Genomic DNA, 72,089 nt, shown 5'->3' on the forward strand with positions numbered 1-72,089 from the left:
TGGATCATCTGATGAATAGACTTGAAAACCATTGGTCCGAAAAGACTTTTCCCTTTTTGAAATTATGTCAGATGATTTCTGAGTGGATTTAGAAACTATGACATCCTTTCCTTTTGCTTTCTTTGAAACGGTTGATTTGAAATGATAATTCGAGAAAAAAAAATTTCGGACTTTTGGACTTGGGAATTTTAATAGAGTTCTTTTGTTTTGAAAAAGTTTCCCGTTGCTTGCCGCGGGAACGAAGTTCCTCTTTGAAAACTCGTTTTGCTTCGGTTTTAGGAGAACCGCAGTCAGTGATATTTAATTCCGGTTTCCTCAAATCTTTTGAAGATTTAGAAAAACGGGGACTTGATTCATCAGAACTAGAAAAGTCAATTTTTTGAGAACATTGACCTACTTCAAAATTTTCAATTGGTAATTCATGATTTATTGATTCAAGACTCACTAAACTTTTGACTGTGGTTTGCGGTGTATTGCTTTGAACAACCGCTGAGTAAGTCTTAGTGAGAACTTTATTGGGACATTTGACACTAGATAGAGGGACTGATTGCGGATCATGACTACAGTCAGAGACACTGCGGTTAGACTGCAGGGATGGGAATAAGTCTTCAGGATTTTCAACAACAATTTCCTCATCAACCGCGGATGATGTCTGAGAATCAAGGTAAATTGTATCATCGACAGAGTTCGAAAATTCAGGGAGAATTTCCTCGATAACACAGTTATTACTCAGATCATGGAGATTACCAAAATGAGTTTGAATATCCTCAGGAAATGTTTTGTCATTGATTGGAAACAGAAAATTGCGGTCAGGTGGGACATAGGGACGTTCAGGGGTGAACCGAGGTGAGGAATTCGTTGCGGTTGGATATCCATTTGACCAACCCCAATTGAAAGTATTATCAACATTTCCATTATTAACTAGATTCTCAATGGCTTCACTTTCATTAAAAAGTTTTTCAATTAAAAGATTTAAGCGTACAATTTCACTCTGTGCAAAATCTCTCCGATTCAAAGCTATCACTAGTTGTGTTTCACTTAACATTCTAGCATCCTTCTCTAACATCAAGTCCTTTTCTAACATAGCCATTTTGAGTCTCTTGTTTTCCAAACGTCCTCTAACATGAAACATCTCTTGTGATGCAATGCTCTTCTCATCTAAGGCTTTATTGTAGTCTGAAAGGACGACAACACATGTGTCATTGAGTGTGTCTATGTAAGGTTGACAATCATGCATGCTATAATTTAAAGACTGAATCATAATTTTTACCTGTTCCACAATGTTGAGGGTTCCATCTTTTTCCATATAATAATGGTTTTTCTTCAGTTGAGTTGATCTGTCTTCATCAGCAGTTGCTACCATACATATCTTGCCTTTCCCATTGTTGTGGTTGTCTTCTTCTTCATCTCTGGATGACCACACTTGATGATTTCTTTTCACTTAAGCAACATAAGCTTTTCCTTTTTCTTTTTCTTCCAATTCTTAAGCCATTCGAAGATAGAAGGCTCGATCTTTCACAACATTTTCCATATAGTCTTTGGCAAAATGGTTCTCTTTGTTGCACTTGTGACATATTATCACATCACTCTTGTCTTCAGAAAGTGTACCGGAGTCAGTAGAGTGAGATTGTGGTGGTGCATCTTTGGGTTGATTTAACTGAGACTGCGGTGGAGGATGAGGATTCTTGGTGAAACGAGAGTTATTATTTTGGAAGTTGCGGTTGAAAGGTGGTCGGGTATATTGTTGGTTTTTACGAAATGAAGGTGGTAATCTATTGAATTTTTGACTGACAAGCACTATGGCATTCTGAAATTCTTCTTCATCATCATACTCTGAGTCTGCTTCATATGACTGTGGTAGAGAGTCATACGAGGTGGGATGTGTTTGAGATGATTGTGCTAAAAGAGTAAGTGGACCCCCGAAGTTTGAATAGTCCTTGAGTATGGTGGACTCTTGAGCATGTAATTCTCCATAGAGCATATAGAGGGACAATGAGTGAATCTTCCTATCTCCTTGAACAATCATTTTGGCCGTTGTCCAATGTCTTCCCAAACCATTCAAGAATTGAAGGTTTGTTTCATGATTGCTTCTTACAGTACCCGCATTAGATAATTTAGTCACTATCAGGTTGAACCTTTTGAAAGAGTCTTCTAAGCATTCACCCACATGAGCTTTAAAGTTGTTGAACTCATTGAGTGCAGTAGTAAACTTTTTGTCTTGAGCTTGTTCGGTTCCCTCGTACAGATTCTTGAGTACATCCCAGATTTCTTTTGCGGATTTGCAATTTATGATGATATCGAAGTTGTCAGGGGCAACTCCACACGATATCTCATAAAATGCTATTGCATCGTTTTCCATTTTGTCAAGATCATCCTTGGTGGGACGGTTCATGACTGGTTGACCTCCTCTTAGTCTGACAGTGGCGCCGTCGGTTTAAGCAGGTGTAAGAACCGGAACATGCGGTCCTTCTTCAACAGATCGCCATACGTCTCTTCCAAATCTTCTTAAGTACCTTTGCATTCTTTGTGACCAGTGATGATATTCATTTGCAACAAGTATTGGGGCTCGATTTGAACCACCAACACTGTTGGAAACATTCAACGAAAAAGATTGTGCCGTTTTTAAGTAGAGATTCAGTGGTATAGAAGACCTTTTTGAAGAATTAGAGTTCCGACATTCAAAAAGCAACCACTATGGCTCTGATACCAATTGTTGAGAGAAAAACTTTGAGACACACTTGAACAAAAGTTAGAAGAAGTATTTAGCAGAATAGTTAATCTCAGCGGATCTATAAGCTCAACAATAATATTATGTTAGATTGTTAGAAGGTTAGATAATTAGATGCGGAAAGTAAAGAAAAGTAAATGACAACAATTTGTTATATCAAGTATACACATAAGTTGATACATAACATGGAATGCATTCAAACCAATGTTAGTGAGTGAGATCAAACTTAGTGATTAAGTCACAAAGACTTGCTCCGAAGAGTGATTGTAATCTGCTATGCAATCCATAAGTAATATGGTTGAGTAAGAAAGAGATAGAAAGGATAAATTCAAAGAAAGTATATTAGAGAGTAAAGATGCGTATTTGATACAATGAGCATGGTCTCTATTTATAGAGACGTAAAAGTTACAAAAAAAGTTCTCTATGAGTAGCCATGCAAGGGCTACTGGACAATAGAGATAAAAGTGATAAGACAATAAAGACTAAGTACAAAAATCAAGTCTGCGGTTCCTTAGACTTCGGTTGCGGATGGCTAAAGTAGAGAATCTGGGCTGCGGCTGCGGTGCTGACTGCGGTAGGGAGAAGTTCAAGAGGGTCACTTTAAATGATTCAACACTTATTTTAGACTTCGTCCTCGAATTCTATCGCTCGATCCGGAAAAAGCTCTGGGTTATTCTCCCTCATCTCGTCCACCAGCTCCCAGGTCTATTCCGAGCCCTTTCGATGCTACCACTAAACCTTTACCAGATCCACCCTCTTGTTTCGCATATCCTTTGACTTCCTATCAACAATCGCCACTGGTTTCTCGATGTAGTTCAGGCTATCGTCAACCTGAATATCCTCCAAGGGTACCACCTCTGATTCATCCACCAAACATTTTCATAACTAGGAGACGTCAAAAGTGCTATGAATCTGACTGAGTTCGGCTGGCAGATCTAGCCTATACGAAAACTTGCCCACCCGGGCTATAACCCTGAAAGGTCCGATATACCTGGAGCCTAGCTTGCCCCGCTTCCTGAATCGGATGACACCCTTCCAAGGTGACACCTTTAGGAGAACCATATCCCCGACTTGGAATTCCAAGTCTGATCGGTGCTTGTCGGCATAACTTTTCTGCCGACTCCGAGCAGTCTGAAGCCTGCTCCGGACCTGATGGATCCTCTCCGTAGTCTTGAGTACCACTTCGGTACTCCCCATAACCCTCTGACCAACCTCACCCCAACATATCGGGGTCCTGCACTTCCTCCCGTACAACATCTTGAAGGGAGGACCGTCAATACTCGTGTGATAGCTGTTGTTGTACGAGAACTCATCCGAAGGAAGGTAAGTATCCCAACTACTTCCGAAGTCTAATACACACACCCGTAACATATCCTCCAAGGTCCGGATGATCCGCTCACGCTGTCCATCTGTTTGCGGGTGAATAGCGGTGCTAAAATGCAGACGAGTTCCTAGCTCATCATGGAACTTCTTCCAGAACCTGGAAGTAAACCGAACGTCTTTGTATGAAATCACCGATACTGGCAACCCGTGCCGCGCTACCACCTCCGTGATATAAATGTCGGCCAACTTTTCGGCCGAAATACTCTCCTGAATCGAGATAAAATGGGTGCTCTTGGTCAATCGATCGACGATGACCCAGATCGAATCGGCTCCCCGCGTGGTCTTGGGAAGCTTTGTGATAAAATCCATTGTGATGTCTTCCCATTTCCACAGCGGAATATCCAACGGCTGCATCTTGTCGTGAGGTCTCTGATGATCGGCCTTGACTTTCCTGCAGGTGAAGCACCGCTCTACGTACCATGCCACATCCCGGTTCATGCAGGGCCACCAATAGTCCAGACGAAGATCCCTATACATCTTCATCATCCTAGGGTGAATGGAGAATCGAGATTTGTGCACCTCCTCCATCAATACCTGGCGCACACCCCCATGATACGGGACCCACACCCTACGGTGCAGAGTCAACAACCCCTGGCTGTTATAGTCAAAGGAGGAAACCTGACCCACAACCCGCTCGCTCTTCCGATGTTCCTCCTTCATGGCCTCCTGTTGGGCCTCCCGAATCTGCTCCAAGAGCGGAGTCACCGCTGTCATCCTCAGGCAGATATCCCTGATCGGTGCTGCCTTGCGGCTGAGCGCTTCGGCCACCACATTGGCCTTACCCGGGTGATAAAGGATCTCGAAATCGTAGTCATTTACCATGTCCATCCACCGACGCTGCCTCATGTTCAGATTCGGTTGATCCATAAGGTACCTCAAACTCTTGTGGTCCGTGTAGATAGTACAGCGAACCCCATAGAGGTAATGACGCCAAATATTGAGGGCGAACACAACAGCCCCCAGCTCCAAATCATGCGTCGAGTAATTTGTCCGGTGAGGCTTCAGCTGCCTCGACGCGTAGGCGATGACATGCCTTCTCTGCATCAGAACTGTGCCCAAATCTGAGATGCACGCATCGCAATATACAACAAAATCCTCCATGCCCTCTGGCCGGGCTAAGATTGGCGCCTCGCACAATCTCTGTCTTAGATTCTCTAATGCGGCCTGCTGCTCAGGACCCCAACGAAAGACTATGACTTTCCTTGTTAGCCTGGTCAGGGGTACGGCTATCTTGGAGAAATCCTAGATGAATCTCCGGTAGTAGCCGGCTAATCCTAGGAAACTCCGAATCTCAGATGGAGACTTCGGAACTTCCCATCTCATCACGGCCTCCACTTTTGTCGGGTCCACTGAAATCCTGTTGTTGGGCTGAAAAGAGTTTTGATGTTGCGTCGTTTGGGCTCGTTGATTAGCCTTGTATTCTCCGGTTTGGGCCTGTCCAACCGAGAGCCTTTTATGTATTGTATATAAGTTAAATGCTTGCATGCATATTAGAAAAAGATTCTAGAGATTATCGAAACAGCGATTGTTCAAGAGCACTAATATTTTTCTGTAATCGTTCTTGTAATCTTCTAATCCTTTACAGTTGATGTTCTTAATCGAGCTCTTCTAAGGATTTTATTTAATCATTCGACACGTTTGATTCAAGCTGTTTGTTCTTATTATTGCGTTTTTACTATTTTAAATTCATATACTTGTTCAAGATCTAATCAATCTTCTTAGATTAAAAGTTGTTTTAATCCCATCAATTGGTATAAGAGCAGGAGGCTGTGTAATCGATACACATCTTTTCTGTGAAAAAAAATTTCCATTAGGGTTTTTCCGCAATCATTGATATTTATTGAGCCGTCATCTTAATTGACGTATCTTAGTATTTATTGTTTTGCCCTAATCTGCTTTATTACAAGTCTGATCTTTGAACAGGTTTTTACGATCATTATGGACGCAACGCAATCAAACCCTATTAATATTTCCAACAGCATCGGTTCGACGACAAAGATTCCAATCTTGTACACCCATGACTATGAAGTATGGGCGCATCATTTCGAAGATTATGTGATTGGATCGGAGGACAATGGTTATCTCATATGGGAAGCCATCATCAGTGGACCGTTTTCTCATTCTACGACGTCCAGAATCATTAAGACGCAAAAAGAGTACAATGATCTGCTCAAGGACGTGACGAATATCGCGCAAGATGAAAAAGACAAACTCCAGTGCAATATTAAGGCGCTTAGGTTGATCAAATTCGCCCTTCAGTCCGACACATTCAGGCTGGTCAGCTCATGCACTACGGCGAAGGAAGTGTGGGATAGACTTCGCGAACTGTATTCCACAGACGAAGATCTTGAACATTCCATCCAAACCTTGCTTCTATCTGAATTTGGTGAATTCAGGCAAGGGGCCAAAGAAACTGTGACCCAGACGTTTGATCGCTTCAATCATCTTCTCAGCAAGATGATCAAACACGACATTGAAAGGAAGCTCATCGAACAAAAGGTTACTTTCTTGAACGGACTGCGATCTGAATGGAGAGCAGTTGTTTCCACAGTCAAAGCCCATGAACAGTTTAAATCATATTCTTTGGCGAAACTGGTGGGTATTCTAAAGTCCCAAGAGAAGACTGTGGTTCAAGAGAAGAATGTTGTCTCCAGTCTTGGTTCGTTGGCCCTCCTATCTAAAAGTAAAGCTGTGGTGGAGGATGAAGAGCTCAACTTGGAAGAATATGACCTCTCAACTGAGGATTATGCCATGATGGTATCCAATCCTAAGAGGTTCATAAAGAAGAGATTCCCCAGCAACAAAAACCGAAACTGGCAGGGGAGTTACAGCTCGGAAAAAGTGAACAATGAACCGAAAGCTGAGGAGCCCAAAAAGGAACCGAAAGCAGATGGCGATTCCGGAGTAAGCTGTTTCTATTGTGGTGGCAAGAACCACTACGCTAAGGACTGTGTTCTTAAGAAGATGGCTGAAAAGGACAATGGAAATGATGAGGAAGATGTGCTGCAGAAGAGATTGGATGAGTTGAGAAAGAAGAAGTCTACCGCTAACCCTTCTATTAATGCTCTTATTGTGCAGGGTTCGGTCAATGACGATGAGTTCGGTAGCACTGAAGTTTGGTCTACTGACTCAGAAGACGAAGAAGTGAGGAAGCCTACTCATGGAAAGGGATATGTGGCTAAGGAGGAAAGCAGTGGTGGAAAATGCTTCATGGTGACTGAAGTGTCTCAAATGAGGGGATACAACACCGATGGAGGAAGCAATGGACCGAAGGTGCAGGAGGATATGTGCTTTACGGCCAAACCACTCAGCCAGCAGTTCAATGAACTCGATGAACTGATAAAGAAGGTACAATCTGCTTTTATTTCATCTAAAGTACCACCATCCTCTTACGAGAAAGAACTAAAAAATATTAATACAAGAATTTCTCATTTAGATAGTAGCCTAACTCAAACTCGAGTCACCAATTCTAACCTGACTGATCAATTAAGCAGGGCGGCGTCGAAGAGTGAGGAGCGGCGAATGTGGATTGAGTTAAAAGAGTCGGAATTAATTAAAGTTAAAGACGAAAACATTTATTTGCAGAGAGACAATTTGAAATTGTTAAAACAACGAAATGTTTTTTGTTTAATTGCTAAACGTTTATATTCCAATATTACTCAACTTCACTTGGATTGTGAGATAGGCCAAAAGATCCATCGCATGATTTTGCCCTTTCTAGAATTTAAGGAGGATGAAATCGATGCCGAAGCCTACAATTGTGAGAGTGTGATATCGTCTGATGATGTCAATCCGACCTATATGTATGGACTGGACAAAATTGAGTCCTTCATTAAGTCCAAAGACCACAAGGACATGCTCAAAAACCTTTTGGACGAAAATGACCGACTTAAACTGAGAACCGAAACCATGCAAAAATTTGACTCTCTAAACGCCAACGTAAGCTCAGAAAACAAAATCGATGTTGAAAATGCATCTGAGCTTAACGAGGACGAAAACATGAGTGAAATTTCTGTGGAGGATACGGTTGACTGCTCAGAATTTGTTAAAAGCGAAACTGAAAACCACAAAAATCTTATTTCTGAAAACTCTGTGGAATTCGCTAGATTGTCCCAACAAAAGTCCCCGAAATTAGTAGAAAAGGCTGTTGTGTATCAAAAGGTCAGGACCACTCCAAATCAAGTATACAAGGTGACTGGAGTAACCGAACATCAAACAGCTGAACTCACAGCTATTGTTAACGAAGACAATGCTGATGGCTGTGATGAGTATTTCTGGGAAGCTCCTATTGATAATGGAAACGAAACCGTCGGCCTATCTGAAAGAACCTCTTGGATGAGAAAAGGGAGATATATACCTGAACCCTTGAACAAGCCCGATAATTTCAGTGAACCAAGCACCGGTGATACGAAAGAAATTCCTCAAGAGGATGATCGTTTAGCAAAAGAAGACATTCCTTCAACACCTACAGCTCGAAGCGAAACTTCATCAGATACTCCTTCCACTTCCTCAGGGCAAACTGAATCTTCTTCAGATATTCCATCTGTTCCCTCTGCTCAAAGAAAAACTCCTGAAGTTCAAAAGGAACCAGTCAAAGTGACAGCAAAAACAAGAGCGAACGTTCATCATCAACCTAAGCAGATGAGGGATAAGAAGATAGAGAGGAACCAAAGATACAGGAAAAATCTTTCTGAAAGGAAACAATTCTGGCACTCCCAGAACGCATACTATACACACAAGGACAAGAATCTGAAGTATGAAAACAATCATGTACGAAAGCCTGAAAGTTCCTCCAACCGAAAGCCAAGGTTCGGTTCGCAAGAAAATACCAACCGAAAGCCAAGGTTCGGTTCACAAGAAAACACCAACCGAAAGCCAAGGTTCGGTTCTGAAAAGGACTTCGACCGAAACCAAAGGTTCGGCTCCGAAATCAAAAAAGAACAAGACTCGAAGGTTAACCCCACCAACGATCAAAAGCAAAAGGGTCACCTAGAGTCATCAGCAAGGAAGACATCTCCATCCAAATCCAAATCCTCTCTTCCTAATTCTTCTCGTTCTTCTACTTCCAACCATTCATCTCCATCTTGCTCTAACGCTAATTCTGTTGGTTCTCAAAAACCTCATCCATCTGCTGAACAGAAGGGAAAGCAGAAGGTTGATGAATCCAAACCTGAGTCCAAAACGAACACACCTAATGTCAATAAAATAAAAGTCTTTACCATTAAAAAGAAAGATGAAACAACTCTAATAAAACGAACATATCTAGTTGACATCTCTCTTACTATTCCTGTTCCCATGAAAAGCTCACATGGACCCAAGAAACTTTGGGTTCCTAAATCTGCTTAACTTTTGCAGGTTATGAGTGACGAGCAGTTCGACGAAGAATGGTACATCGACAGTGGCTGCTCGCGTCACATGACAGGGAGGAAAGAGGAGCTCAGGGAATACAGATCTCTTGCTAATGGTGGCAACGTTAAGTTTGGAAATAACTCCTTCGGCACCATAAAGGGATACGGGATGATAACGAATGGTGACTTTACAATAAGGAAAGTGGCGTATGTGGAAGGACTTCAACACAACCTCATCAGTGTATCTCAGCTTGTTGGAGGTACAGGTCTCAAAGTTTCATTCGATGATGAAGGTTCTGAAATCATAGAGAAAAAGACAAAGAAAGTCATTCTGAAGTCAGAGCGAAAGGGTGAAATGTTTCCTCTGAACATGAAACCCATCAAAGGAAACCCAGCCATATGTCTGCTATCAAAAGCTCAATCCGACGAAAGCTGGTTGTGGCACCGAAGACTCTCTCATCTCAATTTCAAAGACATCAACCGACTTGTCACTAGAGGTCATGTTAGGGGCCTTCCATTGCTCAAGTTTGACAGAGAGCATCTATGTGCTGCATGCGAAATGGGAAAGCAGAGTCGTCAAAGTCACCCATCCGTAATTAACACAAAAGTTGTTGAACCACTCGAATTACTTCATATCGATTTGTGTGGTCCTTCATCTATCGAAAGCATCGGTGGTAGCAAGTATATTCTTGTCATCGTTGATGATTTCTCTCGATTTACATGGGTGTTCTTTCTTAAACTCAAATCTGAAGCGACTCAAAAGCTGAAAATGTTTATCAAGCAGATTGAAGTCCAGCTCAAGAAAGTCGTTCGAAACATCAGGAGCGACAATGGTCTCGAATTCAAGAACAAGGAGTTTGAAGAGTATCTTGCAGAAAAGGGAATTAGTCATAATTTCTCAGCTCCTTACACACCACAACAGAACGGAATAGTCGAAAGACGAAACCGATCCTTGTGTGAAGCTGCCCGAACTATGTTAAGTTTCGCTTCATTACCTCTTTATTTTTGGGCTGATGCTATTTCTGCTGCTTGTTATACACAGAACAGGTCCTATCTCAACAAACGATTCAAGCTCACACCATATGAGATAATAAATACCAGAAAACCCAACGTGAAATTTTTCCATGTGTTTGGCTCAAGGTGTTTCATCTTTAACTCTAAAGAACACCGCAACAAGTTTGATGTCAAAGCTGACGAGGGAATCTTTTTGGGTTACTCACTCACATCCAAGGCGTACAGGGTCCTAAACAAACGATCAAGAAGGATTGAAGAGACATACTATGTGACCTTCGACGATAACTACGTCAAGAAGCTACAGGCCATAGATGACACTGCCGGGGAAATATTTCCTCAAACTGGCCAAGTCATAGTCTCAATCGCCAATTTGTACGAGAAATTTCTGGAACTCTTTGATGAACCGGAAAAAGCTTCTCTCTCAGAAGCAGGTGCAGCTGACAACAAAATTGATCATATGAAACAAATTGTCGAAGATGCTGCGAAAAGAATGCATGAAGGAGAATCGCTCACTGATGAATCTCCAACCAACACTGCTTCTGTCGAGGGGGAGCCAAGTTCTCATGTCGAGGGGGAGCCAAGCTCACAAGTCCAAGGGGAGCCAAGCTCTACTACTTCAACCGAAGGTCCTTCACCAACCGAAGGTGCCTCTCCAACCGAAGATGCCCCTCCATACGAAGGTGCTTCAACGTCTGAAAATCTAGCACCACAACAAAATCCTGAGCCTCATGTTTCTCAAGACTCATTATTTGAGGGGGAGCATGATGATATGACGCTTGATGACGATAGCCAATCTGAGCCCGAAGAGATGATCAATGCTGAACTAGATCCAACCTTCGACCCGAATTACCCTCCTCTTACCAAATGGACCAGAGATCATCCTATCTCTCAAGTAGTTGGTGATGTATCTGATAAGGTCTTGACCCGATCTCAACTGAAGGCAAAACAGACATCTTTATTCTCAAAGGTAGAGTTTTGTATGTTTAACTCATTCGTATCAAAAGTTGAACCGAAGACAGTGAACACTTCCCTTGATCACTCTGATTGGGTTCAAGCAATGCAAGACGAACTGAACGAGTTTGAAAGGAACAAAGTCTGGCGCCTCATTCCAACTCCTCCAGATGCTTCGGTTGTTGGTCTTAAATGGGTTTTTAGAAACAAAATGGACAAGGAAGGTAATGTCATTAGGAACAAGGCTCGTCTGGTAGTCAAGGGATACTGTCAGGAGGAAGGAATAGATTACGAAGAAACGTTCGCTCCAGTAGCTAGACTAGAATCTGTTAGAATATTTCTGGCCTATGTTGCTCACAAAAACTTTGAGGTTTTCCAAATGGACGTCAAGTGTGCATTTCTCAATGGAGAACTCGAAGAAACTGTGTATGTGGAGCAACCTCCTGGGTTCGTGAACGAAAAGCATCCAAATCATTGCTATATTCTGGATAAAGCTGTGTACGGTCTCAAACAAGCTCCGAGAGCCTGGTATGAAACGCTTTCTAAATTCTTAAAGATGTCCAAATTTAAACAAGGTTCGGTTGACCCGACCTTCTTTCGCAAAAAGGAAGGTAACCACCTTATGATAGTTCAAATTTACGTTGATGACATCATCTTTGGCTCCACGAATCCCAGCTTAACGGCTGAATTCAGAAAGTTGATGGAAACTAAGTTTGAAATGAGCTCAATGGGTCCTATTAACTTTTTTCTTGGTTTAAACATAAGACAGGGACCCGAAGGCATATTTATTAATCAGGAAGCTTACACAAAGACTCTCCTAGCGAAGTTTGGCATGATGGGAGACTCAAAAGTCAAAGTCCCAATGGCATTCGGCACCAAGCTTACCCCTTCTCTAGACAAACCGACTGTCGACATCACGCTCTATCGTCAAATGATAGGCTCACTGATGTATCTAACTGCTAGCAGGCCTGATATCATGTTTTCTGTATGTTATTGTGCCCGATTTCAGGCTAACCCACGTGAACCTCACATGCTGGCAGTAAAGAACATCCTACGCTATCTCAAGCGAACCACCTCCTTAGGTCTGTGGTATCCATCCAACTCAGGCTTCTTCGTTCAAGCCTATTCTGATGCTGACCTTGGAGGATGTGGACTCGACCGTAAAAGCACAACCGGTGGCTGTCAATTTCTTGATGGGAAATTGGTCAGCTGGCAATCCAAGAAACAAACATGTGTGTCGCTGTCTACTGCCGAAGCGGAATACATTGTCGCAACATCCTGCACATCACAAGTGATTTGGATCCAGAGTCAACTCCGAGACTATGGACTCAATATGAAGAAGATCCCACTATATTGTGACTCTGAAAGTGCAATTAGGATCTGTCATAACCCAGTGCAACACTCTAAAACCAAACACATAGCACTGAGGTATCACTTCATCAAAGATCATGTGGAAGATGGAAATGTCGAAGTTCACTTCGTAAGAACCACTGATCAACTGGCTGATGTCTTTACCAAAGCTCTTCCTGAAGCATCATTCAATAAAATATTGTAAGGGCTAGGTATGATGGAATCAGAGTCAGTACCTCACACTACCTCTCAACCTTAAACGTAAGAAGCGGATCCAACCGAACGTTCGGATTCTCGCTCGTTTGATCAAAGGTTGTTTTTCTAAGTTGTCTATTTTTTTGTAAAATTTTTTTTTCCTTATGTTAAAAGAATTTATATCTTGTATATCTAAAATCCTTGTGTCTCAAAATTTTCCAAAACCGAAACCAACCGAAACCAACCGAAGATTCGGGTTCGGTTTTTTCGGTTTTACAAAATTTTGTGGAACCGAAACCAACCGAAGGTTCGGGTTCGGTTTTTCAAAATTTTGTGGAACCGAAACCAACCGAATGTTCGGGTTCGGTTTTTCAAAATTTTGTGCAACCGAAACCAACCGAACGTTCGGGTTCGGTTTTCCAAAATTTTCTAGAACCAACTCCAACCGAACGTTCGGGTTCGGTTATTCATTTTTACCAAAGTTTTTTTTTATCGTATTTTTTTTCTTTTCACTCTTTTATTTTTATTATATATCACAAATCCAAAAATATTTTTTTTCTTCTTTCGTGTGCTTATTCGCTTATGGGAATATATTTGATCTCTTACTTAAGTGTCCCTAGAAGCATGCTGTTGTATGTGTCCCAAGCCTCAAAAGATTTTGAATAATAGCCTTCATGCCCTGGTATACACAAACCTTGTCTTCCCAATAAGGCTAACATATTTATTCTAATCGTGAGCTACCTCACTCTTTTCTCACATGAGTTAAGAGTCTCCTGCTTGGCCCTTATTTTCGCAGCAGAGGTACTATGTTTCCTTACACCATCCCTATAACACTTCTCCATTACATTCGTTTCCTCACTGTAACCCTTGAGACTCTCAGAAACTACCACTGAGGTTTATGGTTACACAACATCTGCGTTTATGATCTTAGTTTCGTGCCACTACGAGCTAAGTGAAACCCAAAATTCAACACCAAAGAATTGACGGTGACAAATTAATTTGATCAAGTTTTCACCAATGAATTGACGAATGTACCTTCATGGAGTCTCAATTTTTTTCTTTGCATGATTCCAATGAAATTGTTACACACCACAGTTCTTCCCAAGGGATCTAGTTTTAAATTTTTTTATCTGAGATTTCATATTAATCCAAGCCACTTCAAAATCAACTCCAACCTACTTGTTCAACAGACTACACCGGTCTCACAAGTACTTTGTTCACATTCGTTCTTATATCAAGAATTGCATTGTTGAATCAAATCGAACCCACCATTAATTAGCCTAATTAAAAGAAGCCTTTCAACATTTCTTAATAAATGTTTGATCGTAATTCAACGGGATTCCACATTAACACTTTGAGGTTCTTCTTAACCTTGAAGGAAGAGATTCGTGCCTGGGATCATCAGTTTCGTGTCCTTATGGACATCACAGATTATCCTAAAAAGAGTTGCTTTATTTCTTTTTCTTTTACACTCTTTGCACGAAAATCCTAGATTTTCAAAAATTCCGTTACTAATTACTTTACAGGCTGGATTATTACTGAAGCGTTACTAATGAAGTTGAGGCCAAAAATCAGCCACGTGGGTCCTAAATTGAATACAGCTGATTAAAAAGGGGAAAAGACAAAAAGTTGCTGACTCGGCGGGAGTTAAATGGATAGAAATTCAAACGACGGTAAAAAGGAGGGCGCGTGAATTTGAAACGGCCGCGCTTTTTCTGACACTTGAGGACGCGTGTGCAATGTCGAAGCGTCATATCTCTGGAGTTACAGGCGCATGTGGAAATGGAAACGATTTCTTTCTCTGAACCGGCGCTTATTGGGTGGCGTAATCCTAGGAATCTGACACTCTCTCTCCTACGTGATCATCGCACGTCCCAACTGTCTCCAATCAGTCACTCAAAAACCCTTCCATATTTCCATAAGAGATTTGAAACGATTTTTCTCTCTCTTCACCAAATATAAAAAGCCATCAACACCACCTTTTACCTCTTTACTGCCCCCATATTTCCCAAAGCAAAAATACTCCCAAATACTCTCCCGTTCTCTAAACCTGCAACAATGGCTGAATCTTCATCTGTTCATGCAACTTCTCAGATTCTTCCCATCTGACCCCAGCAAAGCTTAGTCATTGATCTAAACCCACTGGCGTATGATCCCTACATGTCGCCGGTCATCGAATGCCTCAAGTATTCCCAGCTGGCTCCTGCACTGTCCAGAATTGAAACGGTGCCGATGGTTACCCTATCTCAGGTTTATGCAACGGCTTACTACGACAGGGCCGTCGACCGGGTATTCTTTGAAGTTGGTGACCACAAGACTTCAATTTCTCGTCCCCGTTTCTGCACGCTGTTAGGGTTTGCTGCTGACTCTTCACGAGTTTACCCGGATACGATTCCGGTGGGGATGTTCTACAACATGTTTTATAACATGGGCTACACAAAGGTTCTCACCTCCGTCGCCAGGTTCAAGAAGTCCTGCCTACCGCCCCAGTGGAATGGGTTATTTACAGTTCTCTTCAAGGGATTGTCAGAGAGGAGCTCCGGATCTGACGGGGCAAGTCGTCTGTTCCTTTCTGTAATGTACGGAGTGTACAATGGGATCAACCTGGATTATAAGTTTGTCCTCTGGCAACAGCTGCTTCAGAGCCTCTCTTCTTCTTCTCGACACTCTGAGGTGTCATTCGCCCGGTTCTGGATCTTGATCACAAGATGGGCCATGGACAAGTTCGACGTTCCAACAGAAGATGGTGCATCGATGTCTTCTATTGGTACATTTCATACCAAGAAGATCATCGTATCCGATGCATCAAAGTTCTCTTTCATTGGCTCTATCCCGGAGTCGATGTATGGGAATGTGCCATCTGACAGCCAACTGATCCGAACGATCAAGGAGTCTGGGCCATCTGGCCCGAGGGAACTGACATCGGACATGCTGCGTTCGATTAATGATGCCGATAAACCGGTGGCCAGGGGTAAAAAGGCAGAAAAAGGGAAGAAACCATCCAAAGCCCCAAAAGGACCTTCGCCCAAGAAGCGCAAACAACCGAAGGCTGCTTCATCCCCTCAACCGAAAAGGAGGAAGACCCAACAGAAGCGAAAGCTCGTCCTCCCCTCCTCATCAAGCGAATCCGAAGGTGGGAGTTCGGACTCTGAGGGATCCCAAGGAGATGAATCTCCTCAACGAGGCAACACACCCCCTCGGTCCCCAACCACGGAAATGGAACTTCATCAATCCCCAGTTCCTTCTCCTCCACCCACAATACCTATTTCCATTCCCACCATAAACCCCACTATTCCCCCAAACTCCATTCCTATCCCTCCACCCATATTCACCACATCAACCGAAACACCACCTGTTACCGAAACCCCTCCAGTAACCCAACCTCCACAAACTGAAACTCATACACCACCACCACCCGAAACTAACCCCCCACCCACTCAACCCGAACCAACCAAACCCATAACACCCCCAACTTCACCACCACCTCAATCTCCGGAAGACGCCTCCGATGGCGGTGATCAATATCTTGGTGGTGATCACATGAACTTCGATTCGGTCTACTATAGTCCGTTTCAAGTTCAGAGTGATGAGGAGGATGATGCTCCAGTGACAAAGAAGCATCTTCGCGAGCTTAACGAGAAGGTTGATCAGCTTCTCGCCTCCTCTTCCAACCAGCAGTCATCTATGTCTGAAGCTTCCCTTCAGAAGATCGTTGACACCTTCTCCAGGGCTCAACATGATTCCGTGGCCTCAACTACTGCTGCTATAGATGCCTCCACCCGAGCCTGTGAGGCAGCGACCGAAAAAGTCGATAAACTATTCAATGACGCTTTTGTCCTGCTGCAGTCTTTGCAGGAAACCGCCGAAGCCACAAAAACAACTCTGGAACCAGTTGTTCATCAATTGGCCGAGTTTGTAAAGACGGAGCTGTCTTCGTTCGCTACACTCAGACAAAATCTTAGCGACGACAACTCGGCACTTCGTGCCTCCATCGATGCCCGTTTGGCAAAGCTACAAGACGATCTTGCAGCAGAAAACTCACTGATGGACGTCTTGGCGAGCAAGACTACCGCCCTAAAGGTCAAGAGCACGCAACTTTCCAACTCCGAACAACAATTGGAAGCTCTTCGATCCGAGAGGGAGGTCATAAAGACGTGTGTTTCGGATGTCCACGCAGCTCTTTCAAACATCCTGGAAGCACACGATCCCATCCTTAATCACTCAGTGAGGCGTACCCTTGCTGAAAAGCTATCTCCGGCCATGGACCTTTTGAGCAAAATTGAAGGCCTACCCAGTTTCGTGTCCATTCCGAAACAAGGGGGAGAAGAGAAGAAAGGATCGAAACCACCTCCGTCCTCCAAAGCTACTCACACAAACGAACCACCCCCAACTGGTCATGCCTCGGGTTCGGGTGTGAAGAACAAGGGCAAAAACATAGCAGAGGATGAAGATGAAGATGAAGACAAGGAGACCATTGCGGACATGTTAAAAAGAAAGAACAGTCGCAATGCTGAAGACGATGCCAGTCGTGTGGCGCGTGAGGCTGAAGAAGCCGAACGAAAGCAAAAAGAAGCCCACGATCTTCTTGAGAGCCGAAAGTTGCTCTTCCCTGCCTGGACCAGGGATCGTTTGATAAAAGAGGCCATAGAGACTCCAAGCATACTGTGGCTCGAGCCGGTGATATCTTTCGACTGCAACAACACTATTGATTCGCAGTTTGATATGCCGCTAACTCGAGAGGCGTTCATCTTCCACGCCTTCTCTAATATTTCTGAAGTCCCGCATCCGAACGATGAACTTGACAGGGAGCTCATTGACTTCTACCTGGAGGCCGCCCGCCCTCAGTGCCTTACATGGAGTGCCCAAAAGATCGTCAACGTTCGGGTGATGAAGCCTTATGCCGTGGGGAGATTCACAAACGTCAAGTTCAAGCTTATCCGAGGATCTGCAAGAACTGCTCACATGATCTCTCTGGCGGATCTGCCCAATCTGAACCCTCATGATTGGATAGTCTTGTACAACATCCTGCTGACAAATGAATCTAAATATGGTCCCATCTTAGACCATGTCAAAAGGATGCTGGCATGCTATATCATGGAGGTGGCCCTAATGGATCAAGAGGTTGCCACAGTTTTTAAGAAGAAACCGAAAGTCAAACCTGTGGGATCGGCCAGTGATCTGAATCAAATGCAAATGGGCAAGATAGATTCGAGGCAAAACTCTGTGATGTTCACTAGAGCCGAAGGACAGAAATGTCTCTTCGCTTTAGCTGACAAACATCTTTACACTACAACTTGCTTGGAGCACATCTTATTCATTATCAAGCAGTGTAAAGACAATTCGGCTGATGATATCAAGTACTTCAATGATATGATCAATTGGTACATCCGGTTTAGACAGACCATCCTTTCCATAACCAAGTGTCTGTTTAGTACCGTGAAGAAGAAGGTACCAGCTTCAGCCGCCGGCCCAAGTAGGAAGTGAAGGTCTCGCTCCAAATTGACGCAAAGGGGGAGATTGTTGGGCTGAAAAGAGTTTTGATGTTGTGTCGTTTGGGCACGTTGATTAGCCTTGTATTCTCCGGTTTGGGCCTGTCCAACCGAGAGCCTTTTATGTATTGTATATAAGTTAAATGCTTGCATGCATATTAGAAAAAGATTCTAGAGATTATCGAAACAGCGATTGTTCAAGAGCACTAATATTTTTCTGTAATCGTTCTTGTAATCTTCTAATCCTTTACAGTTGATGTTCTTAATCGAGCTCTTCTAAGGATTTTATTTAATCATTCGACACGTTTGATTCAAGCTGTTTGTTCTTATTATTGCGTTTTTACTATTTTAAATTCATATACTTGTTCAAGATCTAATCGATCTTCTTAGATTGAAAGTTGTTTTAATCCCATCACCTGTCCTGGTTGACAAGGTGCCCAAGGAACTGCACCTCGCGCAACCAGAACTCATAGTTCGAGAACTTAGCATACAAGTTCTCCCTACTCAAAGTCTCCAGAACCTCCTGCAAATGCTCCTCGTCCTCCTCCTGCGTCTTGGAGTAAACCAAGATGTCATCAATAAACACTATCACAGACCGGTCTAACATCGGTTTACACACGCGGTTCATGAGGTCCATGAACGCGAAAGGAGCATTGGTGAGCCCAAAGGGCATTACTATAAACTCGTAGGGGCCATTGCACGTCCGAAACGCAGTCTTCTGCACATCCTCCTCTCTGACCCTCATATGATGGTATCCTGAATGCAGATCAATCTTGGAGAACCAAGATGCTTCCTGAATCTGGTCAAAGAGGTCATCAATCCTCAGTAGTGGGTAATGGTTCTTCACCGTTACCTTGTTTAGTTCCCGATAATCTATATACATCCGATGCGACCCGTCTTTCTTCTTCACAAACAGAATCGGGGCTCCCCAGGGAGAACTAGTCAGTCTAATGAATCCTTTATCTAACAGCTCCGGCAGCTGTATAAATAACTCCCGCATCTCAGGAGGAGCAAGCCGATACGGTGCCTTGGCTATTGAAGCCGCACCGGAGACTAGTTCGATCTTGAATTCCACCTGCCTCTCCGGAGGTATCCAAGGCAACTCCTCAGGGAATACGTCCGTAAACTCACACACCACGGGCACATCGCCCATCGTCGCCTTACCCGCCTCCCGGGTGTCCATAACATAGGCAACATATCTTGCGCAACCCTATTGAAAGTAACGCCTAGCTCTCGCTTCTGAACATACCGCTGGTCCTTGCTTTGGCCTCTCGCCTTGAACTACCAACTCTCCCCCACTTGAGGTTCTGATCCGAACCAGCTGATACGCGCAATCTATCATTGCCTCATTGGGTCTCAACCAATCCATGCCTATAATCACCTTGTTCCCCCTCAACAGAATAGGAACCAGGACTACCAGGTAATGCTCCTCGAACAGCCTCAAAACACAGTCCCGATAGACCTCCGATGCTGTCACACCCCAAAACCGGAACGACGGAAACGTTCAGGGGTGTAGGACGTCATATTTAGTATCACAAGACATGCATAATAGTAAGCAAATAAATGAACAACCATTTCATTAGAAAGAAAGTGTTTACAATGTGTGTGTTCAGAAAACATAGAGTACCTAAGCAAATAACAAGACAAGACTTGAAGCCATATTGCTCCATCTTCCAAATTCCCAGCGCGAGTACCTGTCTACTAGTTTTCTGAGAATACAAGTTATTTAAAAGAGTTGTCAGCAATTAAGCTGGTGAGTTCATAAGATTTAAGTGATGTAAGTAAGTTGTAAAAAGTTGTTGTAAAATGTAGTTGTAAGATGTAGTAAGATACACGTTATGTAAAGTGTAGGTTATGTTTAGAAGACTTCGCCTGTTCCTCCAGAAAATCCTATATTTTCTACTTAGATGAAACATTCGTAAAGGTGGTTCTACAATCCTTTCTATGAGTACTAAATAAATACAAGTTATATATAACTTGGAGTAAACAAACAATCAACTGTGCGCATCTGCCCTAAATCTACAACCCAACGAGGAACAGGAAGTAAAGCGGATAGCACACATCCCATTGTTTGTTAGGTCCTTGATGTATATAACTCGGGTGTATTTGCTTGTTACTCATGGAGTTGATTGTAATAGTTCCTTTATATTTTATGAAAAGATTCTTTAAGAAAACCCTTATTTCTTATAGTAAAACAGTGAGCACAGTAATTACCTCTATAATCACTTAGTTTATACTGGCTATACATAATTTAATATCGAATAGATAGTTAATTGGGTGTATCTGCCTAAGCCCACAACCCAACGAGGAACAGGAAATAAGGCAGAAGGCATACATGAGTTTATCTAAGGTGAAAGTCTTTGATGATACTTGAGAGGATTTGGAGGAAAAATCGGCCAAGGAAGTAAGAAATGACTAGAAATGACCCAAACCCTTATATATACCCTTGAGTTTACGACCACATGAGTTTACGACCGTAAACTCATGGTCTTGTGGCCGTGAACTCCTTTAGATGAGGTTTAGGTTTGATTTGTTACATTGTGGGTCTAGCAGGTACTTTCTAACACTCATTCCTTAAGTGTATTAGGCTCAAAACTCCTTAGAATGACCTTTAACCGGGCTAGAACTCAGTACTAATGAGTTTGACACTCAGTTGAGTTGATTGACTGTTCTTTAAAAATAAAAATTTGTCAGGTTGTCACAACATCCCCCTGTTAGAGGAAATTTCGTCCCGAAATTAGCTTTCTTACAGTACTACTGGGGTTGTGCTCCTTTGATTTAGAGATTACTCACTCGTAGACCTAGCAATTTTTTCCCTAGTGTTCATCATAGGATTTCATACTTGGTCCATCCACCATTATCTCATGTATACAAGTCGTATATGATTAGGGTTAATAAGACGGTCGGATGTGTGACTCTGCCCCAGGTCCACAACCCAACGAGGAACAGGAGATCGGGCGGAAACACACATACTGGATCTCTGTAATCCTAATCATATACCACTCTCGCGTATGCACTAAATAGTGATAGGTGAGCCGTATTCGTCCGTAGCCTCTATGCTCGAACTTGGTCTGCTGGACGAGTGGTATTTCATTACGGTCTGCGGTCATCTTGACGATAGGGCTTCGGAGGACAAAGTACTCTTCGCATAAGTACTTCGGGGTTTTGAATATGAAAGATAAAACTGGGGTTTAGGTCGGACTGTCGATAGTAATGACGAAGGTTTTGAGACCTTGACGGTCGAGGCGATAGAAACATATGAACTTAATATGGTGAGGACCACGCCAATTCATGACGAGTGAAAGTAACAGACTCTTTACTGAACAAAGTTTTGGCCAAATGAAAGAAACGTATGTTATACGGTATTGTATCCCTAGTGTGTTCGATAATGTACTCCTAGCAAATGTTCTTGTGTTTTCTATTTTCCTTTTGATGTTAACACCCTTATGTATCGTACCGCTATGTGTGCATACATACAAATGAAAGTGCTTTGATAATTGGTGGTGATACTTAATATCATGATCCTCCTTGGTACCACTATGATCGCCTGTTATATACAAGTTATGAATAATTAAGATGAATAAGACGGTCGACTGACTAACTCTGCCTCAAATCCACAACCCAACGAGGAACAGAAATTAAAGCGGAATCACCCACTCCAAGTCTGCAACATCTTAGTTATGCACAACCCTGATGCATATGCTAAACCATCGTAGCTTCTCTAATACAGATCTTTTAGTTCTCTTGAATATTGTGACCTATTTCTATATGTGAGTGATTTAAGATTACTTTTAAGTGTATTCCCCTTAGTTTTAATCTTATATAAATATAAATTAATTTTTAAAGTAATTACTAGATCGAAGACGTACCGCTACTCGTTGACGACTCTGGGGTCGATTCTCCTGCGGTAATCATCAAGATTCGTTCGTCTGCGCCTGAGTTCCTTGTTATTGGGCAGTCCCTCTGGTTGTGTCTAGCCTCACCACATCCATACCAGGCTTGGTTTTCTTCAACATCAGGGATTTGGGAGATCAGTTGAGCCGGTGCCCTGCAGAAACGGACTATGTGTCCCTTTCTGTGGTAGTTCAGACACTGCATTTCTCGGCATACTCCGGTGTGGTGGTAGTTGCACTTTCCACACTTCGGGAGGGTTCCAGCTTATCGACTGGCAGGTGCTGGAGCCATAGGTGTTGTGGCGGCGTACATAGTACTCGCTTGTTGTTCTTGCGGGGTTTCTTGGGTAGTTCGCTTCTTCTTCTTCTTCTTCTTGTTCCCCGTCTTCTGATTATAATCCTCTCCTTTTAATGGCTCGGGAACAAGGACTTCTACACCATGGCTGACTCCATGGTCAATTAGTTGTTGGGCCAGGCGTTTGGCGCTATCGAATGTGGCTGGGTTAGTAGACAATACATTTCCTTGGGTTGGGGCAGTCAGACCCCAGATGTACCTTTCTGTCTTCTTACTCTCTGGAGTAACCTTTTCAGGGCATAGTGCTGCCAAGTCGCAAAACCTGTTAGTGTAGGTCACTATGTCTAAGCCAATCATGGTATGCTCCCATAGTTCTTGTTCCAGCTTTTGAACTTCGCCTCTTGGGCAGTAATCTTCCAGCATCAACTCTTTCATGTTTTCCCAACCTACTGAGTTAGTCACCGATAGGGTCAGTGACTTAACATGACTGTTCCACCATGTCAGGGCTTTGTTGGAGAAGGTGCAGGCAGCAAACTTCACTTTGTTTCCTTCTGAGCATTAACAGATTTCGAAAAACGAATCTGTTTTCTCGAACCATCGCATCAGAGCGATGACTCCACCATTTCCATTAAAGGAAAGGGGTTTGCAGTTGGTGAAGTCCTTGTAGGAGCACTCTTTTGAGCGCACAGGGACCTCACTTTGAGTAGAATGAAAAGGTGTTCCACCTCCGCTGGAAATGGCAGGATGATACTGAGCCATGGCTGTTGCCACAACCGTAGCTACTGCAGTATTCTGAGTTGCCGTGTCAATTTGTGGAGAAGGTGTCGGAGTTATCAGAGTGACGTGTCTAGCTGATCGTCGTGGACACATCTTGCTAAAAAGGATACAAGATGAAAGGAAATGAGTCTATAGCAGTGGATAAAATCCGAAAGCTGAAAGACTGAATGTATCCGGTCTTGACTTCTACAGGTTTCTAGAAACAATTCATAAAATAGTCTATACCTAATAAGCTCTATGAATTTGAACTAACTATCCTCGAATGAGTATTTGTTTCCTGAATAACTGTTACCATTTGCATGTAAGAAAATAATCCTAACATATAACGTGAGCAGTGCCTCCACTCGATCATGTAATTAACAAGATTATTATCTACTAGTGTGACGTGTCCAACGTTATGAACGTGTTCTTGTTCCTCCTTGACTCTTCTGTTGTCTGGGTTTGTCGTGCGAGAATGAATGTGACTAAAGAATCTATGAGATTTAGGGTAACTTTATGGGGTGATCCTTACAGAGTCATGCTTATAATTGTACAATGTATATAAATTGTATATAATTTAATATTAGATAGGCCTTCGAATAAATGATCCTACTCCAAAACCGCAACCTAATGGGGAATGGTAGTGAAGTGTAGATCACAAATTGTAAGTCTATAAGATCTAAATTATATAAAACTTTGGGAGTATACGTTGTAAGATTATAGGCCTATCCGTAAGGGTCTTTAAAGTTATCATGTAAGTTGTTTATATAGTGCCTAAAATACTCCTATAGTGTTTTAACATAATGTACTTGTTCTAGAATATTCTTGACTGGTGCGAGGTAAGTTTTAAGACTGTTGCAACACCACATCACTCTCAAACACATGTTAGACATATCTCGAATGAATATAGTTGATCAGGCTATATTGATCCTGGGTATGATTACATAACTGTTTAGGTTTGACGACAGTGTTCAACCTTTAAATACTTTAGTTCTGTTCTCCTTGTGATACTCGTTCTAATATGTATACATGTATAAGCAAGTAGGTATATTTTTATAACTTATTGTTATACTCTTAAAATATATCATTATGTAGAGCACTTAAGCCCCATTGTATTTGTAACACCTGGTTCCTGGTACGTAATTTAAAATTATGCATTTTGCATTTTGGCCTGGGACTCGGCGAGTTGGTGGCCCAACTCGTAGAGTAGAAGCGAATTGGACCCGGGAGTCAAGTGGCTGACTCGGCGAGTCAGAAGTCAGACTCGGCGAGTCCGTGATATCTGGACAAAAACCCTAATATAACGGTTTGCACCCTATATAAGCACATTAACTCGGCCTCCCTTGTCCCTAACACTCCCCTAGAGCTGCATATCGAAACCCTAGCCGTATATGTGTGTGTTAAGGCCATTTTGGTGCTTTTGTTGACTTGTGAAGCTTGGAAGGAAGAAGAGAAGCTTGAGTATTCGACTCGGGGCTTGTAGATCAAGAAATCTCATTCCATTTTCAGCTTAACCAAGGTAAAATGCTCCTGCTTTGGTCTTTCATTTGGTTGTTCATCTTTAGTATGTGGATCTTGGGTGCATTTAGGGCTTTTCAAGCCATTTTCGGATTTAAGGAGTGTTATGTGGACTTTAGCTTCAGATCTGGACCTTAAGAGGGGTCTCATGGCATAAAGGTGCCAACTTTAGGGCCATGAGAGCCCCATGCACATTATAAGACACTATATATGGATTTTTGAGCTAAAAACCCCATGCATGTGTGTCAAGTTTGGAACTTTACGTATATAATGGACATTAGGAGGCCAGATCTATGGTTTTAGTGTGTTAGACCTCATTTAAATTGACTATATGGAGTTGGTCAAGCTTGGACTTGGCGAGTTGTTCTTGGCACTCGATGAGTCAGTGACCATTGTGCACCAAACCCTTCCTGTGAATGGGTAAATGATAGGAAGGAAGTCCCTTTTCGGTTTAGACGCGAAAAGGGACCTTGAAGCCTTGGGACTCGGCGAGTGGTATGAGCAAACTCGGTGAGTCCATAGCAATCTCCCAATCTTTTAAGATGGACTCGATGAGTTGTTCATACAACTCGGCGAGTCATAGACTGGACAAGTTCTTAAGTAGGAGATGAACTCGACGAGTTCAAGAAGGAACTCAACGAGTCGGATGAACATGGTCCCGATGTTATGACTAAAGGAAAACCCGTCGAGTTTCGCTAGACTCAACAAGTGGAGCCGGGGTTTTGAGTGGGTTTAGTGAAGCAGGGACTCGACGAGTTGGTAGGCCAACTCGGCGAGTCAGGTCAACTGAATGTTGACTTTGACCAGTCTTGACTTTGACTAAACTTGGACCGACCCTGTTTAGCGTTGTATGTGATGTGCGTTGACTTGGAGGTTGTCATGTAGGGATCGAGGAGTCGTGGGGAGTCGACTTGTGCGCCGAAGATATTTCAAAAACTGCACGACATTGAGGTGAGTTACCTTCCAGTAGGGGTGGGTCTAAGGCCACAACACCGACCCACCAAAAAGGGGTATTTCTAAGATAATGGTCTTTGTGATAATTATCTCGGTCTGGTTATGTGATTTATCTAGATTATATGTTTTGTGTTTAATAGGGATTAGTTTCCCTAACAGGGGTCCATAGGACCCAAGGGTAGGTTAGTACCCGGATATGCCTGACTGTATGCTATTATCTGTTGATTGCATGTTAGTGGTAGGGGTGAAATAGTCCCCAGTTACTGGTTGAAAGATGCCGATGTTGATTACCCGTTGAAAGATACCGATGATGGTTACCGGTTGAAAGATACTGATGATGGTTACCGGTTGAAAGATACCGACGAAGGTTACCGGTTGAAATATACCGAGGAATGTTACCGGTTGAAAGATACCGATGATATTGTATGGTATGTGGTATGATGGGGGAAGTCACTAAGCTTTATGCTTACAGTTTTGGTTTTGGTTTCAGGTACCTCTTCGTCGAAGGGGAAGGAGTCGGCGGTGTAGCAGTGCATCACACACACACACACCTGTTTCCGCAAGAAGTTTTTAGGATTGTACTATGATTTTCCATACTTATGATGTTATGGTTTGAAATACAACATTATGATTTTGTAATGGAATGTTTTATTGACAATGTTTTGGTGAAATGTTTATTAAATTTGTTAATTCAAAAATGAAATTTTTGGCCTTGAAAATTGGGTCGTTACAAGTTGGTATCAGAGCCCTGGTTTGAGGGATTCGGAAACACCCTCGGGGGTGTCTGGACTCAAACCGAGGGACTAAAAGATATTTCAAGGAAAAATGGTTTTATAAAGTCTAAACTGAGAAATTTTAAGAAAGTCGAAGTGTGTGATGCGTGCGACCGGCCGGGCTCAAGTAAGTTTTCCCCACGATACCCATACTTGTTATGTTATGTTATATGGTTTTGATTCAGAAAACTGCATGCTAGAATAGGGCTAAGGATCTAGGATGATGCCTTGTGTGCCTGATATATGATTCTGAGAATTGCATGCTAGTTAGGGCTAAGTATCTAGGAAGGATGCCTTATGTGTCTGTCATATGAGATGTATGCTAGGACTGTTTAGTTCGCAGTAGGATGGCCTGTGTAGGTTATGCCTCGTTTGGTTACTCAATGCACGAATGCTGCTTGCTTTGTGTTATGGGGGTTCTGACCAGCTTGAACTAACTAAGGAGCGGATATGTAACAGTATCTGCAACCTAGTTAGGGGGAGGTGGTGGGGACTCCTAGTGCAACTGTTGCCTGAGAGTAGGTCGAAGAGTGCCTTAAGGAAGCCTAGGATATGGTCAGTGAAAAGGATATCGGAAAAAGGGACTGGGTGAAGTCGAAGCAATTCTTGGGGAAAGTACGGATAGATGTGGAAGGTAGTATAGGCCCGTACTATTGAAAGCAGAGGATCCGTACTCGAACCAAGGAGGGCCTAGATGGAACCAGGAAACTTGGAAAGTATATGTGACCCTGACATTCGTATGTTTGTTTTTCAGAATGGTGGTCATGTGACATGGAGCAGGGGGCTCAGGATCCGGGTCAGGATCGGGCTCGGGGGCAGGATCCGAGCATATGGATGATGGGTTGCGCGAGTTCATTGTGTCCGAGATCACGAGGGGTATCCTTGATGCGACGCCGGTTATCTTCGGGTCGATCAAGGAGGGGATCATTGAGCTGATGGAGGATCGCCTCAGGGCATTCTGGAGTGACATGGCGGCTAGCCAGTCAGGACCACGCACATTGTCATTTAAGGACTTCATAGGGAGTGGTGCGCCAGATTTCCACGGGGTGAAGGACCCCATTGCTCCCAGACGATGGATTGCGGACATTGAGTCTGCACAGCTGACCAGCTTCTGCCCCGAGGGGTTGAAGTTATGATTTGTAGTAGGGTGTTTAAGGGACCGGGCTAGGGACTGGTGGGAGTCGGTTGGTGACTCTCTGGGAGCCTCGGCTGTTAAGGCTATGACATGGTCGGATTTCGTGACCCGGTTCAGAGCAAAGTTTGCGCCAGCTGTAGAGCTTCAGCAGTTGGCCAGGGAGTTCTTGGATATGAGACAGACTATAGAGATTGCGGCGGAGATCACCGCCAAGTTCCGGGAGAGGGCTTTGTTGGTGCCCCAGTATGCGGGTGATGAGGACATGAAGAGGACCCGCTACCATGAGATGGTACGAGCTGACATTCGGGAGCATGTCAGTTTTTCAGCTTGTCCTACCCTGGATTCCATGATTGCCAAGGCTAGGGAGAGGGAGATTGATCTGGAGCACATCTGGAAGAAGAATGCAGTGGAGGGGCAGACCGCGGAGGCTTCGGGGAAGAAGCCCAAGGGATCCGATGGTAGGCCGAAAGGCCAGTTTGGGCGGGACCGCTATGGAAAATGCGGCCGGTCACATGAGGGAGCTTGTCGCACTAGGTCGGGTTCAGCCTGCTATAAGTGCGGCAAGGTTGGGCATTTTGGAAGGGATTGTACTGCCCCTACTCCGACGATGAAGATGTCTGACCTGATTTGCTTTCATTGCAATCAGAAGGGCCATAAAAAGGCGAATTGCCCTAGATTGACTGCAACAGCGGTAGCGACGCCAACTGTGGTGTCGATTCCAGCGACAGCACGGGTTGTGGATCGCCGAAAGGCCAAGTTGGAGGCTCCAGTGGTGCAGAGCCGAGCATTTCAACTGAACGCCGAAGAGGCACGCGCTGCACCCGATGTGGTGACAGGTATGACTTCTTATTCTTATGCTTTTATATTATGTCGCTGTGATTTTGATATATCATGTGCATTGTTTAGGATCGTTCCATGTGAATGGAATCCCAATTCAGGTGTTGTTTGATTCGGGTGCCACCCAATCTTTTGTCTCTCTTGCGCTTAGCAAGAAGTTTCTGGAGCCTTCGGGCATGTTGGATTGCCCTCTAGAGGTCGAGATTGCGGACGACCGGTCGGTGCGAGCATCGGAGGTCTATCGAGACTGTGTTTTGAAGCTGTTCGAGGAGTGTTACCTGGTGAACCTGGTTCCTATTCCGTTGAGGGGGAACAAGGTGATTATAGGCATGGATTGGTTGAGCCCCAATGGGGCAGTGATAGATTGCGCACAATAGTTGGTTCGGATCAGGACCCCAAGTGGGGGACAGCTGGTAGTTCAGGGTGAGAGGCCACATCAAGGACTAGCGGTATGTTCAGCAGCGAGGGCTAGGCATTATCTTCAGCAGGGTTGCGCAGGATATGTCGCCTATGTTATGGACACCCGGGAGGCGGGTAAGGCGACAGTGGGCGATGTGCCCGTGGTGCGTGAGTTTATAGACGTATTCCCCGAGGAGTTGCCTGGGATACCTCCGGAGAGGCAGGTGGAATTCAAGATCGACCTAGTCCCCGGTGCGGCTCCGATAGCCAAGGCACCGTATCGGCTGGCTCCTCTTGAGATGCAGAAGTTGTCTATACAACTGCAGGAGCTGTTAGACAAATGATTCATTAGACCGAGGAGTTCTCCAAGGGGAGCCCCGATTCTATTTGTGAAGAAGAACGACGGGTCACATCGGATGTGTATAGATTATCGGGAGCTGAATAAGGTAACGGTGAAGAACCATTACCCACTACCGAGGATTGATGACCTCTTTGACCAGTTGCAGGGAGCATCTTGGTTCACCAAGATTGATCTGCGCTCAGGATATCATCAGATGAGGGTCAGAGAGGAGGATGTACAGAAGACAGCGTTCCGGACACGCTATGGCCACTATGAGTTCGTGGTGATGCCTTTCGGGCTCACCAATTCTCCTGCCACATTCATGGATCTCATGAACCGCGTGTGTAGACCGATGTTAGACCGGTCTGTGATAGTGTTTATTGATGACATCTTGGTTTACTCCAAGACGCAGGAGGAGCACGAGGAGCATCTGCGGGAGGTTCTGGAGACTTTAAGGAGGGAGAACTTGTATCCTAAGTTCTCCAAGTGTGAGTTCTGGTTGCACGAGGTGCAATTCCTTGGGAACCTCGTCAACCAGGACGAAATTTCAGTGGACCCAGCCAAAGTAGAGGACGTGATGAGATGGGAAGTTCCGAAGTCTCCATCTGAGATTCGGAGTTTCCTATGATTAGCCGACTACTATCGGAGATTCATCCAGGATTTCTCCAATATAGTCGTACCCCTGACCAGGCTAACGAGGAAAGCCATGGTCTTTCGTTGGGGGCCTCAGCAACTGGCCGCATTCGAGACTCTGAGACAGAGATTGTGCGAGGTACCAATCTTATCCCTGCTAGAGGGCATGGAGGATTTTGTGGTATGTTGCTATGCGTCCATCTCAGGTTTGGGCGCAGTTCTGATGCAGAGAGGGCACGTCATCACCTATGCGTCGAGGCAGCTAAAGCCTCACGAGGTGATTACCCGACGCATGATTTGGAGCTGGGGCCTGTCGTGTTTGCCCTCAAGATTTGGCGTCATTACCTCTATGGGGTTCGTTGTACGATTTACACGGACCACAAGAGCCTGAGGTATCTCATGGACCAGCCAAATCTGGACATGAGGCAGCGTCGGTGGCTTAATGTGGTAAAGGATTATGATTGCGAGATCCTTTACCACCCGGGGAAGGCCAATGTGGTGGCCGACGTGCTTAGCCGCAAGGCAGCGCCGATCAGGGATATCTGTCTGAGGATGACAGTGGTGACTCCGCTGTTGGAGCGGATTCGGGAGGCCCAACAGGAGGCCTTGAAGGAGGAACATCGGAAGAGCGAGCAGATTGTGGGTCAGGTTACCTCCTTTGACTATGACAAACAGGGGTTGTTGACTCTACACCGTAGGGTGTGGGTCCCGTATCATGGGGGTGTGCACCAGGTATTGATCGAGGAGGCGCACAAATCTCGATTCTCCATTCATCCCGGGGCGACGAAGATGTATAGGGATCTTCATCTGGACTATTGGTGGCCCTCCATGAAGCGGGATGGGGCATGGTACGTACAGCGGTGCTTGACCTGCAGGAAGGTCAAGGCCGATCATCAGAGACCTCACGGTAAGATGCAGCCGTTGGACATTCCGTTGTTCAAATGGGAAGACATAACGATGGATTTTATCACAAAGCTTCCCAGGACTGCGCGGGGAGCGGATTCGATCTAGGTCATCGTCAATCGATTGACCAAGAGCGCCCATTTTATCCCGATTCAGGAAAGTATTTCGGCCGAAAAGTTGGCTGACATTTATATCAGGGAGGTGGTGGCGCGGCATGGGGTGCCAATATTGGTGATTTCGGACAGAGACGTTCGGTTTACTTCCAAATTCTAGAAGAAGTTCCATGACGAGCTGGGAACTCATTTGCATTTTAGTACCGCTTTTCACCCACAAACAGATGGACAGAGTGAGCGGACCATCCGGACCTTGGAGGATATGTTGCGGGCGTGTGTCTTAGACTATGGAGGTTGTTGGGATACTTACTTTCCTTTGGCTGAGTTCTCATACAAAAACAGCTATCACGCGAGTATTGACCGTCCTCCCTTCGAGATGTTGTACGGGAGGAAGTGCAGGACCCTGATATGTTGGGGTGCGGTGGGTTAGAGGGTTATGGGGAGTACCGAGGTAGTACTTCAGACTACGGAGAGGATCCAGCAGGTCCAGAGTAGGCTTCAGACTGCTCAGAGTCGGCAGAAAAGTTATGCCGACAAGCGCCGATCCGACTTGGAATTCCAAATCGGAGATATGGTCCTCCTGAAGGTGTCACCTTGGAAGGGTGTCATTCGATTCAGGAAGCAGGGCAAGGTGGGCCCTAGATATATTGGACCTTTCAGGGTTGTAGCTCAGGTGGGCAAGGTGGCATATAGGCTGGATCTGCCAACCGAACTCAGTCAGATTCATAACACCTTTCATGTTTCCCAGTTGCGGAAATGTTTGGTGGACGATTCGGTAGTAGTGCCTTTAGAGGACATTCAGGTTGATGACATCCTGAACTACATCGAGCGGCTAGTGGCGATCCTGGACAGGAAGTCAAAGGATCTGAGGAACAAGAGAGTGGAGCTGGTAAAGGTTCAGTGGCAGCACCGGAAGGGCTCGGAGTGGACTTAGGAGCCAAAGGGCGAGATGATGGAGCATTACCCTGAGCTGTTTCAGGATCGAGCAGCAGACTTCGAGGACGAAGTCTAAAATAAGTAGGAGAGATTTCTAACACCTGGTTCTTGGTACGTAATTTAAATTAAGCATTTTGCATTTCGGCCTGGGACTCGGCGAGTTGGTGGCCCAACTCGTCGAGTAGAAGCGAATTGGACCCGAGAGTCAAGTGGCTGACTCGGTGAGTCAAAAGTCGGACTCGGCGAGTCCGTGATATCTGGAAAAAAACCCTAATATGAGAGTTTGCACCCTATATAGACACATTAACTTGGCCTCCCTTGTCCCTAGCACTCCCCTAGAGCTGCATATCGAAACCCTAGCGGTATATGTGTGTGTTAAGGCCATTTTGGTGCTTTTGTTGACTTGTGAAACATGGAAGGAAGAAGATGAGCTTGAGTATTCGACTTGGGGCTTGTAGATCAAGAAATCTCATTCCATTTTCAGCTTAATCAAGGTAAAATGCTCTTGCTTTGGTCTTTCATTTGGTTGTTCATCTTTAGTATGTGGATCTTGGGTGCATTTAGGGCTTTTCAAGCCATTTTCGGATTTAAGGAGTGTTATGTGGACTTTAGCTTCAGATCTGGGCCTTGAGAGGGGTCTCATGGCATAAAGGTGCCAACTTTAGGGCCATGAGAGCCCCATCACATTGTAAGACCCTTTATATGGATTTTTGAGCTAAAAACCCCATGCATGTGCGTCAAGTTTGGAACTTTACGTATAAAATGGACATTAGGAGGACAGATCTATGGTTTTGGTCTGTTAGACCTCATTTAAATCGATTGTATGGAGTTGGTCAACCTTGTGGGTTTAGATGAGAAAAGGGACCTGGAAGCCTTGGGACTCGACGAGTGGTATGAGCAGACTCGACGAGTCCATAGCAATCTCCCAATCTTTGAAGATGGACTCGACGAGTTGTTCATACAACTCGACGAGTCATAGACTGGACAAGTTCTTAAGTAGGAGATGAACTCGACGAGTTCTAGAAGGAACTTAGCGAGTCGGATGAACATGGTCCAGATGTTATGACTAAAGGAAAACCGGTCGATTTTCGCTAGACTCAACAAGTGGAGTCGGGGTTTTGAGTGGGTTTAGTGAAGCAGGGACTCGACGAGTTGGTAGGCCAACTCGGCGAGTCAGGTCAACTGAATGTTGACTTTGACCAGTGTTGACTTTGACTGAACTTGGACCGACCCTGTTTAGGGTTGTATGTGATGTTCGTTGACTTGGAGGTTGTCGTGTAGGGATTGAGGAGTCGTAGGGAGTCGACTTGTGTGCCGAAGATATTTCAAAAACTGCACGACATTGAGGTGAGTTGCCTTCCAGTAGGGGTGGGTCTAAGGCCACAACACCGACCCACCAAAAAGGGGTATTTCTAAGATAATGGTCTTTGTGATAATTATCTCGGTCTGGTTATATGATTTATCTGGATTATATGTTTTGTGTTTAGTAGGGATTAGTTTCCCTAACAGGGGTCCATAGGACCCAAAGGTAGGTCAGTACCCGGATATGCCTGACTGTATGCTATTATCTATTGATTGCATGTTAGTGGTAGGGGTGAAATAGTCCCCAGTTACCGGTTGAAAGATACCGTTGTTGATTACCTGTTGAAAGATACCGATGATGGTTATCGGTTGAAAGATACTGATGATGGTTACCGGTTGAAAGATACCGACGAAGGTTACCGGTTGAAATATACCGAGGAATGTTACCGGTTGAAAGATACCGACGATATTGTATGGTATGTTGTATGATGGGGGAACTCACTAAGCTTTATGCTTACAGTTTTGGTTTTGGTTTCAGGTACCTCTTCGTCGAAGGGGAATGAGCCGGCGGTGTAGCAGCGCATCATACACACACATGTTTCCGCAAGAAGTTTTTGGGATTGTACTCTGATTTTCCATACTTATGATGTTATGGTTTGAAATACAACATTATGATTTTGTAATGGAATGTTTTATTGACAATGTTTTGGTAAAATGTTTATTAAATTTGTTAATTCAAAAATGAAATTTTTGGCCTTGAAAATTGGGTCGTTACAAGTTGGTATCAGAGCCCTGGTTTGAGGGATTCAGACACACCCTCGGGGGTGTCTTGACTCAAACCGAGGGACTAAAAGTTATTTCAAGGAAAAATGGTTTTATAAAGTCTAAACTGAGAAATTTTAAGAAAGTCAAAGTGTGTGATGCGTGCGACCGGCCGGGCTCAAGTAAGTTTTCCCCACGATACCCATACTTGTTATGTTATGTTATATGGTTTTGATTCAGAAAACTGCATGCTAGAATAGGGCTAAGGATCTAAGAGGATGCCTTGTGTGCCTGATATATGATTCTAAGAATTGCATGCTAGTTAGGGCTAAGGATCTAGAAAGGATGCCTTATATGCCTGTCATACGACAAAGGTTACCGGTTGAAATATACCGAGGAATGCTACCGGTTGAAAGATACTGACTATATTGTGTGGTATGTGGTATGATGGGGGAACTCACTAAGCTTTGTGCTTACAGTTTTGGTTTTGGTTTCAGGTACCTCTTCGTCGAAGGGGAAAGAGTCGGCGGCATAGCAGCGCATCACACACACGCATATGTTTCCGCGAGAAGTTTTTGGGACTGTACTCTGATTTTCAATACTTATGATGTTATGGTTTGAAATACAACATTATAATTTTGTAATGAATGTTCATTGACAATGTATGGTAAAATGTCTGCTAAATGCGTTAATTAAAAAATGAAATTTTTGGCCTTGAAAATTGGGTCATTACAGTATTTATAGTTGTATATCTTTTATCGGTTGGTATACTTAGTTCACTATAAACAATGCTCTGATACCAATCTGTCACACCCCAAAACCGGAACGACGGAAACGTTCGGGGGTGTAGGATGTCATATTTAGTATCACAAGATATGTATCATAGTAAGCAAAGTAATGAACAACCATTTCATTAGAAAGAAAGTGTTTACAATGTGTGTGTTCACAAAACATAGAGTACCTAAGCAAATAACAAAACAAGACTTGAAGCTATATTGCTCCATCTTCCGAATTCCCAGCGCGAGTACCTGTCTACTAGTTTCCTGAGAATACAAGTTATTTAAAAGAGTTGTCAGCATTTAAGCTGGTGAATTCATAAGATTTTAGTGATGTAAGTAAGTTGTAGAAAGTTGTTGTATAATGTAGTTGTAAGATGTAGTAAGATGCAAGTTACGTAAAGTGTTAGTTATGTTTAGAAAAGTTCGCCTGTTCCTCCAGAAAATCCTATATTTCCTACTTAGATGAAAGATACGTAAAAGTGGTTCTACAATCCTTTCTATGAGTACTAAATAAATACAAGTTATATATAACTTGGAGTAAACAAATAATCGACTGTGCGCATCTGCCCTAAATCCACAACCCAACGAGGAACAGGAAGTAAAGCGGATAGCACACATCCCATTGTTTGTTAGGTCCTTGATGTATATAACTCAGGTGTATTCGCTTGTTACTCATGGAGTTAATTGTAATAGTTCCTTTATATTTTATGAAAAGATTCTTTAAGAAAACCCTTATTTCTTATAGTAAAATAGTGACCACAGTAATTACCTCTATAATCACTTAGTTTATAATGACTATACATAATTTAATATCGAATAGATAGTTAATTGGGTGTATCTGCCCTAAGCCCACAACCCAACGAGGAACAGGAAATAAGGCGGAAGGCACACATCCAACGACCTATTGGGTATTGATGATGTATAACCATGACGCATAAACTAAGGTATTCTAGAGTCAATCACCTAAATTCCTTTAAGTCTACTTTGGTTTAATAAAATGGATTAAACCCTTTATTGGGAAGTTTCTAGTTTTGTGTACTAAAAGATATGATTTGAAAAGTATGTTTTGTACTAGAAAGCGGTGTATTGAATTTGTGTCCTATGACCTGACCCATACTTTGTACCCCTTATGATGACTTAATGTGTACAGAACATATATATAACTAAAATCGAATAGATAATAGGTTGGGTGAATCTGCTCTAAGCCCACAACCCAACGAGGAACAGGAAATAAAGCGGAAGGCACACATCCCATCATCTGTCGGATACAATTTATATATATCCCTTAATGTAAACATTAAGGAATCATAAGGTTAGCATTATGGTCCTTTTCTACTGCGTGTACTGCACCCGACTGTTCCGTTTGTCGTTTGTAAAGTATAAGTATTGTAGTATTGTAATAAGTGACTACTATTGTACTAATTACCTTAAATTGAGTATTAAGGTATAATGTGATGGCTAGATCCCATACTAAACGCTCTCCTTGTCAAAAGATTATGGGAACCACACGCGACCCCAAAAATGATTTCAAGCCTTGAACATCCACATTATGATTATATGATCATGTATACCCAATATAACTATCACCTTTTGTTTAAAACAATGCATTAGTGATTTATTGGTATAGTTAGATCCTGTAATTGTTCCATGCTATAGCACCTTATTATGTTTGTTCTGTTATCGTGTATTGTATCTTCCTCCCTGTTTCCCTTTATTGTGTGTTCTCTTATGTTATCGTATTGTATCTAGTACGAATTGACTCACTAAACTATACCCATTATAGTTTACTAGTATTCTACTTGAACTTTTATTAAAAGACTCATTTTACCAACCAGTTATGTTTATGCTTTAAAAAAATGGAGTTTTGCTAAACTATAAAGCAACATAACTATAAAATAGTTTTGAAATGTTTTGACCACTTATAGAAGATATAAGCTATATTTTGAACAATGTTTATAACAAATAATTACACAATTATCATTATGTTCAACTTTGTATCCCCCCCCTTAAAAGCATTTAAAACAGTTAAAAGATTCATTACGGGGTATGAACTCACCTGATGTGGGTGATTCAAATGGGTATGCGTGTAAGGATGAGAAGTTCCAGGAATGAAGTCCCGAGACACAACAAGTCCTAAATGATATATAATAACACATATTGGCATGAATATAGTGTTTATAACAACTATATGAAAGGAAACACCTTACGGGACTAGGAAACACCTTGACTAAGTGTTGGAATCACATGTGATTCAACAAAGGAAGGTAGAATGGCACTCACATGAGTTTACTACCATCGGTTTACGGCCCAAGGGAGTTTACGGCCGTAAACTCATGGTCACTCATGTATAAGTGCAAGTTTGAAGGCTTGGGAAGTTTTAGGGACATTTGTTCTATACTTGCACGAGGAAGACCACCTCAAATGAGGCTTTTGATGAGTTTACGGCCCAAAGGGGTTTACAGCCGTAAACTCATGACCATTTATGTTAATGAGAGTAGTTTAAGGTCCTACAATCATCAAGGAAGGGTTCTGGGTCACAAGCCTTGCATCTAGGAGGGTTGATGGCCACAATGGCACCCTTACATTGAGTTTACGACCAAGGAAGATCTTGGGTCGTAAACTCATGATGTTCTTGGGGAAAATGTGTGTTTCAAGTCTCTAAGCATGAGTTCTAACTGGATATGAAGTATAGGGAAGAGGACTTACGATCTAGAAGCTTGAAATGGTTAATATTGGCCAAGAACACTAGTGTGTGTTCTTGGTGTAACTTGAAGATCTAAACAAACATGATTTCCATGGATGAAATCAATGTATGTAGCTAGTTAATAAGATGTATCAACTAGGCAAGGGATAGAATACTTACTCTTTTGAAGATCTAAGGTGAAAGTCTTTGATGATACTTGAGAGGATTTGGAGGAAAAATCGGCCAAGGAAATAAGAAATGACCCAAAGCCTTATATATACCCTTGAGTTTACGGCCACTTGAGTTTACGGCCGTAAACTCATGGTCTTGTGGCCGTGAACTCCTTTAGATGAGGTTTAGGTTCGATTTGTTACACTGTGGGTTTAGTAGGTACTTTCTAACACTCATTCCTTAAGTGTATTAGGCTCAAAACTCCTTAGAATGACCTTTAACCGGGCTAGAACTCAGTACTAATGAGTTTGACACTCAGTTGAATTGATTGACTAGTCTTTAAAAATAAAAAATTTTCGGGTTGTCACAGATGCTCGTACCGACTGGTCGTCCGCAATCTCGACCTCTAGAGGGCAATCCAACATGCCCGAAGACTCTGGAAACTTCTTGCTAAGCGCAAGAGAGACAAAAGATCGGGTGGCACCCGAATCAAACAACACCTGAATCGGGATTCCGTTCACATGGAACAATCCTAAACAAGGCACATGATATATCAAAATGACAACGACATACTATAAAAGCATAAGGATAAGAAATCATACCAGTCACCACATCGGGTGCAGCGCGTGCCTCCTCGGTTGTCAGCTGAAATGCTTGGCTCTGAACCACTAGAGCCTCCATCTTGACCTTCCAGCCATACACAACCCGTCCTGTCACTGGAGTCGGCGCCACTGCCGCTGCCATTCTAGGGAAATTGGCCTTTTTTATGGCCCTTCTGATTGCAATGAAAGCAAATCAGGTCTGACATCTGTATCGCCGGAGTAGGGGCAGTACAATCCCTGCCAAAATGTCCAACCTTGCCGCACTTATAGCAGCCTGAACCCGACCTAGTGCGACAAGCTCCCTCGTGTGACCGACCACATTTCCCACAGCGGTCCCGCCCTGACTGGCCTTTCGGCCTACCATCGGATCCCTTGGGCTTCTTCCCCGAAGCCCCCGCCGTCTGCCCCTCCTCTGCCTTCCTCTTCCGGATGTGCTCCAGATCAATCTCCCTCTCCCTAGCCTTGGCAATCATGGAATCTAGGGTAGGGCAACCTGAAAAACTGACATGCTCCCGGATGTCAGCTCGTAGCATGTCATGGTAGCGGGTCCTCTTCATGTCCTCATCACCCGCATACTGGGGCACCAACAAATCCCTCTCCCGGAACTTGGCGGTGATCTCTGCCACAGTCTCCGTAGTCTGTCTCATATCCAAGAATTCCCTGGCCAGCTACTAAAGCGCTACAGCTGGCGCAAACTCTGCTCTGAACCGAGTCACAAAATCCGACCATGTCATAGCCTCAACAGCCGAGGCTCCCAGAGAGTCACCAACCGACTCCCACCAGTCCCTAGCCCGGTCCCTCAAACACCATGCTGCAAATCCTACCTTCGATCCCTCGGGGCAGAAGCTGGTCAGTTGTACAGACTCAATGTCCGCAATCCATCGTCTAGCAGCAATGGGGTTCTTCGCCCAATGGAAATCTGGCGCACCACTCCCTCTGAAGTCCTTAAAGGACAATGTGAGTGGTCCTGACTGGCTGGTCGCCATGTCACTCCAGAACGCCCTGAGGCGGTCCTCCATCAGCTCAATGATCCCTTCCTTGATCAACGCAAAGATAATTGGCGTCACATCAAGGATAGCCCTCGTGATCTCGGACGCGATGAACTCGCGTAACCAATCATCCACATGCTCGGATCCTGCCCCCGAGACCGATCCCGACCTGGATCCTGAACCTCCTACTCCATGCCGCGTGACCACCATTCTGAAACAATAACATACGAATGTCAGGGTGACATACACTTCCTGGAGGTCACACACACTTTCCAAGTTTCCCGGTTCCATCTAGGCCCTCCTCGGTTCGAGTACGGATCCTCTGCTTCCAGTAGTACGGGCCCATACTACCTTCCACATCTATCCGTACTTTCCTCAAGAATTGCTTCAACTTGACCAAGTCCCATTTACCGATACCCTTTCCACTGACCTCATCCTAGGCTTCCCTAGGGCACTCTCTGATCTACTCTCCACCATCAGTTGCACTAGAAGTCCCCACCACCTCCCACTAACTAGTTTGCAGATATTGTTACATATCCGCTCCTTAGTTAGTTGAAGTTTGTAAGAACCCCTATAGCACAAAGCAAGCAGCATTCGTGGCTCGAGTAACCAAACCAGGCATAACCTACACAGGTCATCCTACTGCTGACTAAACAGTCCTAGCATACAACTCATACAACAGGCACATAAGGCATCCTTCCTAGATCCTTAGCCCTAACTAGCATGCAATTCTCAGAATCATATATCAGGCACACAAGGCATCCTCCTAGATCCTTAGTCCTATTCTAGCATGTAGTTCTCTGAATCAAAACCATATAACATAACATAACAAGTATGGGTATCTTGGCGAAAACTTACTTGAGCCCGACCGATCGTACGCATCACACACTTCGTCTTTCTTAAAATTCCTCAGTTTAGACTTTAGAAAACCATTTTTCCTTGAAAAATCTTTTAGTCCCTCGGTTTGAGTCCAGACACCTCCGAGGGTGTGTCCGAATCCCTTAAACCAGGGCTATAATACCAACTTGTAACGACCCAATTTTCAAGGCCAAAAATTTCATTTTTGAATTAACGAATTTAATAAACATTTTACCACAACATTGTCAATAAAACATTCCATTACAAAATCATAATGTTGTATTTCAAACCATAACATCATAAGTATGGAAAATCAAAGTACGGTCCCAAAAACTTCTTGCGGAAACATGTGTGTGTGATGCGCTGCTACACCGCTGACTTTCCCTTCGACGAAGAGGTACCTGAAACCAAAACCAAAACTATAAGCACAAACCTTAGTAAGTTCCCCCATCATACCACATACCATACAATATCGTCGGTATCTTTCAATCGTTAACCTTCATCGGTATCTTTCAACCGGTAACCATCATCGGTATCTTTCAACCGGTAATCAACATCAGTATCTTTCAACCGGTAACTGGGGACTATTTCACCCCTACTACTAGCATAAAATCAACAGATATAAGCATACAGTCAGGCGTATCCGGGTACTGACCTACCCTTGGGTCCTAAGGATCACTTGAGGAAAACTAATCCCTACCATACACATAACATACTACCCAGATAAACCTCATAACCAACATATAACCAGACCAAGATAATTATCATAGAGACCATTATCTTCTAAATACGCCTTTTTGGTGGGTCGGCATTGTGGCCTTAGACCCACCCCTACTGGAAGGTAACTCACCTCAATATCGTGCAGTGTCTGAACTATCCCCGGTGCACATGTCGACTCCCTACGACTCCTCGATCCCTACACGACAACCTTCAAGTCAACACAAATCACATACAACCCTAAACAGGGTCAGTGCAAGTTTAGTCAAAGTCAACATTAGTCAAAGTCAACATTCAGTTGACCTGACTCGCCGAGTTGGCCTACCAACTCGTTGAGTCCATGCTTCTCTAATCCCACACAAAACCCCGACTCCACTCGTCGAGTCTAGCAAAAACTCATCGGGTTCTCCTTCAATCATAACATCGGGACCATCTTCATCCGACTCGCCGAGTTCCTTCTTGAACTCGTCGAGTTCATCTCCAACTTAAGAACTTGACCTGTCTATGACTCGCTGAGTTGTATGAACAATTCGTCGAGTCTATGTTCAAAGATTGGGAGATTGCTATGGACTTGCCGAGTCTGCTCATACCACTCGCCGAGTCCCATGGCTTCCAGGTCCCTTTTCGCATCTAAACCCACAAGGGACTTCCTTCCTAACACTTACCCATTCACCGAAAGGGTTTGGTGCACAATGGTCACCGACTCGTCGAGTCCCAATACCAACTTGCCGAGTCCAACCTTGACCAATTCCATATAGTCGATTTAAATGAGGTCTAACACACCAAAACCATAGATCTGGCCTCCTAATGTCCATTTTATAGGTAAAGTTCCAAACTTGATGCACATGTATGGGGTTTTTAGCTCAAAAATCCATATAAAGTGTCCTACAATGTGCATGGGGCTCTCATGGCCCTAAAGTTGTCACCTTTATGCCATGAGACCCCTCTTAAGGCCCAGATCTGAAGTCAAAACCCACTCAACACTTCCAAATCCGAAAAATGACTTAGAAATCCATAGAGATCCCAAGTTAAAGATGAATAAACACATAGATGAGTCAAGACAGGGGCATTATACCTTGAAGCTGCTGAAAATGAAGTAAGATCTCCAGATCTACAAGCCCCAACTTGATTTCCAAGCTCCTTTCTTCCTTCCAAGCTTTACAATCCACACAAGAACACCAAAAATGGCCTTAACTCACACACAAACAGCTAGGGGTCGATATGAAGCTTTCAAGAGAGTGTTAGGGACAAGGGAGGCTGAGTTAAGTTGTTTATATAGGGTGCAAACCCTCAGATTTAGGGTTTCACTTAACCAGCACCTACTCGCCGAGTCAGTCTCCTGACTCGTCGAGTCCCAGAGAAAAATACATATACTGAAGAAAACATACCAGGTGTTACACTGCTGGTTTTTTTTCAATATGAACTCCTTTTCTTCAGAGCTCCAAAAGCACGCTCAACATCCTTCCTAGTGTAACGCCCCGATTCTCAAGTATGGGTTTAAATGAAAGTTACTTGGTTTTGAGACATACTCGACGAGTTTTTTTCCCTACTCGTCGAGTAGCAGCGAGGTGAAACCCTAAATCCCGGGGTTTTGCAGATGAAACCCTAAATCCCGGGGTTTTGCACCCTATTTAAAGAAGCATAAGCCCCTTTAACCTCTTTGCAGTCCATTGAGAAACCCTAATTCATGTGGTGTTCATCCTTGTGTGTCTTGAGCTTTAGAGAGGAGTTTTTGGAAAGGGAGAGCTTGGAGGACAAGAGATTAGGAGCAAGGAAGGTGTGGGAATCAAAAATCTACCTCAGTAGGCATCACTTGAAGGTATCAAGTCGACATCTTTACTTCATTTTTCCTCCTAGACCTCATTTGGTTGAGAATTAGGGCTTTTATGGCATATTGAGATAATAATGTGGATTATGAGCTAGATCTAAAGTTGTAACTTCAGATCTGGACCTTTCTTGTGTTCTAAAGTCAGAAAGCTATGAGCTTGGCCATGTATGAAACCTTCCTTGAGTATGAAACCCCATTGTAACCTTGGATTTGACATTTAGGGCCTTTGTAGCCATGCATGCACGTTTATGATAGTTATGTACATGTGGTTATGATCTGTTAGATCGGAATCAGGATAGAAAGTATATTATGCTCTTATGATCCGTATGGATTGGTATGTTAGTGACCTGATAGGTCGGTGCTTTAGTTATGAGAGATTTCTAAGATTGATGATCAGTGAGTTATACATATGTTTGATGTTTGTATATGCCAGTTTATGATAGTTATGTGCATGTTGTTATTTGCTTGTCGGTTGGGTTGAGGTGGTCTTGCTTTGTGCTGAAGGCCAACATACCCTATGAGCGGTCCATGGAGACTGTAGACCCATGTTGCGGTCCAGTCAAGCCGAAGGCTCGGGATAAGATCAGATAGACTGAAGGCCCAGCAGGGCGGTCCAGTCAGGCCGACGGCTCAGTATGCATGTTATTGATTGTCTATTACTGATATGGTATTATAAGCATGGTATTGGTATTTTGGGGGTAGCTCACTAACTCTCGGGTTTACAGTTTCATTTTATTGTTTCAGGTACTTCAGGAGATCATGGCAAGGCGAAGGTGTGACCCTACCGCTCCTCATCCTTTTGATCTAGTTATTGGGACACTTTGATGAATAATGATTTGAAAACATTTTTGTAAACAAATACTATTTGGTTTTATTTATGATTGAAAAAGTTTAAATTGGTGTAAATTTTTTGGATGTTATACCTAGCTCTTTCTTGAGCTCTTTTGAATTTTTTTCGTCTAGAACCATGTGGACACGTAAACGATATAACAAACACAACATACTCGGGATAGATTCCATCGACCAGATAATAACCATACTTATATGGCGTTCCACGCACTTGAAAAGAAGAATCTGGTGCGGATTCATCGTATATGTTGTTAAATATTGGTGAACGATGAAGAACGTTGATGTCGTTAATCGAACCTAGAGAACCAAAAAAAGCATGCCAAATCCACATATCTTGTGATGCAACTGCTTCAAGTATGACCGTTCGGTGACCATGATCACCTCGGGTAAATTACCCATGATATGATGTAAGGCAACTTTCCCATGCCCAATGGAGACAATCTAAGCTTCCTAGCATTCCAGGAAACCCATGCACACTAGCATGATGAACTTGCAATTGCAGGATGTCATTACGTAGGTTTACGTAAATATTTTGGACCATAAAACTGAATCACAGTTTTGCAAAAAAAATGGAGATTGTCTCGTGCGATCCTAGCAGACATCCTAAAACTTTCATCTAACGCATCAGGCGGAATGCCATATGCTAATTGACGAAGTGCGGCCGTGCATTTTTGTAAGGGAGTGAAACCGGGTGTACCTCTAGCATCGTAGCCTTGTTGAAAAAAAATTGCACTCCCTCGTTACATCTTCAACTATACGTTCGTATAAACCTTTGAACATTCTGAAGCACCTACGAAAATAATACCCTTGATAAGTGACATTCTCTGCAAAATAGTATTGTACCAAACGTTGGTTGGTTTCTTCACGATTTCTGATAATATATCTTTGTGTTCTCCGTTGAGAACTTGCAGCTACGTTGTTGCATACAACGTTGTATGTTTGTTCCGCCATTTGAACACAAACAACAGCGGTGTCAAAAATAGTCTGAAATTCTTCAGAAGATGAAGAAGATGACATTTTTGAGAGAGGTGATTTTTAATTGTTTTTTTGAGAGAGAAGAGATTGTGTTGTGAAAAACAAATGAAGTTGATATATATATATATATATATATATATATATATATATATATATATATATATATATATATATATATATAGAGGAAAGAAAAGGCAAAAAAGAAAAAAAATTAATTACGCTCCAACCACATTCAAGAGTCGATACACCAATCAACCAATCACCAAACACGACATTAAAGGACCACAGTGCGGCCAAAATCGTGCAAGACCACGGTATGAAGATGGTGTGCGCAGTCCAAGTGGCACAAACCGCGGTCCAAGACCGCAACCACACCGTATAGCCAAAAGTATTCTAACTTTGGTCCACGTCGATTACCTGCTTACTTCCTCTAATAAGAAATCTGTTCGCGGCATTCTTTTAACTTACACAGTTATGCTGTCGTACCTTCCCTCACCTCATGTTTCTCTCATGCCGACGTCTCTATTGATAAGCACAAAGACTTCCAAGCGTTTCCCCCAAAGCTACTTGCCACATCCTTTTTAGTTTGAAGCGCCATGAAACGTGCGTTGTAGCATCTGCTTCCTTTTAGCGAGTCACCCTCTATCAAGAACTGAAGTCGCCGTCACACATGAGACTTGAAGGTGGGTTTTAGTTCTAGCCTTGCCACCAGCTGCTTGTAGCTTTGCCAGTTGCCATGAGTTGTGCACCTCGTGACACCGAGATGCACCTCCGACGTCAGCGTCCTTCAGTCCAAATGAAAACGTATATGTCTCTCCTTTTCCTCCTTCACTTCACCTGATTGCTTCCTACTCACAACAATCGGCACCTCTCCCTTAATTGAGTTCCTTTTCATTCAAAAGTTCTCGCCTGATATTAGTTCACGAGGTCTTTGGTCTTTTCAATAAAAATTATAGGATTGAATTTCAATTTTGATTCCAGTTCACGAGGTCTGCTTGGATTTTGGTCGTAATTCGTATTACGACGTCAAATTTTCACCCCATTTCACTTTAATACATCTTCTAGCGTTCTGTTCATCTTCATCTATGTTGAAGCCCTATGTTTATTCTCTTTTCTTCATCAGGTCTTGAATCGAACCAGGTAAACCAAATTTCATTTTTCCTCTTATGCCCTCTGTTTTTGAAAGTTTTTTAATCTGATGTTGTTACTGTTAGTTGATCTTTTATCTTCCGATTCTAAGATTTCAGTGTGTGTCTTTTTTATGCGATTTTGGTAAAACATTCTCATTTCATGCCGTTACTTATCTTATTAAACTATAGCCGTATTTTTACATAATATTTGGGTTTTTTTGGAAGCACTTAACATGTTCGATAATTGGAGCTTTATTATAGTGATGTTAGGAAGGAACTAAGCTATTGATTTGCAACAAATTTGTAACTGGTTAAAAACAATGCTTACCATGATAAAAAAAATTAAAAAGTTTTAGCTAAATTGCCTCTAATCATCATTTCATCTTCAAAACGATGTGATTTGTTGAGCAGATATCAGACCAAAAGAAAGTCCCATTTTTGCTGATAAAGTATGCATTCAGAAGGTGTTATAGGTACTCTTCAGTCATCTCTGTTTCACTTATCACCTTTTTAGAGATTCCCTCCTATAAATTTTAATTGCATACATCTATTTTTGATAGATAACATCTTACACTATTACAGTCTCATATTTTCCACTAAGCTCAAAATTAGACATGATTTTCTTTTGTTATTTGGAATTATCTGACAATGTTTTTACTTGCTAAAGTAAGAAGGCCATGCATCCGCTGCTTTGGCACTTGGTGGAATTGATGTCATATGGTCACATGATTTTCTTTTGTTATTTGAATTTTTTACTACTAAGATAACGATTTAATTGCTACCAAAAACATATCTTCTTTTCCAAATATCCTTATGCATCAACAAACAGTCAAACACACTCATAAACGGTAGACTTTGGAAGTGGAAGCAATGTAGATTTCCGTTTGTGAAGAAAACAGTCGAAACGAATATTTGCTCACTCAATTTCTACTTTGTTGCCTAATTCTTCCAATAAAAAGGAAGTGGGCAGCAATTTTTAACATATATGCTCGTTGCTAGGTGCCTTCGTTTGTAGAATTCATAGATGGTAGGCTTGGCTTGTAAGGTGAGAGGTGTCGCAATTGAGTTTGTCCGATTTTTTGGAACAGTTGAATGGATAGGCCTTCTTTTGTGGTCCAATTGTTTTTCTTCTCCTTCCTAATCAATTAATTTTGGCTTTATCACCGTTTAGCTTTCTTTTTCTTTTCCTTCTTTATTAGTCAATTTTTGGGTGTATTATAGTTTACCTATAACGTCGATGAGGTGTTTTCTGGAACAAGTGTCCAGCCGATAATTTTGGACTTTTATGGTTACACCGCCTGCCTTCTTTTGTCAGATGCTAAGTAATCAGTTTGTTTTGTTGGTCAATTAAATCAATCTGTTAGCGTATGTTAGTTTATTTTGGTGATTCAATTAGGATATTTGTTTATTTGTTGGTCTTTTTATTTTTCGCATCTGGGATTTTATTGATTTCGTTGCTTTTGTTCTTATTAGATTTGTAGATCATTGCTGCTTTCATTTATGCAAATTATTATTATTATTAGGGTTTATAAGAGTTCAATTTTATTTCCAGTTGTCGACTATGTATCTATCACGTGAGGAGTAAAGTCATGTTTCTTCTTTTACACAGATGTGAAATGGTTTTCTATATTGTTTTTAGAAAGAATGGTATCAAATTTGGAAAAGCCTATGCATGTGGCGTAATCTAATGTTCTATGTTATGTTTTAAAGTTTTACCTTTGTTTTCTTGTAGACTTTCATGTTGAGGTTTCTTAGGTGCTGGCTTCTTTTGATGTAAAGCGTTAGATATGTTATTATTACTTATTAGTTACATTTGTGATGGCTTTTTAGTTCCTTACTATACATCAATATTCATTTGTTCTTTGCCTCTGCAGATTTCCGAATAAAAGTAGTAATTTAAGTATGCAGATTTCCGAATAAAAGTAGATTGTAGGTCGATTTTCATATTAAAACTTGAAGTGTATATACAATAGATCTTATGATCTATACGCCAAAAGAAACCAGTCCAAGATGGTTGTCAATAGTAGGTACCTAATATTTACACACCGAATAGAAGCTTATACTCGTAATCCTCTTTCTCTTTAAGTATTTGCTGTTTGTTTCTTATTTATGTGTATGTGTATATGAGAATATAATAATCGTATAAACCAACTTATTTATACACTTGACAAAACCAACATGTACATAAGTAAATAACTTTTTGATTATTCTTATAAGAATTGGATTATAATTTCTTTTCTTAATAAAATTGTATTTATTTCACTTTGTAACAGAAAAAACATTTTTTTGTTGTATATGTATGATGTGTATAGAAACAAAATTTAGTTATATTTGATCAAAATAGTCATTCATAAAGATTCAAATGGAAAACCAAAGAGAGAAAAGGTAAAATTCTCAAACTGCTCCTCTTGATCAAGGTAAAAAGTTCATAAAAGCACATAATACCTACCATCATTCCTTTCATTCATTCCTATTTGAACAATATACTTTCAATCATTGCATTGTTTTAAAATCCAACTACGTACTTTCAATCCTTGCCTTCTTAAAAGCACAATGCTTTAGTAAGAAAATGTTTAAAGTACATTGTCCGAATTGAATGATAGAAAAATAGAATATTGTTTAAATGAATCAAGATTACAAGTATCAAGAAATAAACATATCACACCTGTGCAAGCTGTGCACTAGCGTCACACAAGAAAACATCAAAAGGATTTTTAATGTCGAAAATAAAATGCACTAGACACAATGAAAATGTCAAATGGTAAAATATCAATGATGGGTTTCGAGTCTTCTAATGGAAATGACGTTATATGGGCATACCAAAGGATGTTGAGATTAATTTTACATGTCTATGACAACAGGCTTTGTGATTTTATATTCATATAGGCAACAAATAGCAATGTACTTAATTTAAATCTTATTTTCTCATTAAAACAATGTAATTTTAAAGCACAATGCTACATTTGCCATATTTTCAACAGGAGTATGTTACACATTTTCTTAACAATAGCACCGTGTATATATATATATATATACACACACACATTCTAATTCTCCTATAAAATTGCAATATAACTATTACGTAAAATAAGAAACATAAACAACACATACAATAAGATAGCATGATGATTACAAACCACCGAAAACACTTGCCTTTAGTTAGCGTCAAAAATATTTAAAGTACAAGTCCATCCTTACATGAAACATTACACCCCGCTCCCGAGTTGTAGCAAAGAAAAGAAGAGAACATAACAGAAAGTAAGGAGAGAAAAGAAGAGAAAAGAAAAGAAAATAAATTTGTCTTTTGTGCTCCCGAGTTGGAGAGAAATGGAAGGAAAGTTAAACATTTTGTTCTTTATTTCCAAATCCTTCCAAATCGGAAGAAAAAATAGGAGGGAAAGTGATCCTTTTATTTCCTTCCACTCATTCTTTTAACGAAACTCGGAAGCACCAATTTTTCTTCCTTTCCTCTTATTTCCATCCATTTCCTTTCTTTTTTTCTTTCCTTAAGTTAAACTCGGGAGCGGGGCAGAAAAACATATAAAATTACATCTTTAGTATTTTCAACATAAACTTTATGTTTTCCTTAAGACTCTAAACCTTTATGGTAACAAACATCCATCAAAATTGAAATAAAAACTTACAAAAATTAAAAATAAGAAATGTTATTTAAATTTTTTTTTTTTCTAAAACCATGTAAAATTAGTTTACTGATCAATTCACTAGGGTCGTGATTATCACGGCCAACTAAGTTTCCTAGTGCATATATATATATATATATATATATATATATATATATATATATATATATATATATATATATATATATATATATATATATATATATATTGAAGTTAACAATAGTGTAGTTTCTAAACTTCAAATTTTGGCCACACCACTATGGGAAATTTGCACATAAGTCCCTTATTAATGTATTAGACACAAATTTTTGGTGAATTTGACACTCTTCGTCCCTACAGTCAAAACTTTTACATTTTGTGTTTTGATTAAGTTTTTGTGCCTTTAGGTTTTTGCTACAAATCTTTAGTAACTTTGACACTTTTAGTCCTTGTAGTCAAAAGTTTTACATTTTGGTGTTTTTGCCACAAATCTTTAATGAATTTGACACTTTTCGTCATTATACTCAAAACTTTTACATTTCTACATAAAAAACACAAAAAAGCTCCTTTTGAATTTTGCCACCATATTTTTCCAATTTTGGCAACTTTAACATTATTGCTACAACATTTTTGAATTTTCTCCACCAGTGTCCCTTATTTTGGTTGTACACTTTTGACATCTAATTTTAGGGGTTGCTTTTTTTTCCGCTATTTGTGCTGATTTACAATTTCAACATATATTTTTTAAAGTTTGCTGATTTTTCCTATATTATCCGAAAAGCGGTGTAGCCGCGAGTTTTTTTTACTAGTTTATTAATTAAATAACAATACATTAGAACACAAAACTACGTGGTTCGCTATTTAATTAAAATCGATAGAAAAAAAAAATCAAAAAAATACTAGTTGTAGTTCCAGGTCGGATCGTATATGGAAAAATAAATTTAAAGTTTTTATAATTATACCTGACGAGTCTTATATATTGATATAATTTGACAATTGTATCATTAGTAATACATTCTAAAACACATTTTTTCAATATATGACACCAAATTCTTACTTACAATTTGATTTTTTTTTTTTGTTGCGTACATATGTCTTTACCAAGTGAATTGTTGAAAATCCATTTTGTGAGTATACTTTTCTAATTTCATTTTTTAGATTTACATGATAAAATTTCTTACTTGGTTGTTCTACCGGATTAACAGGTAGTGAATTTAAATAAACTATTATATGCTTGTGTTACTCATTATCTTCTTATACTATTATTTTTATCTATTTAAAAAAATCATGACAAAGGCGTTTTCTTTTTATTTTGATTTATGAAACAAACGACAATCAACAAAAAATAAAACATGACAAAGGTGTTTTTTTATTTTGATTTATGGAACAAACGACAATCGACAAATCACGGTCAAAGACATTCTTGCTTACATAAAGAATAAATAAATAAATAAAACTGATTTCAAAAGGATGAAGAACTAGTATCAATTACAAAGACAATCCAAATATCAAATCATGTAAAAAAAAGTACTGTATCATTTATCAAAGTATCAAACAAATCCTAATTACGGAAATGAACCAACGATTGGTTATTCTATTTAATTCTTTTTTCTTTTCTTTTTGATTCTTATCTAGTTTTAAATAAGTGGCCCAAATGAATTCAATTTTTGGGCTAAAGAATAAATGAAATATAAAACGTGTGGATTTTCAATTCTTATTAGCTAGGTCAGTAAAAAGAGTTAAGATAGGTCACAATCGATTATTATTTATAATTAGTAATAAAAAGCTTAAAATTTGGTAGGTCAAGTGATCTACCTTAAAGTTAATTGGACTCGCCGTAGTATGGTAATTGAAGTTGTGGAGTATGAGGATGTTGCAAGAGGCTGATTGAGGTGATGTGTTGGCATTTTCGAAAAAATGACAAAATTACCCCTGATTGAGATACCTTGTTCTATTTTAAAATTTCATTTTTATATGCTTTTGTATGACAAGGTTGACAGGGGTAACAACATCAAGCTAAAAATACCCCTTATAGTTCCACACACACACACACATAGAGAGAGAGAGAGAGAGAGAGAGAGTAGTGTTGGGTAATCTTGAAATGGGTCATGGGTTTATTGAAGTTATGAGTATGGGTACAAGGGTAGTATTTGATTGTTTGAATAATGGACTTTGACCAAGTACAAATTGAGAAAACATGATGTATACTTGGTCACTATAGGGTGCTTTTCTTTAGAAGTAATGGCTAGTTTTTAGGCTTTAGGTTGTTTATTTCCATTGGTTGTTTTTTGTAGGCTATTTATAGCCAGTTGCTTTTGATTAACATAGAGTGGTTGAGTCCATAATAAACATAAAGGTCTCCTGTTTTCCTTCTTCTTCTTTCGTGTATAGCAACAACATGGAATACTTCCTTGTATTTTTTATTTTGTTCAACACCTGGGATCTTTGAAGAGGCTCTATGTGAACATGTTGCTATTGCAGTTCTATGTGAGCCGAGTTCAAAATCAAAGAATCTGTGTGAAGAGAGTTTTGAACAACAATCTATGTGAGTTGAAGCAAATCAGAGTTCAAAAGCATGAAATCTATGTGATTGAGTATTGGAGTCGATCTCTGAGAGTTGAAGGAGTTGAAGGAAAGTTGTGTGCGGAATTGAAACCTTGGGTGAACCAAGAACATAAGGAACCTGTGTGGTAAAGTTTACCTGTGTGAAGAAGCTAGTCAAAGGGAGAAAGAAGATTAGAAGAATAAGAATTTTGTGCACCTGCAACTGAGTGTGGGTGGGTTGAAGAAAAAAAAAATCAGAAATAACTCAGGTCTGTGTGATCTGAATTGGTTGGTTCTGTACAAGAACAAAGGGTCAAGTTAAGGAAGATGCCAACAACAAACCCGGGAGGATCAAGTTAGGTTGTACCTGTGACCAGCCAAAGTATCCCACTACAATGCCCCAAGTTAACAGCTACAAATTATACAAGTTGGTTGATTATGGTGGAGTCGATCTTACAAGCATACAGCTTGTGGGAAACGGTTAATCCAGAAACTGGAAAAGCGATTGAGGCAAAGAAAAATCTGATGGTAAGAGCATTTGTGTTTCAAACTCTACCAGAAGATATATTGCTTCAAATGGCTAAGCATATGGATGCAAAAGATGTGTGAGAAGCATTTCGTGTGCGGTATTTGGGAGCCGAAAGAGTTCAAAAGGCGAGACTTCAAACATTTAGAGCCGAGCTAGAGATGTTGAAGATGAAAGAGGGTGACACGATTGATGAGTTTTCAGGAAAAATTAGTAAGATTGCATCCAAATTCAAGAGTCTTGGGTCTATTTTGGAGGATGAGATAGTTTTAAGAAAACTACCAAATTCGGTTCCTAAGAAATTTTTGCAAATTGTTGCATCTATTGAGCAATACTCAGAGATAGAGGACATGTCACTTGAGGAAGCTGTGGGAAGGTTGAAAGCATATGAAGAGAGAATGAAGGTTCTTGATGAAGATGAAAATGATCAAAATCAAAAGAAACTCTTACTGTCAAATGAGGAATGGAAAGAGAGAACTAAGCGTGGTAACTCTAGTCAAGATCAATCTGGACAAGGAAGAGGTCGTGGTAGAGGTTGAGATGGCCAATTCAAAAGCTATGAAGATCAAAGGGAGCAAGGTATGTATCGAGATAAGCGGATATTAGAAGCTATAATTGTCAAGAATATGGACATTATGCAACTGAGTGTCCTAAAAAGGAATTAAAAGAAGAAGAAGTTCATTTGATTAAAGATGATAATGAGCCAACACTACTTTGAAGAATTAAATTGATGTCAAGATTAAGGGGTTGAGTGTTGGGTAATCTTGACATGGGTCATGGGTTTATTGAAGTTATGGGTATGGGTAAAAGGGTAGTATTTGTTTGTTTGAATAATGGACTTTAACCAAGTACAAATTAAGAAAATGTGATGTATACTTGGTCAATGTAGGGTGGTTTTCTTTAGGAGTAATGGCTAATTTTTAGGCTTTAGGTTCTTTATTCCCGTTGGTTGTTTTTTTGTAGGCTATTTATAGGCAGTTGCTTTTGATTAATATAGAGTGGTTGAGTCCAGAATAAACAAAAAGGTCTCATGTTTTCCTTCTTCTTTTTTCGTGTGCAACAACAACATGGAACACTTGTATTTTTAATTTTGTTCAGGGGTTGTAGGGGCTGGTCCAACATTTTGTTGGATTAGTGTCTAAATCCATAACTATTTTGGTATGTACTTGACGCGATGGTGCATGGTCCTTTTAGGTTGCCTTCACCAAAGCAACTTGATAGGATGAATTATGAAGAGAAAGGATTAATTATGATTTATTAATATATTATGAGAATAATATATTAAAGGAGAAATCATATTGTTTAATTAATATTAGTCAATAATTAATTGATAATTAATTTTGTGGCTAAAAGAGATTAATTAAACTTAAGGGATTGGAACTGTAATTATAAGATAATTGCATTTGGGCTATGGATCACCTTGGAATAATAGGTTAGACGAATTCCATGGGGAAACCCACAATCGTCCAAGGGATATTCTATAAGGGTGCATGGGCTGCTTAGGGCTTAAGCAGTCAAATTAAGGTTTCCTAGTTAAAAACCCTAATAGCCTACATGTATATATAGTACCCTTAAACCCCAAAAACCTGGCTAAGAGTTCCACTAGGGTTTCTGGACGTTTTTGGGCAGCCTCCTCTCTCCTTATTCTTCATCCTCTTGCTCTTGGTGTTTGTGAGCCATTAAAGGAGTGACCCTTGTGACTCTAAGCTTTCAAAAGCCATTACAAGGAGGATTTGAGATTGTTATTGCTACATAACAATCAAGGTAAGATCTAAACCCCATTCTTATGTTAATATGATTAATAGTATGCTAGATCTAGGGTTTAAAGTCTTGGATGAATTGCATGTACAATAGAGAAACCTAGATCCAAGCATTAGGGTTTGCATGAGCACATAGGATGTTCTTGTGGCTAAAACTCATCAGTGGTATCAGAGCCTTGATTAGTTTCTATTGTATTGATGCCTAGTACATTTATTCTTGTTGTAAAATCGATTTTTTGGCCCCCTGACTAATGAACTCGGCGAGTTCCAATGGGGACTCGGCGAGTAGATCCAACTCGACGAGTCCATAGAGGAACTCGGCGAGTTCGAGCGTCAGTTAGAGCAGATTTCGGGATTTTTACCTGTTTTGACTTAAGATAATTGCCATAATTGTTTAAAATTAATAAAATACGAATTTTATTGATTCCTTATGATTATCTTTGTCAAAATAAAAGATTTTGGTCATCTAATTAGATAATTGTTACCTTATTTGATAAATGTTAAATTATTTGAATTATTTGATCATTATCTTGCAGGAATTTGAACTAGATATAATTAGATAACCACCAATTAATTGTTAATTGCCTTATTTGAATTATGTGATCTAGAATATTCTTGATAAATTTTGGAAAAGTTTCAAATTAATCCCTTTAGGTTTTATAGTTTAAATTTGAACTTAAAAGTTTTGTTTTTGAAATTTAAATAAGTTAAACCCAAATGTTTTGAAATGTTTCAAAACTTGCCCTCAAGTTTTGGAATTTAAAAGTTGATTAAAAGTTTAATTTAGAAATGTTAAATTCTAAAACCCTAGTATTGTTTTGAAAAGTTAAATTCACACCCTTATGGTTTTATTAATTAATTAAAGTGTATAATTAAAAGAGATTTAATAAATCCATAAAGTTTTGGTTTACAATTTAATTAAATTAAAAGTATAATTATTAAATTTGACCACCTAGTATTTTAAAAGTGCAAATAACACCATATACTATATATAACATTAAAAGTCTAGTATTATATATATGTATGAGTAAACAGTCAGTCTTACCGTTAGTAGGCCTCATTCACGAAGTTGGTCTATAAGGGGTGTTTAAGGAAATTGCCTATAAAATAGCGATTGAATGGGTATCCACTCTTACCCACCACACTCTTAACTACTGGAGGGTCGTTAGCCGAATGGGTTGTAACAACCCGAAATTTCATGTCACTTCTTGTACCATAACTTGTAATCCGATCCGATCAACCAAACGTTATTTTTAATTTCGTTTCCAAATTCACCATTTTATTAAGTCATTAGTTTATATTGACCTAAAATGACTTAATGGGTGTCTTAATACATTTAGAAATTATTTTAAACACCCAACTTTAGCGATCGGAATATTTCTAAAAATTACCGTATCGGGTTACGGTAACTCAATCGGGTACGTCCAAAAACCCCACTTAACGTCGGTATCGGGTAGAATTCGATCGTGTTCAATTCCCGAACACAATATAAACATGATTTAGACTCCATTTGAAGCCTTTGGCCAAATTCACACTAAACTCTTACAACCTCTCTCCTCCAAGCTAGAATTAAGGTCCAAATCACAAGTTTAAGGATTCAAATCTTTAAGGTAACCTCTCTAGCATGTTATTCAACATCTTTAGCCTTCAAATTGATGACTTAATTGAGTTTTGGGGTCAAGAACATGAGTTTACGGCCAAGGAGCAAGCTTGGGCCGTAAACTCCATTTTATGGGGTTTTAAGCTCTTAAACTCCTTCCAAAACTCAATTGGACTTTAGATATGGCTAAGAGACTTCAAGTTTTGGACTTAGAACATGTAAATCTTTGATTTTGAGGACTTTGAAGGAGTTTACGGCCAAGGCATAAGCTTAGGCCGTAAACTCATGTTAATGGGGTTTTTCATGCCCTTAAACCCTTCCAAATAACCTCTATGGCTTAGATATGAATTATAGGACCTTGGTATTAGCATTTGGACAATTGAAACATGATTTTTGGGGGACCTAGATGAGTTTACGGCCAAGGATAGTGCTTGGGCCGTAAACTCCCCAAAACTTGACATAAATCCAATTCTAAGGTGTTAGAAAGCCATCCCACACCACCAAAAGCTTTGGAATAAGTCAAGGGACCAACCAAAAATACTTTGAAGGCCTTAAAACACATCTTTTATGGAGTTTCTAAGAGTTTACGGCCAAGACCTGTTCTTGGGCCGTAAACTCCAAAATCTTTGGTGTTAGAATGCAAACTAAACACCCCTACAGCCATTAGATGAATTTTAGAAGCCATTCTATGCTAGTTTCAGGCCTTGAATCACATTGTAGCTTGTTATATTAGAGTTTACGGCCATGAAGGGGGTTTCATGGGCCGTAAACTCCATAAATCCCTTATATGTCACTTGCAAACTCATTTCTAGGCTTGTGGGAATTTTTAGAATCACATGTGATTGGTTTTAACAACATTTAACATCATTTTCTTAAGGATAAAGGAGTTTACGGCCAGGAGCCTATGCTAGGCCGTAAACTCCCATAAATTAATCATTTTGGTGATTTTAATCCATTCCATGCATTTAGATCAAAGCCTAGAATCATTTCCCATGTCCAAGTAAGCCATTTAAACAATTTAAACACCCAAAACCACAACCACATGAGTTTACGGCCGTAAACTCATGTATGTGTGTGTTTTGTGGTTGTAAACTCATTTAAATGTTTACTTATGGAGAGTAAACTCAAGTCCCAAGTCCCTAGTGCCTTTACAAGTCCTTAAACGCCACCCGGGTCACTCCAAACGCTCATTTTAAGGTGTTTAATCACATTGGAGTGTAATGTTCCATATGATTAGCGAATGTATCTCTAATTGTATATATATGGACATTATTTCATTTTACATAGGGTCGTCGCGAGTAATCAAACCCCGAACCAACGACTAGCATTCAAAACCGACACGTTTCCGAGTCCGGTGAGTTCATACCCCTACCTTTTTTCACTGTTTTTCACTGTTTTCAGGGGGGGAACACAAGCAAAGTACAAGGGTTTTCTTGCACTCAAAACTTGTTTTTCGTGTGTGTGTTTCACAATTCTTATGCTTTTAATACGGATATACGTAACTGATAACCAGTAGATCATACAATTCACTTAAACAATTATTTGTGAAATGGATTTTATAAACGGTTATGTTTTATATATATTTCACAAATGGTTTCCACATTTTATCAGTTAAAAGCATGACATTATAACATATAAACAATATAATTCGTACACTGTCTTGGCCTCAGTAACATTCCACAGAGATACGCGAATGGAGGATTATACTATTATTACTAGTAAATTTGTTATTCAGTATGATTGGAGACACGTCCTCGGCGAACACTCCACAGAGATACGCGAGTGGAGGACTACACCCGTAACCAGAATCTCTGGGATTTAGAGAGCGTGACTTGAGTGTATAGATCTATACGGGGCTGACTACCCCACACCTGGCTGCTAGCTACAGCCGAACCAAAATGGTTCAAGGGTGACGAAAGTCAAAAGAATTGTGGACCACTTATTGCCACAAGGCTGTGGACTACTTATTGCCACAGGTTCAGTCTTTAGTATGGTTATGGAACTCGCAACTAGGATAACAGAGATTTACTAATAGTAATAATGAATCACATACTACATTTTACAAATAACCAAGATTCAGTTTACATCTTTTACATCTTTTACATCTTTTACATCTTTTACATATGATAACCAACCTTCAGGAAGGTATGGGACCTTCCTGGGAAATCTTGTACACAACCAGGTCTAACAGAATACATCTTTTACATTGAAAACAAATATACAGGAAAGCATGGGGCATTCCTGGGTAACATACACATAATCAGACAAGAGTAACCAACTGAATAACATTACATCTTTTACAATAACTACACTTCAGGAAAGTATGGGACTTTCCTGGGAATACACTGATACATTAAAGACATAAAACAATGTACCGGATAACTAAACCATACATTACTCTTATGAAACAACAACCAACTTTTAAGAAAATATGGGATTTTCTTGGTGTGTGTTACATTTTCAGAAACAGAAAGGAAATATAAACATTTTCACAAAATAAAACTGCTTATGAACTCACCAGCGTTATGCTGATTTTCAAATTGCTTGTGTTCTCAGGTCAACGATAGTACAGGTACCCGAAGACTTACTTGGTTAAGGATCGTGTGCGTGCAAGGCTCGTTCATTTTGTTTATATTTATATTATGTATCACAACTGTATAAACTGTGTCTTTTGAAACAAATTGTAAAACTTTTAATATGTAATGTAATGTCTGTTTTACTTTACTTACTATGTACATTGGATTTGATACTCAACGTGGAGTCAACCCTGAAAATGTTTCCGCCTTCGGTTTTCGGGGTGTGACATGGGTAGGATAGGACAGAAACCTTCCATTCTAAGTATAATGAAGTATAAAGTAACTAAATGTTTTACAAAATTCCCAATCTAGTTACTTTAGGAAAAAGTGAATTGATGCAATTCCATGAAATTACACTTTGTGCCCTTGCGAAGACGTTAGTGGAGCGTGTGTGGTTAACCGACACGCTAATTGGGTTCTAAGCAAAGGTGGAAAAGGGTGACTCGATGTTTGTCATAGTTCAGTGGAGTGTGTGTGGTTAACCATCACATCGAATAGGTGACTGTAATATTGGGGGCACCATGTATATTTGCATGGTTATTCACACCCTATTTTGTAATCCTCGGCATCCCAGTCACAAATCGAGGGGCATATCGAGATTTAAACATGCCATTGAAAAGTTCAATGAATCTCAAAAGATCTAGGAATTTTCAATAGATTTAGAACTTAATTTTGTTTCGTTTTTCATGGTGGAAATTAGTGAATCGTCATTCACTTACCTTCAAATGTTCTGCAATTTGGGTTACGGCATCCCTCTCCCAAGTTGTAGAGTATTGTGTTGGATCCTAGCCTTAATATCTCATTTGGGTGATTTATTAAGGACTCAATCAATCAACTAATTTGAATTTTTCTCCCGTTTTGTAGATGTAAAAGTATGACAACTATGGTCTTCCGAAATCCTGTGGAACAAGCTTTTCACATGAAGATGATATTCCACGATTTGATCGAGGAACACAAGATCATGCTTCACTTCCTCCACCTCCTCCTATTGCTCTCCCTAACCCACAAATTCAAAAGATTGAAAAGTTCAAACTCACTCAAGCCCTTTTGGCAAGTAAACATGAAGAAGGAAAGTCAGTGGGTGCACACGTCCTAGAGATGAAGTCACACATTGATAGGTTAAGAATGTTGGGATCTGTTGTCTGTAAGGAGCTAGCTGTTGACTGGGTTCTTTAGTCACTTCCTGACTCATATAGTGAGTTCGTAAGAGAGTACTATATGATGAACCACGACGTAACCCTCATTGATCTCACCTATATGCTTATTGCTGCTAAATCAGCAATGATTTGGTGCACTGGAAAAGCAAAGTTGATTGGTGGACCTGCCTTCCAGACCTCTATGGATATAGGCAATGACAACAAAAGGCATGCCATGATCGAAAAGTTTGATCATAAGAGAAAGGCAAAGTCAGAAGTAGTTCCGTGTGCTGTTCCAAGAGAATCAATTTGCTTTTATTGCTAAGAGAAGGGGCATTGGAGATGAAGCTGCTCTATTTACCTAAGAGATCTAAGAGATGGGAGAGTCAAAACGTATGGCTCTACTTTAGGTAAAATCCATTAACTAACTCTTTTAAGTTCCTATTCTAGATTCTTAATACATGATGTGATAAGATTACATTTCGATGTTTTGTAGGATCGAAGAAAAGAGAGGAAGATTAAGGGAAGAACTGAGCGGAATCTAATCGTGAAGAAATGGATTAGAATCTTGAGCTACTACTTAGAGTTAGAATAAGATTGCTAAGAAATATGTATTAACATAGTTTTTCAATTGAATTGCATTGTAAGGACAAATTTTTCCGCAATAAAATAAATTTTGATTTATATTATTTATTTATCCTTGAAATGGCGTGTATGAAAAATTGATGTTTGTAAGTTTCTATTATTAGCAATAATGGATTTGATTCTTAATTATGTTATTTGTGGAAAGGTCAAGAATTTACCAAATAGGGAAAGTTTCTCATCACCCAAGTTTCAATTGGATAGAAACTTGGAATCATACAACTTGGTTGCATGATGAATGAGAAATTTCATATTTGGAAATTAGACTAATTCGTTGACAAAGTGTCAAGTGAAGGACTAGGAGATCGAGTACACAAGGTTGTGTGTTGATCAAGTCCACCACAAGAGTGACAAAGTTATTCATCATGATTTACTAAAGGTTTAGTAAATATGATTATACTTATAAAATTAAGTGTAATTCCGAGTTGATTGAAAGAGTTTAAATCAATAACAGAACGAATAAGAAGAATCAAGTAGGCAAAAAGATAAAAGTTTCTCTATTCTAAGAAAAAGGGAGAGTACCTTTTATTATGTTTTATGATAGGTCTTAATGATTAAGAACCATATCTCAATTGATCCTCTAAGTGAGTCTTAGTGCAATTGTATGTCTAAGAAGAGGAATCGAGAATTGAAGAAATGGTTAAATCAAGAAGTCACTTATCCTTCGTTCCAAAAACAAGTCTTAGAGCTAAGATTGTGAATTGACTGACAGGTCTTCAGAAGCTTTATAACATTCATCAAATGTGGAATTTGAAAAAGTTTTTTTTTTTATTCTTGTACATTCGAAATTGGAAAGTTGTGATGTCTTGGATAAGACAAAGACCAACTAGGACCAATTTTGTGAAGTGTTTTGTCTTGATAAAAGCTACACTAAATCTTGAATATTTGTTTGTCAAGAAATGTTTATTGACAAGAGAATCTTATATGTCAAGGAGTCAGTGGGAGTCTTAATGGTTTTGAAAAGTTTCAAGAACTAATCAAGAATAAACCTTATCGATCATCACTAGCACACGACTTGAGGTTTACAACCTATCGTGTTGACACTATCTTATTTCTGTGCGGTTCCAATTGAGTTAATTATGCATGTGAGTTCTATGAGTTCTCATTTGAACGCATAAAAGGCAAGCACTTTGATCAATGAAAAGTACATTGATAGAAAAGGGTGAGCTGCTTAACTACTTGGAAGACATGGTGGGCACCCGTGTTACCATAAGGCAAGAGATCAAGATTGAGAAGGTTCGGTCCATATGAGTTTGGATTTGTCGCAAACTTTGGTTTTGACAAATTCATATGGATAGGAACACATGCACCATTAAAATCTAAGTGTCATAAGATTCCCTCCTTCGTGAAGATAACTGTGAGGAAATGCTTTCACTAAGAGAGATTTTAAGAAGATAGTGATTGTGAAATTGTATTCTCAAATTCGATTATGGTTACGGTATCCCTTTCCATAATCCTAACTGTGAGATTTGGCAATTAGCCTGAATTGTTTTGACACACATATGAGCTATCTAAGGCAAAGGTGTATAAGATTAAGAAGCTTAGATAAAAGATTATCAAAGCATTAGGTATTAGAAATATGAACTTAAGAAATTTAATAGGTATTGTTTTCTGGAAGTTTAGCTGTTTTCTGAATACATGTCAAAGCTAGTGGGAGCATAAGTGTTATGTTTATATTATAATAATCATCATGATAGTGGTAGCATAAAAGTTGTGCTTGTATGATTATTAAGACAAGTATTGCAAGATTAGCAATATTAATTATAGAAAACAAGAGTTATACTTTGCAAAGTCGTAAGGGTTGAATAGTTGTTTTGCTATAATTAAGGGAGAGAATAATATGCTTCATTTCAAATCTAAAGGCTTAGGTTGTGGAATGTTAATAAATTTAGTCAAGGATACATAGTGTGTTCTCAAATTTCGATTATGATTATGGCATAGTTCGAATTGTGAGAACATGGCACATAAAATATTATGGCATAAGATTGATAAAGTATCAGATCTTTATGCATCGTGTCCCTACGCTTCGAGTAAAGGATCGATTGCAGATGCTATAATATTTGACCATTCTAAAATTTTTCCAAATGTCTGGTGCATTAAGAGGGAAATTTGACTAAGATAATTAAACAACTATCAAAGGACGATCCAAAGCTCTCTAAGGATTGGTCGCTTGTGAGTAGTTAGAAGTATGGTATTGGATGGAACATATCGACATTATTATGAATAAATAGGATTCTGTTAATAATGAGTTGTCATATGGCAAGTATGGAAATGTTTGAATATTGGGAGTTGGATATTGAGAATCTATGTCTAGATTAGAAACTTTTATGCAAGAAGGATGTTCAAAGGAATGTACTTTGAGTGAGAGACATCATATCTATAGAATTGTTTCTGATAGAGATTGGCCAAGTCTTGATGATTTTGAGCTATGACTTTACGAAAGAATCATTGCATAAAGTGTTACAATCTAGCATAAGTAACAAGAATTTGATATTCTTATACGTATGATAAGGATTTGGAGTTGTGAAATGAGTATGATTGGAAATGGTTTCATTTGATCTATTTCACAAAGTAAGGACTGTAGATAAACATTGTGTGCATGCTGAGAGCATGGGGCAAGTGTAGTTATAATTCAAGTAAGAAGTTGATTACCCGAAACAACAAACAATGAGTAATCAATATAGTGATTAAATAAAATGTTTTATTTATACCTAGAGTTTGGGGCCATATGGGATTAGTATTATTCTTGTGTTTCACTTTGCATGTTTTGACTTCCTGAATAATTAAATTGGTTCAGAACAATCGAATTATTCGAACGAACCACAGTCGTTCATATGTTGGAAGTAGGTATGAATGAAGACTGTCGTGAATCAGTGTGTGGATTGTCTAAAGTGTATTAGACATAAGCAAATGTTTGCTGCAACGTTCATGAGTGCTTATGAATATGAGTTTGAGCATTGGATTAAACCCACGCTCACTTTGATCAGTTCATGGATTTTATCACGAGTGATTGGTGAGACGATAACATCTTATATTCTTGAAACTGAGATGTGTGAGTTGTATCTTGCGAGTCGGTTACACATTGATAATATGTAAATGCACCAGTAACTTGGTGTTATAAAACATATTGTTGTGTATGATTCGGTGAGTGAGTACAAGAAAGCATTGAATCAAAGTTTATCCGTTCCTTTTATCCAAAGTAGGATGAAAGCGATATCTTTGGGCCCCTCGATGATTTAGTGATGGCACCTAAGCGCTTGGCCAACCCGGGACTAATTTGATGCGTTCAAATGTAGTCTGTTGTCAGTCGTCATAAATCGAAAATCAGGAAACAGTATAGAGAGAATGATTGAAATCCATGTCTCACGTCTATATGATATCTAGAATGGAGGAATATATGATCCCTTATCTAAAGGACACGCTTCTGATAGGATCAGAGTTGACAGTGGTTTTTTTGAAAGCTACGATTGCAGAACAGGATCTGAAGTCATACGCAGAATAGTTATTAGACTTATCTAAGTGGGAGACTGTTGGATTAGTGTCTAAGTCCATAACTATTTTGGTATGTACTTGACCCGATGGTGCATGGTCCTTTTGGGTTGCCTTCACCAAAGCAACTTAATAGGATGAACTATGAAGAGAAAGGATTAATTATGATTTATTAATATATTATGAGAATAGTATATTAAAGGAGAAATCATGTTGTTTAATTAATATTAGTCAAGAATTAATTGATAATTAATTTTGTGGCTAAAAGAGATTAATTAAACTTAAGGGACTAGAACTGTAGTTATAAGATAATTCCATTTGGGCTATGGATCACCTTGGAATAATAGGTTGGACGAATTCTATGGGGAAACCCACAATCGTCCAAAGGATATTCTATAAGGGTGCATGGGCTGCTTAGGGCTTAAGCAGTCAAATTAAGGTTTCCTAGTTGAAAACCCTAATAGACTACATGTATATATAGTACCCTTAAACCCCAAAAACCTGGCTAAGAGTTCCACTAGGGTTTCTGGACGTTTTTGGGCAGCCTCCTCTCTCCTTATTCTTCATCCTCTTGCTCTTGGTGTTTGTGAGCCATTAAAGGAGTGACACTTGTGACTCTAAGCTTTCAAAAGCCATTACAAGGAGGATTTGAGATTGTTATTGCTACATAACAATCAAGGTAAGATCTAAACCCCATTCTTATGTTAATATGATTAATAGTATGTTAGATCTAGGATTTAAAGTCTTGGATGAATTGCATGTACAATAGAGAAACCTAGATCCAAACATTAGGGTTTACATGAGCACATAGGATGTTCTTATGGCTAAAACCCATCACATTTGGTATCGGAGCCCTAGGCTCAACACGTGGGATCTTTGAAGAGGTTCTATGTGAACATGTTGCTGTTGCGATTCTGTGTGAGCCGAAGCTCTGTGTGAGCTGAGTTTAAAATCAAAGAATCTATGTGAAGAGAGTTTTGAACAACAATTTGTGTGAGTTGAAGAAAATCAGAGTTCAAAAGAATGAAATATGTGAGATTGAGTGTTGGAGTCGATCTGTGAGAGTTGAAGGAGTTGAAGGAAAGCTGTGTGCGGAATTGAAGCCTTGGGTGAACTAAGAACATAAGGAAACTGTGTGGTAAAGCTTACCTGTGTGAAGAAGCTAGTAAAAGGGAGAAAGAAGATTAGAAGAAGAATAATTTTGTGCACCTGCAACTGAGTGTGGGTGGGTTGAAGAAAAAAACAAAAATAACTCAGGTCTGTGTGATCTGAATTGGTTGGTTCTGTACAAGAAGAAAGGGTCAAGTTAAGGAATATGCCAGTAACAAACCCCGGAGGATCAAGTCAGGTTGTACCCATGACCAGCCAAAGTATCCCACTGCAATGCCTCAAGTTAGCAGCTACAAATTATACAAGTTGGTCGATTATGGTGGAGTCGATCTTACAATCATACAACTTGTGGGAAGCGGTTAATCTGGAAACTAGAAAAGCGATTGAGGCAAAGAAAAATGTGATGGCAAGAGCATTTGTGTTTCCAACTCTACCTGAAGATATATTGCTTCAAGTGTGATAGTTTATTTTATTTACTTCTTTTTATAGTTCATTTTAGTTTATTTCATTCATATTATAGTTAATTCCCATGCATATTTTCTATTTTTTTTATTTTATGGCTATTTTCGAGTACTTTCTAGTTTCGTGAGCTTAGTTGCAGATTTTAAGGAGACTAGCGGAGCAGGATCTTTAGGAAGAGATTAGACTTGGAAGATAACAAGAATTTTGGGCTTGATAGCTAGTGAAGATGATGCATGGAGTGAGCTTGCTTATCAATTGAAGGCGTGGAAGAAATAAAATTTAAAATTGCAATATGCGGTAGAATATTCGAGTAACAAATTGAACCAATCTCGGTGGATTCGACCCCTTTACCACTATACACTATTTTAGTGTGTAACATTTAGGGTATTTATTTTGTTGGCCTCGACAACCACCAATTTGGCATCGTTGCTGGGGATTGGTTTATTTTTAATCAATTTGTTTCTCTATGCCCAGATCTCAGCATACAGATGACTTGATTTACAACCCGGAAATTGAAAAAGAAGCAAGGCGTTTGGCGAAGGAAAAGCGAGTTGAACGTGGTCAAACTTCCACGCCTCACGGGGACTTGGAGGTTGAAACCACTTCTTCAAGTGATACAGAACCCGATTCTAGCCCCGACCCTCACCAAGAAATTCCCAAAACACCACCTCCACAACAAAATCCACCCATTCCTGAACCAATTGCAATGGCGGATGGAGGAGAAGTTCCCGAGAGAACTTTGAGGCAAATGATGGAAACCGATGTTACACAAACTCCAATTAGTATCAACTACCCGGTTTTGGATGGAGGTTCAGAATTTAAGTCAAGTTTAGTCCATCACCTTCCAACTTTTCATGGATTCGAGAATGAAGACCCTCATAAGCATTTGAAGATGTTCCACATTATTTGCACTAGCATGAAGCCACAAGGGTCAATCGATGACCAAATCAAGCTAAGGGCATTCCCCTTTTCATTGGCCGATAAAGCAAAGGATTGGTTATATTATTTTCCACCAGGGTCAATAAACTCATGGACTGAAATGGCGAGAGTTTTTCTGGACAAGTTCTATCCCGCTTCAAGAGTCTAAAGTCTTAGAAATGAGATTTGTGGAATCCGCCAAGGTCAAAATGAGACTTTTCATGATTATTGGGAGAGGTTCAATAACTTGTGCTATAGTTGACTAGAACATCAAATTTCGGAAAAACTCCTCATTCAATACTTTTATGAGGGATTTTTGCCAACGGAGAGAAGACTAGTTGATGCCTCGAGTGGTGGCGATGCGTTTAGCAAAACTCCACAACAAACAAGACAACTCTTCAACACCATAGCTGTAAATTCACAACACTTTGGACCGCACCAAGATATGAAGTGAGACACACAACATAAAGTCAATGAAGTGGGGACATCAAGCCTTGAGTCTCAAATCAAAGATCTAACCTCCGTTGTCCAAAAGCTAGCTATGGGACAAACTCCACAAGTGATGGTTTGTGGAATATGTGAAACAATGGGACATCCTATGGATATGTGTCCCATTCTTCAAGAAGATATGGAACACGTAAACGCCATAGGAGAATTCCAAAACTACCACATCAAGCCATCCAATTATCAAAATGCATATAATTCTAGTTGGAAGCCAAATCCCAACATGAGCTACAACCCAAGTCCATTGCCTCAAAATGCATTGGTTAGAGCCTCCTATCCACCATAACAACCTCACTACCAACACCCACATCCACACTATCAATCCAAACAACACCCTCCACATCACCAACAGCCTCCTCAATCCCAACCAAGTAGCTCTGGGATGTCTCTTGAAGATATTGTCAAATCCTTAGCCACTAACACTCAACAATTCCAAAAAGAGACAAGGACTAGTATCTCCAAACTTGAAGCACAAATGGGATATATAGTTACCTCCATAAGCAAGCTGGAGTCTCATGGAAAGTTGCCTTCTCAAACTGAAAAGAACCCAAATGTCAATGTGGTGACCTTGAGAAGTGGCAAACAAGCCGGAGAAAGTAGTTCAAAGAAGAAGCCAAGGGATAAACATGAAGAAATAGAAGTCATTCCTATTGAAGAACCTATAGTCATGAATGCCCCACATGTCAGAATTCCAAAGAAGACTATCCCTCTAGTGACTCCAATAGCCACTCAACCGCAATTCCCCTCCCCACTTGCAACTTCAAAGAAGAACATAGAGGAGAAAGAGATTTTGGACACCTTCCGAAAGGTGGAAGTAAAGATCCCTTTACTTGATGCAATCAAACAAATCCCTAGATATGCAAAGTTTTTAAAAGAACTTTGTACCAACAAGAGAAAGTTGAAGGGAAATGAGAAGATCTCAATGAATGAAAATGCATCCGCGGTTTTACAAAGGAAACTTCCATCCAAATGCAAAGACCCCAGAATGTTACGGTTCCTTGCAAGATTGGGGATGTCACTTTTAGTAGTGCCATGTTTGATCTTGGTGCCTCTATCAATGTCATGCCCTATTCGGTGTGTGAATCATTAAATGTGGGTCCTTTAAGTGATACCGGAGTCATAATCTCACTTGCGGAAAAATCGAGTGTCTTTCCTAGAGGTCTGGATGATGTTTTGGTACAAGTGAATCAATTGGTCTTTCTGGCGGATTTTTATGTGATTGATCTAGATGAAAAAGTGTCCTCCAAATCAGCTCTAATCTTACTTGGAAGACCACTTTTGAAGACGGGTAGGATGAAGAATGATGTGTATGCGAGAATTTTGACAATGGAGTTTGATGGTGAAACAATAACTTTTAATATTTATGATGCCACGATATATCCTAGTGATGTTTCCTCTTTGTACTTTGTTGATGTCGTTGATCCGATAACCCAAGAATTGTTTGAGTTGTCTAATAGTGATGTGTTGGAAATGATTTTAAGCAAGGGGTTTGAATGTAGGAAGCTAGCCGAGAAATTAAAGCTTTATTCTTTGGATCCGGAGGTTGACAGATTCGTCAATAAATTAGAGGTGAAGAAATCTACAAGATTTGATGTCAAGCAAATTGAGTTGCCCCAACCCACACAAAATTGTCGTCATCCCTTGTTCAGCCACCCGAATTGGAATTGAAGGCCCTACCTCAACACTTGAAGTATGCCTACTTGGGAAAGAACGAAACTATTCCGGTCATCATTTCGACTCACTTAACTGAATGTGAAGAAGAGAAACTCTTCAAGGTGTTGAAGGAACACAAAGAAGCCATGGGTTGGACAATCGCAAATATTAAAGGATTGAGTCCCTCCACTTGTATGCACAAAATTTTAATGGAAGACAAATGCAATCCGAGTCGGGACGCGCAAAGAAGGTTGAATCCGCCAATGATGGAAGTGGTCAAGAAAGAGATGTTGAAGCTCCTTGATGAGGGAATGATCTATCCAATCTCGGATAGCATGTGGGTGAGCCCGGTGCAAGTCGTGCCAAAGAAGACAGAGATCACGGTGGTCAAGAACAACAAAGGTATGATGGCCTCTACCCACTTGCAAAACAGGTGGAGAGTATGTATTGACTATCGAAAACTTAATGCAAGCACACAAAAAGATCATTTATCATTGCCTTTCATTGATCAAATGTTAGAAAGGTTGGCTGAAAAATCTCATTATTGTTTTCTGGACGGGTATTCTGGTTTTCACCAAATCCTGGTGGCATTGGAAGACCAAGAAAAGAAAACATTTACATGTCCATTTGGCAGTTTTGCATACCGGAGGATGCCATTCGGATTGTGTAACGCCCCGGCTACTTTCCAACGATGTATGGTTAGTATCTTTTCAGAATATGTTGAGAATGTAATTGAAGTTTTCATGGATGATTTTACGGTATATGGAAACTCCTTTCAAGAGTGTTTGACCAATCTCACCAAAATTTTGAAAAGATGCATTGAAACAAATTTGGTTTTAGACTTTGAAAAATGTCATTTTATGGTGAGTCAATGTCTTATTTTGGGTCACATTGTATCAAAGAAAGGAATTGAGGTAGATAAGGCCAATATAGATGTTATTCAAAGCTTACCTTACCCGACTTGTGCTCGGGAAGTTCGTTCTTTTTTGGCCCATGCAGGTTTCTACTGGAGATTCATCAAGGACTTTTCAAAGATAACAAGACCAATGTGCCAACTCTTGCAAAAGGATGTTGATTTCAAGTTCAATGAGGCGTGCAAAGAAGCTTTTGACAAGCTCAAAGAGTTGCTTACATCCGCCCCCATCATACAAGCACCAAATTGGGATCTCCCCTTTGAGATCATGTGTGACGCAAGCAACTATGCAATAGGCACCGTTTTGGGTCAAAAGAATGGAAAATCCTCTCATGTGATCTACTATGCATCGAGGACACTAGACAATGCTCAAAGTAACTACTCTACTACGGAGAAGAAGGTATTGGCCATAGTGTTCGCCATGGAGAAATTTAGACAATACCTACTGGGTACCAAGGTCATTGTGTATTCGGATCACGTGGCTCTCATGTACTTGATGATGAAGAAAGATGCAAAGCCAAGACTCATCGAGTGGATTTTATTGTTACAAGAATTTGATTTGGAAATCCGGGACAAGAATGGATGTGAGAATCTTGTTGCCGATCACCTAAGCCGGATCGATTCAAATGAAACTCCTATCCCGTTGAGAGACGAGTTTCCGGATGAGCATCTATTTTCCCTTACTCAATCTATTCCTTGGTATGCTGATATCGTTAACTTTTAGGTCACAAATGGTATCCCGACACATTCATATGTGCTCAAAAAGAGAAATTGAAAACTAATGCAAAATATTATGTGTGGGATGAGCCCTATTTATGGAGACATTGTCCCGATCAAATCATTAGGAGATGTGTGCCCCAACAAGAGCATCAATCCATTTTGTAGTTTTGTCATGAATTTGCTTGTGGGGGACACTTCGGACCTAGTCGGACCTTGAGAAAGGTCCTTGAGTGTGGACTATTTTGGCCAACCATGTCACACGATTGTTACTTGTTTTGCAAAAGTTGTGAACGGTGCCAAAGGACGGGGAACGTTTCACAAAAGAACCAAATGCCACAAAATCCCATCCTTGTTTGTGAAGTTTTTGACATATGGGGGATTGATTTCATGGGCCCATTTCCCGTTTCGTTTGGCAATGTTTACATCTTGCTCGCGGTTGACTATGTTTCTAAGTGGGTTGAAGAGAAAGCTACACAATCGGATGTTGCTAAAACGGTTATCAAGTTTTTGAAGTCTAATATTTTTGTGAGGTTTGGAGTGCCTAGGGCATTGATTAGTGATCGAGGGACGCATTTCTAGAACAAGATGATGGAGGCTTTGCTAAAAAAGTACAATGTGACCCACCGTGTCTCTACCGCCTACCACCCTCAAACGAATGGCCAAGCGGAGGTTTTGAATCGTGAAGTGAGGAGTATTCTTGAGAAAATGGTGAACCCGACAAGAAAAGATTGGATTTTAAGGCTTGATGATGCCTTATGGGCCTATCGGACCACTTACAAGACCCCGATAGGCATGTCTCCATTTAGGTTGGTTTTCGGAAAGACGTGTCATCTTCTCGTGGAATTAGAGCACCGTGCATTTTGGGCGGTCAAACAATGCAATTTCAATGTTGATGAAGCGGGAAGACATAGGAAGCTTCAACTTCAAGAGTTAGAAGAATTGAGAAATGACTCTTATGAAAACTCAAGAATTTACAAGGATAAAATGAAGCTTTTTCATGACAAGTCCATCATCCGAAAGTATTTTGAGCCTGGACATAGGGTCTTACTTTACCATTCGCGATGAAAGTTATTTCCAGGCAAGCTAAGGTCAATATGGATTGGGCATTTTGTTGTGATAAAGACCTTTGACCATGGGGAAGTGGAGATTCAAAGCGAAAAGACGGGACAAATTTTTAAAGTTAATGGTCACCGTTTGAAGCCAATCTATGAAAGTTTCAATGCTAATGCTCATGAAATCTTCCATTTAGATGCCCCGAAGTGTTGAAGTGTGCAAGGAGGACATCTCGCCAAAGATGTTAAAGAAGGGCATTTATGGAAAGCATTGTCTTTCATGACTTTGAATTCAAATAAAGGAGCGTTGAAGATATTCTGTTATTTATTTTGAAGATATATTTGAAGAAAATAAGTTTTCCAAGTGTTTAATCCTTCAAATGCAAACCAAGAATCCCAAAAAATTGAAGTGAAACGAGTCCGGAAACTGCAACCAGCACGCGTCCGCGTGACCATGCGCGCCCCTTGTACACGGCCTCACTGCGCGGCCGTGCATCCATGCGCGGGCTGCTTGCGCGGATGGACATGATTGATGATATAAGCTCGCAAGAAAAAGATGTAAACTGTGACATGCACGCGGCCGCGTGCCACCCTTGCGCGACCCGCACAGATTCCGACGACCATGCCTTATGTTTGTTCACCAGCTTTGACTTTCGTTGACCGGGTAGTTTAATGAATTGACTAACATTGACTTATGTTGACCATGACTTGACCAGTGATTAAAACTTCCGGCACTTCATCTTCTTCAATTAACCCTATCAAACACCCCCATTCTCGCTCAAACTATCAAGAATAGACACACCCACCTCCCACTAAAATTTGATTTCCCGGAGTTCTACCGGTCGGAATTCGGCGAGACCACCGCCACCATCTTGCCACTTTCCGACCATTTTCCAGCCAACTCCGGCCACCTCTCGCAATCCCACCGAACAAAACATCAATATCTAACCAAAAATTTCGCCAGGAATTTTGAGCCACCACGAACCGCCGCCGGAATTTTTGCAAAAATCAAGTTGAAAATATCGTTTGGTTGAACAAGTCTTGCATTTTGGCACTTAGGAACAACTACAAAGCTTGGGGTGCATGGTAGCGGATTTCAGGTTCAAGTTCAATTTTTGGGACGAAAACGATTGAATCGAGTATCTTTTTTCCTTGGTTTTTATTACATTCCATTGTTCTAATACGATAATTGCATCCAACCATGCTTTGAAAATTGCCGAAGATTGATAGTTATTGCCTGGTTTGTTTGGAAAAATTGTTTTGAGAATGGTTGAAA

At 40.6% G+C, this 72,089-nt stretch overlaps 1 protein-coding gene and 1 long non-coding RNA gene across 5 annotated transcripts; both read left to right on the plus strand.

The window, feature by feature from the left end:
* Positions 1-44,920: 44,920 nt before the first annotated feature.
* On the plus strand, positions 44,921-58,306 carry LOC145041596 (uncharacterized). 4 transcript variants are annotated; one of them, XR_013680306.1, is made up of 3 exons: positions 44,921-45,598; positions 46,000-46,061; positions 58,195-58,306. It is a non-coding gene; the product is annotated as an uncharacterized LOC145041596 (long non-coding RNA). The 4 variants fall into 4 exon arrangements; XR_013680300.1 differs by lacking the exon at positions 58,195-58,306 and adding an exon at positions 47,141-48,493; XR_013680307.1 differs by lacking the exon at positions 58,195-58,306 and adding an exon at positions 47,198-48,493.
* Positions 58,307-67,444: 9,138 nt separating this feature from the next.
* Positions 67,445-70,340, plus strand: LOC145009696 (uncharacterized). The gene is made up of 5 exons (XM_078968338.1): positions 67,445-67,782; positions 67,861-68,044; positions 68,125-68,886; positions 68,969-68,991; positions 70,064-70,340. Exons 1-5 carry the CDS (start codon positions 67,445-67,447, stop codon positions 70,338-70,340), a joined length of 1,584 nt encoding a protein of 527 aa, XP_078824464.1.
* The last annotated feature ends 1,749 nt before the right edge of the window (positions 70,341-72,089 follow it).

Source organism: Lactuca saligna, chromosome 1, assembly GCF_052625555.1.
Source record: "Lactuca saligna cultivar CGN05327 chromosome 1, ASM5262555v1, whole genome shotgun sequence".
Classification (NCBI taxonomy): Eukaryota; Viridiplantae; Streptophyta; class Magnoliopsida; order Asterales; family Asteraceae; genus Lactuca; species Lactuca saligna.

Bases quoted from the DNA above. Each gene is read 5' to 3' on its own strand.
- LOC145009696 (XM_078968338.1), top strand. From the start codon at position 67,445: ATGCAAAGACCCCAGAATGTTACGGTTCCTTGCAAGATTGGGGATGTC. The intron at 68,045-68,124 runs GTGAAGAAATCT...TCCCTTGTTCAG, and splicing joins GATTCGTCAATAAATTAGAG to CCACCCGAATTGGAATTGAA. The intron at 68,992-70,063 runs GTGAGTCAATGT...ACGGTGCCAAAG, and splicing joins TTGAAAAATGTCATTTTATG to GACGGGGAACGTTTCACAAA.